Source organism: Neofelis nebulosa, chromosome X (genome assembly GCF_028018385.1).
Source record: "Neofelis nebulosa isolate mNeoNeb1 chromosome X, mNeoNeb1.pri, whole genome shotgun sequence".
Classification (NCBI taxonomy): domain Eukaryota; kingdom Metazoa; phylum Chordata; class Mammalia; order Carnivora; family Felidae; genus Neofelis; species Neofelis nebulosa.
Genome location: NC_080800.1, coordinates 113,817,244 through 113,889,332, shown reverse-complemented (window position 1 = coordinate 113,889,332; position 72,089 = coordinate 113,817,244).

The window sequence follows — 72,089 nt, the reverse complement described above, 5'->3', positions numbered from 1 at the left end:
AAGTCAGGAATACTATGAACTTGAAACTCAGAAGTCCATTTGATATAATGAAGTCGAGAGAGAGAGAGAGAGAGAGAGAGAGAGAGAGAGAGAATGCACTACTAAGGGCTAAAGACTGGGGCTATAAGACAGGATTGGATCTAGGTATCTCTGAAAAAGACTCTGACTGGGTCTGTACAAGTTTACCAAATTGACCATTTTGACTAAATTGACCCATCAATTTCACGAAACAGCCACTTAACTCCCGCCCACCTCAAATTGACCAAAACCACCTGTTAAAAAAACATGCAGACGGGCTCATTTTCCTCCTTTTCCAAACACCAATTCCTTCCATTGCTCTGCTCACCTGTCTCCTCCAAGCGGCCCTTTACTGATTCGATTGTTTTCTCAATTGTGATCGGAGTTAGGGAATAACTATTTGTTCCCCAGGACACACATTTTCCTGGGATTGAGCGAGTTACAGTAATCAACTGAGCTGACGGCTGCTTGAGCAGAGCCATTTGAGGGGCCCCCGAGGAGCAGGTTAAACTCCTGAATGCGCCGAGAACGCTGCTTTGGTGGAAAAAATACGTGAACCACCGGCTTGGCATTCAGCCCCCTGTTTCGTAGCCTGTACTCTGCCTCTGAGCTGGCCATCTGAAATGCCCATTCAGCTGCAATTTCTCCCGGGGCTAGCCCACAAACTGAGCGGGTCAGGCCAACTCACAGTGCTTCAGGAAGCCGCCACCCGATGGAAAGACACGGTCCCTTTACTGTTGGCGCTCGGTGCCTCAGTTTCGAAATAGGTGCCGAGACAGGAGATAACGATGGTGCGATTTTGCATTGGGAGGTCAATCTTTTCGATTTCAATTCTGGCCACACTTACCTACAGGAAACAGTGCGTCCGTGAAGACCCCCCAAGAGAGCTTGTGAGAAGCTAAGAGACTTGCCTGCTTTCCACCACCGCCCCCCCCCCAACCCCGCGCTGGGTGTGAGATACCCACTATCTTCCACAAGATGGCAGGCAGTTTTCATTTTACTGTTGGTGATCAACGGGAACTCGCTCCACTCTCACATGACAGCAACCCCAGGTAGCTAGGGTGACATTTGCTTTACATTATGATACACACTAATTAATCATTAGTGATCCCAGAAGTAAGTCTGCGAAAAATGCTTTGCTATGCCTTCTCGCAGCAGGGGCTTTCACTATTGACCCTATTACATGCACACATGTTCAGCCAGTATACGTTATACTCGTTTACATTCTGAGACTTTGAGGTTTGAGGGTATTTTAATTAATATTGCCTATATTCATATTCGCCTCCTGTCCGGAAGGGGAAATGGTGGAGCGAGCCGAACAAATACAGAAAGAAACAAAGCGGCAAACAAAGCTCCGAACGGCCAAACACACAACGCCGATGAGTTTTCGGCTTGGCGGCACCGTTGGCCGCTTTTGTGGACACCCTCAACCTTCTCCCAGGCCCCCCTCAAAAATCTCGGGGGGTGGGGGGAATCGCCATCAGGAACGCTGCCGGCACCGCCCACTTAACTACGGTTTCAGAACAGACCACCTCATGAACGATTTCATCCGTTCCGTCAACTAACGGGAAACGTTCACGTTGCCTTCAAACGTGGACTCTGTTCCACAGCCAGAGGCCTCGTCGTTATAAGCAATGCGACCAGGCCTCAGCCACAACCCAAGCTCCCGCCAATAAGCACCGATGGGCTTCCCTAAGAAGAACCTTCCAGGAGGGTTCACCAACTGCCTGAGCAGCCACACCCTCCAGGCCCCTTCATTTGTCCACACTCCATGTATCCTGAGGTAAAGAAAACTGGCGGGAGCTTCCAGCTTCCACACCGTACCTTCTAGATTCCTTCTCACCGATAACTCCTCTTTGGAAGCCCTCGGCATCTGGCAGATGAACATTCCTTCAGGGTCATCTCCAGATCTCCTTCACAGCCACTCCCTTGCATTCACCAAACATTCTGGAACACACATCATCACAGTCTTTCCATCATATCCCCTCCTCTTACCGTCTTGGAAAACTTCAATCTTCCTGTGGAGACTCACTCATGACCCTGGCCTTGACCTCAGTTTTAGAGTTGGTGTTCCCAGACCCAATTCCAATGGGGTGGGGACAGTTCTCCCTGCCACAACACTAAATAGCTCTTGGACACCAACAGTGTGTCTGAGAATTCAACTCAATCCTGACACTATCCACCCAGAGCTAGCATCCGATTCCATAGGTTAAGGGTTCAGTCCTACCAGAATTCCCCCCAACCCCCACTTCAGACATTAGTTGGGAGCCCCAGACTACTTATTACCTGTGCTTCTGACTGATTGGATACAGATTGGAAGTTTCAACGACCTCTTTAGGTTCGATTTATTTGCTAGAGCGGCTCACAGAATTCAGGGACACAGTTCTGTTTACCAGTAAAGGATATGAGAAACGATATGAATTAACAGACAGATGAAGAGATCTGGGGAAAGGACACGAAACTTTCATGCCCTCCCCAGGCCTCCACTCTTCCCGATCTCCATGTGTTCACCAATGTGGAAACTCTCTGAACCCAGTCCTTTGGGTTTTTATGCAGGCTTCATAACATAGGCATTATTGATTAAATCATTAGCCATTGGCCAACGATTCAACCACTAGCCCCTCTCCTCCCTCACATCGGGGGGTGGGACTGAAAGTTCCAACCCTCTATTCACAGTTGGTTCCCCTGGGAACCCACCCCCCATCCGAAGGTGCTTTTCTGAAAGTCACCTCATGAACATAAACCCAGTCATGGGGGAAAGGGACTTGTTACAAATGACAAGACACCCATCTCACTTTTATGGCTCTGAAGCAATTTCAGAAACTTCTCAGTTCCTGAAGCAAGAGACCAAATATTATAACAAAAGATGTTCTCATCACTCTCGTCGTTCAGGATATTCCAAGGGTTGAGGGGACCTATGAGCCAGGGACCGTGGACAAATACATATCAGAGATCTGAATGACCAAATACTTATTTCTTATAAATCACAATATTGCAACCTCCCTTATTCCAATGACCTTCATCATCATACTTGAGCTTTATACTTGAGCAAGCAACTTAGCAGCCACACCATGACTTTGCTATTACCTGAGATGGTCCTAACCTTGAAATCTGAAACCTTACAAATGCCCTCTCTTGGGGCACCTGGGTGGGTCAGTCGGTTAAGCGTCTGACTTGGGCTCAGGTCATCATCTCCTGGTTCGTGAGTTTGAGCCCCGCGTCGGGCTCTGTGCTGACAGCTCAGAGCCTGGAGCCTGCTTCGGATTCTGCGTCTCCTTCTTTCTCTGCCCCTCTCCTGTTCATGCCCTGTCTCTGTCTCTCAAAAATAAATAAATGTTAAAAAAAAATGAAAAACAAAAACAAATGCCCTCTCTTACCTCCATCTGCAATGGGAGTCTTCCAGTTCTGCTCTCCTTCACTCCCACCGAACACATCTTCTACCCCATTGGACTTTCCACTCGTATATGTATACCCCCTTATTGTAGTCTCCTAATACCACTTGCTTTCACCTCCATTTCCACCCATTCTGGAAACCAGAGGCAACCATTTTGACTCCAAATGCAACAATAATCTATTTTCCCTAATTTCATCCTCTTTCTGAGACTTCTGTGCTAAACTCAATCCTTGATGTACTCGTTGTTTTATTTTTTATTATTTTTTTAAGTTTATTTATTTATTTTGAGAGAGCACGCACACAGGCACACAGGGGAGGGGCAGAGAGGGAGAGAGAGAATCCCAAGTAAGCTCCACGCTGACTACGCAGGGCTTGATCTGTGTGATCACGTCCTGAGCCGCCGTCAGGAGTCGGACGCTTAACCAACTGAGCCACCCAGGCGACCCTATTTTAATCCTTCCCATCTATAAAAGAGCCTAATGAACACACATGCAACTCATCATGCTGGGTGATCACATCACACACTCGGAGATACAACCTCAGTCGGACCCAGAACAATGCTGCCCAATCCTCGTATTTGTCTCTTCGCAATTGTTTTCCTGACCCCTTTCATGCCTCTTGAACTGTGACGTTATAAAATGCAAACGTCTTCAGTTTCCTTCTACCACAATCTTCCCATATCGTCACTCAACTTCCGCTTGCCTTGTCTCCTGTTACAGTTGGTGTTTTCTTCCGACGTTAACCCCAACAATGTTTTTTAGCTTTAAAAGATAAATCCTTCTTAGACTCTTGGTTCTCTCATCACGTAGCGATTTCCATCCTCTTAAGTGATCACACTCTCCCTTCCCATTGGGTCCTTGCTCTCGGCCAGCAGATACGCCCGTATCTTCCTCACCCACCATCCCCCAACCAAAAATGCTCCCCATAACTTGGTTTCTTGCCAACCCGAGATACAATCCCAACTCTACCTTTTATTTTCTGAACTCCTACAACTGTGTATCATACTGTGAATGAATGTCACCCGAATGAGTCGGCTTCTGTTTCTGTCACTTCACCGATGGCCCCTTAGTTTCTGATCTCAATGGCCTCATCTCTGCCTTCCTCGTTTCTGACCCCCTGGTGTCATTTGACACTGATACCCTCTGATTGAAACATTTTCCTCCCTTCACCCTGTACTCCTCTCAGCCTTTCTACTTCACTTTTCATCTCCTCTGCGGATTAATCACTGTTATTTCGCCATCAGACGCTTAACGTCAATGTCCCAAAGGGTCTGCCCTCAGCCCTCTTTGCTTCTCCCTCCTCACTCTCCCTCTGAATCCCTCTCTTCTGCAGTCGTCATAGGCATTCCCTTGATCTCAATGAATTCTTCCATAGCACTTCTGTTATGATTTATAATTTACTTATTTTGTTTTTGTTTATCAATGCCCCCCACCTCACTCCTGTTAGGACGTCAGCCCCACAGAAGAAGGGGATTTTGTCTCCACGGACATATCTAGACCTCTAAACCTAACCCCTCTCTTTTAGGTGTTCATTCATTTTTGAGGGGCGGGGAGGGACAGAGAGAGGGGGACAGAAAATCCAAAGCAGGTTCTGCACTGACAGCAGAGAGACCGATATGGGGCTTGAACTCATGAAGCATGATATCATGACCGGAGCTGAAGTCGGATGCTCCACTGACTGAGTCGCCCCGGCGCCCCTACACCTAACCCATCTCTTAAATACACGCCCCCATTGCCTCCTGCTGCACCAGGTTTCCTCCTCCCATGGTGGTTCCTATCTCAGATCATGGTACTACCAGCCCAGAATGTTCGAAATCATTTGGACTCCCTTATCTTCTCTTCCCACACAGTGCCAATTGGCCACCAAATCGTGCGGATTCTAACCTCTCCGATAGCTTGCGTTGCCCATGCCCCGTCTTTCTGCACGTTCACGGCCACGGCCCATTTCTGCTCTTGCCTGCAACCTTAAAATTATTTAATAAAAACGTCTTACTGCCACCAGTCACTCACCACCTTCTATCCTACACAATCTTGCCTCACTTATTTCCCTGAGGAAATAAATCTGATAACATCACCTCTCTCTTGAGAAATCTAGAAAGGCTGCCCTTTCGACAGGGTTAAGTCTCAAGTCCTTGGCCTGACCTTAAAACCCCTCTATCACCTGCCTTCAAATGTCTCTTTTAGCTTCATATCCATTATATTCCCTCACGGTCTCTGTGTTCTGGATATTTCTCATCTGGGCGCATGTGCCCCGGGAACATAACAGAAGGCTCCAAGACCAGAATGGTGACCTGTTTCAATAAATTCATATGACAAGACTGGCTGGACAAATGGAGTGACTTCAAACTATCCTGTAGCAAGGAAGTGAGATCTGAAAATGACTCAAAACAAAACTCTGATAAAAAAAAAAAAAAGTCTACTACTCTGGGGCACCTGGGCGGCTCAGTCATTTGAGCCTTCGCCTCTTGGTTTCGGCTCAGGTCATGATCTCACGGTTTGTGGGATCGAGCCCCGCATGGGGCTTGGTGCTGACTGCATAAAGCCTGCTTGGGATCGCTCTCTCTCTTTCTCTCTCTCTCTCCGCCCCCTCCCCTGCTTGCAAGCACTCTCTCTCAAAATAAAGAAATAAACTTAAAAACAAATTAAGAGCAAGTCCCTGGCCCATGCTTGCTATTCTTCTTGCGTAGTTGAGTTTTTTTCATCGTACCTGACACTTACTATGTATTTCAGCGAGTCATCTTATTTATTTTTTACCTCCCCTCCCCCCCCCCCGAATGGTAAGCTCCATGAGAGCAAGGATTATGCGTGTTTTGTTTACTGCAACATCATCTGCACCTCTAACAACACCTGGCATATAACAAAATATCGCCTTACAGCTCTTCCCATTCCCTTGGTTCTGACTCTTTCTCGTCCCCTCCCTTAGCACATTCTCTCTCTGCCCTGCCCCCCACGCATTTGTCTGTCCTGGCTTTCTCTAGAGTTCTCTGTCTCCTTTTGCCTGTACCCTGATGTCTTTATATATTTAGAGCCGTGGCCAGCAAGGGGGGGCGGGGATAAGGTTGACACATGTGTAATGGAGGATCATTCACGCCCATTTTCAACTTCTCACTTTGCCCAGATGAATCTCAGAGGAAGGAAAACTCCCTCCCTAGAACTTTGGAAGATAAGTTCCTCCAGATCTGAGAAGATTTTTGGCAACGTTTTTTGTTTTGGTTTGTTTTGGTTTGGTTTTTTTTTTTTTTTTTTTTTTTATGGACAAGGCCACCTTGACCTCTGAACTTAAGTTTAGGTGATAATACTGATGATGTTTGTAAAGAGAGCACCATGAATGCACTTACATCATAGAACAAACAAAGAAAGTAGCACTCAATTCATACAGAAACAGTAGGCAACGGTCCCAAAGTACTGGTTTCAGTGAATTTGAACCTGAAGTTATTCAGACTACATTTTGCCTTCCTGCAAGAGAGGCTCACCCCCACAGAGTCATCTGGAAGCAAGATTATGAAGTAGATCACATTTGTCTCGGGCTCTGCCCTACAGGAATCTTTTCCATTCCTTCTTATCTCACGGTTGCTCCACGAGTATTCTATTCCCTAGCCCCCAACTCGGGTGGCATCAGCCATCTTGCCCCCACAGAGGCCAAGCTTCCACCCAGCTGAGTAGACCAAGGAACCTGGGCTACCATGTTAATAGGAAAGATAAAACATTTTTTGTCACCCACATCTTTCTACAAAAAAAGATAACGCTCCCTCCCTTGCTATTGACCTTCTTGGTAACACTAAGGGGAGAGGTTTTGAGCTTGCTAATGAAGAAAGGGATATTTCAGGGTAGACTTCTTTTCCATGTCCCTCCAGTAGAGCCATGGAGGCAGCTGCCTGCTCTCACAAGACGGAGGCATCTCTAAAAATCTTGCGGTCAAATTTAGGGCACAAAGATTGTCATGCCATTTAACCAGAGACTTTCCTGGGCTTCGGCAAACCCGCGTGAGCCACTAGAAAGAAGGGTCCCAGGAGCTGGCAGGGTGCTCAGCAAATATATGCTTAATGAAGACACAAACCTAAGTCTGATAGAAGGCTGAACCTTTACATAAATGCTGGTTGACTGGGTGAGCATAAAGCAACCGTTAAGGATTTGGTTTCAAACTGTAGAAGGGCAAAAGGAAACAAAATAGCAATTCCAAGGTAGAGATTTATATTTTCACCTAAAATGGGGCGCCTGGGTGGCTCGGTCGGTTGAGCGTCCAACTCCGGCTCAGGTCACGATCTTGCGGTTCGTGGGTTCGAGCCCCGCGTCAGGCTCTGTGCTGACATCTTGCTCAGAGCCTGGAGCCTGCTTCAGATTCTGTGTCTCCTTCTCTCTCTGTCCCTCCCCCGTTCACACTCTCTCTCTCTCAAAAATAAATAAATGTAAAACATTATATTTTCATCTAAAATGAATTAAACACTAGTCTCTCCTCTCTGTTGGATCTCAAGCAAGTTTCAAGCCTCTCAGGACCTGACCAAAGCTATATTTCAAGCTCACTGTAAGCACTGAGTATCTCGCCCTCTCAGTCTCCCATAAGATGCTCCTTTCAAGAGCTTAGCACTTGGGGTGCCTGGGTGGCTCAGTCGGTTACGCATCCAACTCTTTTTTTTTTTCTAATTTTTTAACGTTTATTTATTGAGAGACAGAGAGACATGAGCAGGGGAGGGGCCGAGAGATGGAGAGACACAGAATCCAAAGCAAGCTCCAGGCCCCGAGCTGTCAGCACAGAGCCCAACCCGGGGCTCGAACTCACAAATCGCGAGATCATGGCTTGAGCCGGAGTCGGACGCTCAACCAACCGGGCCGCCCAGGTGCCCCCCAACTCTTAATTTCAGCTCATGTCATGACCTCACGGTTCATGGGTTCAAGCCCCATGTTGGACTCTCTGCAATTGTGCAGAGCCTGCTTGGGATTCTCTGTCTCCCTCTCTCTCTCTCTCTGCCCCCTCCCCTGCTCTCTCTCTCACTCTCTCTCTCTCTCTCAAAAAAAAAAAAAAAAAAAAAAAGAGCTTAGCAGCAAGCAATTACCTTAAAAAGATAAACCTCTGTGGCTGGTCAGTTTTTACTCTGTCGGTTGAGGAGTTAGCATTTCACCCTTTTTGAAACTTCCGTCTTAGAGAGGTTGATGGACCAGGTCACCAAAAGGGAAGAAGGGAAACTTTTAACTCTCCATTCACAAAGATTAGTGAGGAAAGAAATGGCTGATATAAGTCTTAAGGATTCTTGAACTTCTGGTTTCCCTGTTTCCCTGTCCCTTACCCAATTGGTCTGGTTGCAAGTCAGTGTGACAAATAAATATTAAGAGTCAACTATATATGAGACACTTTGCTAGACGCTGTCCGTTTCATCCATCCATCCATCCATCCATCCAACCAACCAACGAGACAACCAACCAATATTTACTGAGCACCTACAACAGGAATGCGATGTATTAGGTGCTAGAGGAAGCAAGCATGGTCCCCACCCATCGTGTGGATTATAATCCAATAGGGGCAATTCTCATGGAAGCAGAAAAATGTAACTAATCAGTTTTATATATTGAGGGCTTACCGTTTATATGTGATCTGAGCCAATTACCATATATATGGTATCTGTTTTAACCCACACAATAGCCTAGCAGGGAAGCTCTTACTATCCTCATTTTACAGATGAAGGAAATGAGGCGTCAAGAGGCAAAACAACTTGTTCAAGACCACGCAGCTGCCAAGTTCCGCAGCTGAGGTCTCAAGCACACGTCCGTCTGACTCCAAAGCCTCTGCTTTTTCCAGGACACCCTCTAGCTTGGAGACGGGCAATTAGGAGAACAACCAGGATTGCCCATCCTAGAGAAGCCAGACCTTCCCCCCCCCCCCCCCCCCACGTACGGACTGTCTTAGTCAGTGTGTGGGGCGAGAACAGAATACCACTGATTGAGTGGTTTAAGTAACTAACATTTCTTAGTGCTGGACTTCAAGATTAAGGTGCTGGCAGATTCCGTGTCTGATGGAAGCCCACTTCCGTGTTCATGGATGGCTGTATTCTTGCTGTGTGCTCCCTCAGAGGAAGGGGGGGGAGACAGGTCTCTGGGGCCTCTTTTATAAAGGCACTCATCCCATTCATGAGGGCTCCACCCCCGTGACTTAATCACCCCCAACGGCCCCCACCTCCTAACACCATCACACTGCGGGGTTAGGATTTCACCTTGTGAAGTTTGGGGGGGGGGGCATACATATTCGGCCCACGCCACGCCACCCCTCTCCTCCCACGATGCATGTCCTTCTTACACGAAAAATACGTCCATGCCACCCGGACAGCCCTACCCATCTTAACTTGTTCCGGCATTAACTCTGAAGTGTTAAGCCCAACGTCTCATCTAAGTATCTAAATCAGCCATGGCCGAGACCTCAGCTAGGATTAATCCTGAGGCAATTCCTCTTGAGCTGTGAACCGTGAAGCCAAGAAGTTCTGTGCTTCCAAGAGGCCTAGGATCGACAAAGGACAGACGGGAAAGAAGAAAGGGATCACAGCTCTCAGGTGAAGTCCCCAGCCAAACAGGGCAAACAATATTAAATCTTAAGGCTCCAGAATGACCCGCTTTGGCTGGATGTTCTACCTTCCGGATCCACTGGGGTAGTAACACCACCCCAAGAAGGCAGGCTGGATATGTGGCGGTTCTCTGCACGGGCCCCACCCGCACGGCACTCGCCAAGAGCCCTGCAGCTCCCACAGGCTGGGGACTCACACCTGTGGCTCTCCCAGCTCGGAGTCCTGTGCCTGCGGCTCTCCTGGCCTGAGGCCTTGCCCTTGGCCTTTGAAACCTAAATAGAGGCAGCCGCGTCTCCTGGGCTGTGCACTCCCTGACCGTCTCTGCATCACCTGCAGGGTCATTCTTCCATTGTCCTGAAGAATAGTGCCTGGCATCTATTGGGAGGGCTGGTCCACACTAATCGCCTTATCAGATGGTGGCTGGACCACGCCATTAGTTTTCTCCATTTTGCAATATGGACTAAGCTTTGCTCAGAAATTTCCTCAGCTAAATAATTCACTTTCATAGCTCACCAGGACCACCTTCCACAAGACACTAGGACATGAGTACAATTCAGCCAAGTCCTTTGCCACTTTATAACAAGGACAGCCTTGTTTTCCTCATCTTCCAATAACTTGCTCCTCGTTTCCATCTTAGAGCTCATCAGAATATCTTTTACCATCCACATTTCTACCAACATTCTGGTCGGTATTACTCAGGTATTTTCTAAGTAGATTGACGCTGTCCTCTTTTCTTTCCGGACCTCTACCGGAATCACCCTCAATGGTCTGTTCCTGGCAACACAGGCTTTTTCTAGAATGTACCTCCGAACTCTTGCAGGCTCTGCCCAAGTAGCCACTTCCAAAGCCACTTCCATATTTTTAGGTATTTGTTATACCCCGCTTAGTACCGGGTTGCTGTCTTCGTTCAGGTTGCTGTAACAGCCTATCATTGACTGGGTGGGTGAAAGAGCAAACATGGATTTCTCACAGTTCAGGAGACCGAGAAGTCCAAGATCCTACACTAAGCCACCGAGTCCAAAGAGAAGTCCCTAGGCTACTGCAGGGGGCTCTGGGCCACTCGAGTTGAAGACTTCAGGTACTGTCATCACTGAGATCAAGAATCTTACTCACTTATTTGTAGACAGAGTATGGCCTAGGATTTTTTGACCACAACACTACTCAGCCAATGGTTCTGGGCTCTAGAACAAATACTTTCTCATACATACTTCTAGGACCCTCCCAACTTTAGTCTCTCTGCTCTCAATGTCCCCTAGTCTTGGGGGTTCTTTCTCTCTCTCTCTCTCTCTCTCCTTATAAAAATCTGACCCTTCCACGGAAACTCAACTAAAATTACGCCTTTTCCAAGATGACTTTCTCAACAATTTCAGTCAAAATTGATCCCTCTTTCATTTCCTCATAAACCTATAGCTCACTGTCAGAGCCAGGTGTTTGTTTTTTTGTTTTTTGTTTTTGTTTTGTATTGTTTTGTTTTGTTTTAGTTTATTTTGAGAGAGAGAGAGAGCATGAGTGGGGAAGGGGCAGAGAGAAAGGCAGAGAGAGAACCCCAAGCAGGCTCCGCCCTGACAGTGGGGCTCGATCTCACGAACCGCGAGATCATGACCTGAGCTGAAATCACGCGTCGGATGCTTCTCCAACTGAGTCACCCAGGCGCCCCTCAGAGCCTGCTTTTTCTCAGATTTTGGTGCAATAGGTATTTTCTGCTGTGTGAGAATGAGAGCTCCTAGAAGCCTCGTTCTTCTCCGTGTCCCTCCCAGTATCCAACACAGTATGGATCAAATGCTTTCGAACCTACCGAATGCTTATTGATTCACATGGGACTGCATAATAAAAACTTAACGTCTATTCTTTGGAAACTACGGTGCCCCACCTCCACTCCCAACCCCCACCGCCCACCGCCCACCTGGAGCCCGGTACTTCAGAGTCAGGAAGGCAGGATGATAGCACGAAAACGCTTTGGCTTTGGCATCAGACCACCCTGGAGTCAAATCCAACATGGCACCTTCCTAGCTGCGGACACCTAGGCAAGTTTCACTCTCTGCGCCTTGGTTTCCCTTGTCTATGCAATGGGAATAACGACCCTCACGAAATCACTGAAAGGAATAAATGAGGTAGATATGTATGTGTGTGAGCCACATACACACACAGCCTTTAGTTTCTCTTCCCCTTTCATGGTAAGCGAAGGCCCCGGACAGGGAAAAAACCAACATTCAGCCGGGCTCTCAGGGGCTGCTAACCGACAGGTGGTCAAATAGAATTGCTATTTACTGGGCCCCTACCAGCTTCTTAGTACCCCAGACGTTCTATAAGGGAGATCAGAAAAAGCTCGGCCCTCGGAGAGCTGGCCATCGGTTGGTAGAGGTGAGAGGATCGTGAGAGACGCACACGCAGCATTCCAGAAGACGTAGGCTAAGGGCCCCAAAGGCAGAGAGGCCACCAATGCCAGAGGTGTCCAGGGGAGGAACAGGTTCTGAATGGGCCCACGGGGTTAAGGAAGGCTTAGGTGGCCTTTGAAGGACAGACATAGTGAATGGGGCACCGGGGTCAGAAGAAATGACATGTGTCCAAATGTGGGGGCGGGGCTACGCTCGGCAGGGCTGGAGGACAGCCCCTGGCGCTACATCTGGGTCCCTTGGGGGCCAGGCAAGAGGTGGGGGTGGGGGGGGACAGCGAGCGTGGCGTGGCGAGGGTCTTGAGTGCCATATTAAGGGGAGCCTCTCCAGGCACGGGCCAAGAGCGGCCGGGTGGGGCCGGCCTCATTGGAAAGCTGGCTTCTGATCTGGGAAACACTTCTGCCGAGGCGATGTCCCCCCGCACATAGATGAAGTGGCCCTATCCAGAAGCAGGCAGGACCGCTGTGCTTCGGGAAGGAGGCTGGGAGGTTAGCCATCCAGAGTCAAGGAGTCTCCGGGGGGCCCTTTGTGTCTGAGAGCGGTGATGGGCGGCCCTTCCCCCACTGCAGCTGCCCCTGCAGCAAGCGGGGGACGGGCTCCCCCAGAAGTACAACAACGCCTCCCTGGAGGATCCATCCCCCCCCTTCCCCCCGGGCCCCAGCCCCGGGGGCCGCACATCTCACTGCACCCACAGAACTGAAGCCCCAGACCGGCTCGCTGGCCATCACTCTAGGACCAGGCCGCCCGCTCCCCTCATTTGCCCGGGGTGGGGGGGCGGGAGGGGGGGGGAGTCACGCTGATTGGCTTCCAGCTGGCTTTGCTGAGCTCTAACAATAATAAAGATGGGGCTCTTCACCAGTGAGGTCATGAATTGAAGAGGGGAAGGGGGGGACGCGCTTTACACAACACTCTGGGCCCCCCTCCCCACCCCCACCACCTGCTGGGCAGGAAAGTTTTCTCCGGCGGCGGGCAGGGGAGAGGAGTGGTGAATGGGGCAAGGCCAGGTGGTGGGGTGGGGTGCTCCGGGAGTCTGGCGGCAACAAAGTGGCGGGGACCCCTTATCAGGTGAACTCGAGTGCCCCTCCGCTCCCTCCCGCAACTGCTGCCCCTCCCCCGCCCAGGCGCCTCCAGGCTGTTTATTTTGTTAGCGGAGGGGAATCTGCATTTCAGCTCATTTGCATTCTTTGGTCCCAAACAAAACCATATTAAAGTGCCTTGGAAGAGCTGGCTAACCGGGGAGGCTGCTTGCCGTGGGGGAGGGAAAAAAAAAAGTCCTTACAATGAAAAGGAATCGGTATAGCGTTCTATTTTCAGGCTGAGTACAATGCTTGCATTAGGGGGCAAAAAAAAAAAACCAAAAAACAAAAAAAACCTCTCCCATTCCTTCTGATCCGCAAGCCTGAGTGCGATGGTTAGGAATTTAGCATCTCTTTCGACAGCCTTCAGATAGATTATTTTCTGTGTTCTTACTTCTCCCCAACTTGTTCTGAGGCCTGCCCTTAAAGGAGGGGACCGGAGCTCCAGCAGCCGCCGCCAGGCATCCCTCAAGGAGCGCGGAGCCGGTTCCTTTCCTCACTTGGGAAACAGATGATGTTTCATCAACGCCGCCTCCCTATCTGTGCCCCTAACCTTCCCCACCTGTGTGAAACCTAATCAGCCCCTAATGAACGCACTTGGAGCTGTCTGGATGGAATTAGTCCCAGTAGGAGCTGGCCTTCAGGTGCCAGGCCCTCTCTTACAGCCGCATAGCTGCGAAAGACAAGAAATCTTTACAGCCGGGCTAATCAAATAAAGGGCTGCCTCTGCTAAATACGCGCTGTTCTCCAACCCCCCCCCCCCCCCCCCCCCCCCCCCCCCCCCCCCCCCCCGGCAACAAGTAGACGAGCATCAGGGTATTACACCGTGAAGCTACCGCTGGCCCCTCCGGTCACTGCAACTGGGGGCGAAGGGTCGCATTGGGAAATTTCCTCTATACACAGGAGACGTCAGGTGCCTTTTCAGCCTATTCCTACTCTTGGGGGGGGCCGCTCTCCTTGGATCTCACTCTCCTTTGTGCAGAAATATGCACACCAGCGATGGCGACCTTCGGGCCAGACTTGCCCTCCTCCCCTTTGAGAAAGGCGTGATTTTGTCCCAAGGGAAATGAAGAGAGGCCTGAGCCAAAGCGCTTGCTTAAACACACCCGCGCCCCGACCTGTGTGTGTTACTAAATTGCCACTGATGCATTTGGAAGATTACAGAGAGTTCCGCCAAGTGAGAGGCTCCCGGGGAACGTGCGAATCACTAGGAAGAAATCCACCACGTTCTGGGCAAAAGCTGTTCCTTGTGATGACATAACAAGGCCGATAGGTCATGGTAGGTCCATTACCTCACCTTGAGTTGAACCCTTCTGATGACATACCCAAGTATAAATCACCATGGATTAGCTAGAATGCCCCTCCTCTCACCCTGCCCCCATCTCTTTAGAGTTAGTTTCTAAGGAATGGGGGACTCCCACACTCTGGCCTTACTTGAAGCAGTGGATAGTTCCCATCCTACATGAACCAGACCCACAAGAAACCGTGACTCCCTTCTAGAAGAAAGGACAGGCGGGGAAGACACTTCGAAGGACACCAAATGAATTACAAGGGTAGGAGCCCCCTGGGAGAACCAGACTCAAAACACTCCACTTTGTTATTGGCCCTGAAACAGCCCCCCAGAAACCTCAATATTCCTTGTTGGCCACAGCCTCAGCTCGCATGGCCTTCGAGAGCATTCCACGAAAACCGTCCCCCATTTCTGCTCGTGTCCGTTCCTCCACGGCGGAAAGAAAGTGACACAACCATATTGCCATTTCGGAACGTGATCAAGCTCTGAGAAAGAACCCGCAGTAACGGAACGTCCCTGGGAAATAGATCTAAATACATTTCGGCAACAGAGCACGCTGTGTTTCCGAGCCGAAGCGTTTGTACCCTGCACGGGAGGCTCTGGCTGCTTGGTAACCCTAAAACACTACCAGAAGCTTCTATCAGGGTGTTTGGGTGGCTCAGTCGGTTAAGTGTCTGACTTCGGCTCAGGCCACGATCTCCCGGTTGGTGAACTAGAGCCCTGCTTCGGGCTCTGCGCGGACAGCCTGCTTGGGATTCTGGGTCTCCCTCTCCCTCTCTGCCCCTCCTCCGCTCATGCTCTCTTTCCCCCTCTGTCTCTCTCTCTCTCTCTCTCAAAAATAAATAGGAGCATCTGGGTGGCTCAGTCGGTTCAGCGTCCGACTCTCGATTTTGTCTCAGGTCATGATCTCACAGGTCATGGGATCGAGCCCTGGGTGGGGCTCTGGACTGACAGCACGGAGCCTGCTTGGGACTCTCCCTCTCTCTCTGCCCCTTCTGCGCTCTCTCTCTCTCAAAAAATCAAACAGTTTTAGAAGCTTCTATCAATATGGAAATTATTGTGTTTTTTTTTAAATCAGAGAAATAATCATAACAAAGCTACTTGCTCTCCATAATATCAAAAACAATAAACGTAAAAACTCTCGTTACTATACAACAGTCACTATTCCGATTGCTTCCTGTGCATCACCTCACGTAATCCTCACAATTCTCTGAGGTTTTCATACAGTTCAGTTTTAATTTTTTTAAAAACTGAATTTAAGTTTTTATTAATTTATTTTTATTCCCATGCTAACGTTAAAAAATAAAAATGAAAAGAACCATAGTCAGATAGAGGTTAAGTATCTTGCCCAAGGTCCCAACTGCTAGCAAATGGTTGAGCTGGGATGACAATGTCACTGACCCTGACCCTCCCACCAATCAGGAGCCCGGGGACCTCCAGCTCTCCTTTTGATAATAGGAATGAAACATCCGTGCTCTCAGACCCACTTCTCTAGTGTCCACCGGCAAATGTGATGTCTCTCTGGGTCCTGAAAACAGAGAAAAGCTAAGCCGTTCCGTCTGGGTTCTGGCTCACGGGCTGGTTCGCGAACTGCCTCCAGCAGAGGCCCAGGAGAGGGCTGCCTACCGCGAAACAGGTCCCCACGTCCACGGCCACGGCCCTTTCCTTCACCTGAGTCCTCTGACAAGGGAGAGAGTGGCTCGAAGGCTGCCACCCTTGCCCGGGAGGGACGCAATAAGGACCTTAATGGTGGCAGAGGCGATGGAGAGCAGGGGCAGGACCAAGAGGCTACGGCAAGTGACGCGACGTCGTCACTTCACTGGGGAGAACAGAAACGTCCTTCGTGCTCACATAACGGGCCCGGGCACCTGAAGAAGTCAGCCCTCCTCGGCGCAGGGTACCAGACTGGCAGCAATTCTGCCACATACAGTATGGGGGTTCCCAGGGCACCCAGGGGGCCACCTCTATCCCAGCCAGTTGAACACCCACTTTCCCCAAAGCGAAACGCCTTTCTGCTAAGAAAAGTACTGGCTTTAACAAATGGCTCTTCATCAACCGTCTTCTCTTCAGGCACCGCTCTCTCGTCTGTTTTCTCATAATACTCTGAACGTCCCTCTCCCACGGCAGATACTTCACTACAACGAAATCGTACATTTACCTGTTGCCCCGCTGCACAGCGCGCTCTTTGAGGGTCGGCATCACATCTTACACGCGTCCCGATGCTGCTAGGGCCTTAGTACTGTGCCGAGGACACAGTCAACGCTCAGCGTCGGTTGAAAATGAGTGAGCGAGTGAACGAATACATGACGGCCTGTCTCCTCACCAGCCCTTAAAAGGACACAATACCCATGGCCCCATCATCTTCTCGCTATCAAACTATCAGCCTTTCCAGGATCTCCATTTATATTGCGTAAACTAGCCCGCGGTACAACAGGTACAAGTCAATTCATAATGAATTGAAAAGGGGAGTAGCTGTCTACCCGTGGCCTTTTCCAACGTCCTGACGACTCATATTCAAAAACTGAAAGGTTTTGACCAATAGAAATACTGACGCTGTCCAACAAGCAATCCTGTGGAGGGTGTCAAGTCAAACCTCCCCTGGATTTGGTGATCGTACTGGGAATAATTGAATAGTTTAAAACATGTCTGCCTTGTGACTTGGCCAGCCTTTATATTATAACAATGGAAACTCACAAATGCATCTAGGGAGTCATTTATGCACTGGAGTGCCATATAAGAAACCCAATTGCATATAATGAAGTGTATAATGCAAATAAACTTTTAATGAAGAGCAAAAGCATTGCCAGGCCTCTCCAGGAGCAGCCCTTGGCTCATGCCCTCCCTTGAGATCCCCAACAGAAGGAAAGGGTTAACCCAGCTGTTCTACTCCCGCAGAAACAGGAGGACCTAGGCCAGCTGCAGACGGGGATGGGGGACAGAGGTAGGAAATGAGAGTGCAAGGCAGGGGACTGAATTGCAGCGAATGGGGCGGGCTCATCCACTGGCGGCCAGCAATTAACAGCCTCAGGCATCCAGCCTGATTTCCCCCAGCAAGGAACCCAGGTGAGCAGTTGCAGGCTTCAAGGTGGCTGTGTAGGGACTGTGTTGGGAGTATTTGGGTTATCGAGCCAAGGAGACCAGGGTTTAAATCATGCGTTTACCTCTGGACTCTCGATTCTATCCCATTAATCTGTGAGTCTACCCTTCGGGTTGGCCCCTTAGGACTCCACCTCGCAGTCCTGGGATTCTGAGCTCCACGTTCTGCTGGGACACTTTGCCTCCCCCTCCAGACAGCCTCTTGGATGGAGTCCTTTTTTTAAGATGTCTCCAAGATGACTTTCCCCTACAGACCCACCTAGCCCAAAGCACAAAAGCAAATCATCCGTAACAGCAAAACGGTACACCTTCCTTTTCCCCTCAGTTGCTTTTACTCCTACCCTCGCTCTCTCTCCCTCTTCCCCTCCTCTTCTTCCTCAGGTCCACAGACACAGACTCTAGATTTCTCAGCCAAGAATCAGATTCCTGTGTTCTACGTCTCCTAAGCTTCAAGGGACACATATCGAGCCCTCAGGATGATCTCTTCTAATCCCTTTCATTTGACATAAGGTGTGAGGGAACCACCCTAATAGAAGCGAGGTGGAAAAGTGACAGAGCAGGCTATAACGACCCAGCAATTCTCTATTCCAGGAATGGTCTTTCTCCCTATGTCTTTATTTTCAACCCTCTTTATACCTTCAGGATTGCTGATGGGATATGGACTACAAAACCAGTCTCTACAAACCTCATTGCACATCCTCTATAAAAGGGTCCCACTTTAGAATTGGAGATGTTATTCTCAGGCTTTTGTAGCCTTAGCTAAAACTGAGATATAAAAAGTTCTATTTTTAACATCTCTTTATAAATGAAGGATGAATAAATAAATGGATGGATGGATGGATGCTAGCTTCCTTCCCCAACTCTCTGTCACCTTTTAATTTAATTCACTGGCCAGCTCTGTGCAGCCAAGGTTAATTAATGTTGAGTAACAACCTGCGGCAGCAGTCTGAAGAATCAAGTCTCAACAAGGATTAAAAAAAAATTTGTAAGTAGGGGTGCCTGGGTGGCTCAGTTGGTTGAGCGTCTGACTCTTGATTTCAGCTCAGGTCATGATCCCAGGGTCGTGGGACTAAGTCCCATGTTGGGCTTCACACTGAGCATGGAGCCTGCTTAAGATTCTCTCTCTCTCTCTCTCTCTCTCTCTCCCCCCCCCCTTTGCCCCTCTCCCCCCCAAATAAATAAAAAACCTCGTAAGTATAATCTCTTGATATCGAATAAGCAAATAATTTTAAGCAGTTGAATAGGTTTCTGATTTCAAGATGGTGAAACTATTTGTCCCCTTCTCCTCTTGGAAAATCACGCGCAACCGCTAAGAAGAACAACAAGCAGGATCACAAACTGTCTTTGAGGAAACTCGACTCGGGAGCTGATCTCCCAAGATGGCCGCTCACAAGCACCTCCTGCTTCAGCTGCTCGCCCTGTTCCTCACACCAACACCTGGCGCTTATTTTCCCACCCCTCGGGTGTAGGCTGGCCTTGCAACTGGTCTTGACCAATAGGATACAGTGAGAGGATGTACATTCTGAGCTGGCTGAATACAAGCTTTGAAAGGACCGGCAGCATTCATGTCCTTCCTTTTGGGAACTAGGTGCCATCCAGTCAGAGTCCAAGCCAATGGGGATGCCTCGTGGAAGAGAACCAAAGACGCTCTGGCCGAAAGCCCTGACTAAGCTCATAGCCAACAGCACCAGTTGCCAGCCATGTGAGTGCATCATCTCGGGCACTGTAGCTTAGTCAAGCACCCCTTAACTCAGGCCAGCACGCAGCTGAGCGCAGTCTCAAATGACATCTCGTGGAGTGGAGGCCAGCCAACGCACAGAACCTTGAGAAAAAAGAATGCGGTTATAGTTTAAAGCCACTGTATTCTGGGGTAGTTTGTCACACAGCAATAGATAATGAAACACTAGGTTAGATCTGCATCCCCGAAACACAGTATTTAGAGGTAGAAAGGGGGTGGAGGAATGATAAGTGGCTCATTAGAGAGGAGGAAATTCAAACACGAGTGCCTGCAAAGGGTGGGGAAATGATAATCAATACTGGAAGAACAATGCATTCAAACTTCTGAGTGAAGACAGTTCTCAAATTAGAATTTGATATGCAACCAAATTACAAAGCAAGTGCACGATAAAGACAGTCTCAGGTGTGCCAGTGCAGTATGTGTCTTCCCCCCCAAATTCTCAGACTCAAGACGCTTCTAGAGGATGCATTCTACAAAAGCGAGAGTACAAACCAAGAAACTAGATGACAGAGGATTGCAGGACGCAGAAAACCCAACAGAATAAGGAAGTGGAGGTCAATCCAAAGATATCAGCTGTGAAGCAAGCAGCCAGTCCAGGTGGGAATAGGGGAAAATGAGATATATTGGGAAGAGGTGGGGTAGGGGGAGAGGAGGGTATATATGTGAGCTAAAATCCAGGTTTGACATAAGAAAAAAAATCAGTAGGTAATGTCTAAACTCAAAAAAAAAAAAAAAAGCCAAAAATGTGTCTGGGGGCGCCTGGGTGGCTGAGTCGGTTGAGCGTCCGACTTTGGCCCAGGTCATGATCCCACGCTTCGTGGGTTCAAGCCCCGTGTCGGGCTCTGTGCTGACACCTCAGAGCCTGGAGCCTGCTTCGGATTCTGTGTCTCCCTCTCTCTTTGCCCCTCCCCTGCTTGCACTCTGTCTGTCTCCCCAGAATAAATGCACATTTAAAAAAATTTTTTTAAAGTGTCTGTCTGTGTGTGTAATTTGGAAGAATGGAGGTAAATATCAGAAGAAATAGCGACAGATTTGACAGAGGGTGCCTCTAGGGAATGGGATGAGGCAGGGTAGGGCAAGGGACTAACGTCGGCCATTAAAGCCCTTTTAGCACTCTCGGACTTCTTCTTTTCTTTTCACTTTTTTGCATGTAACAGTTTGATGTTAAATATGTTTCAAAAAAGGAGCTGGATTAAACACTTTATTGGAACTCCTTCCTAGAGCTATGCAGAGGATATGAGCGTTAACTTCGTCAAAGTTTCGAAATATAACCCAGTTGTGACAAAGATCATTAGATTTGTCCCCATGACACGTCTTCAGCTTCATCCTGACATGATACTGGGCTTAGATTGGCCAACAGCAGGTGCAAGCGTGAATTTAAAATCCAATTAAAAAAATACGTGGGAAATTCTAGCCACATGAGTCATTGAAGAGTGTCTAAAAGGCAAAGTGTAATGATCAAGTAAGTCGTATTTTAGCTTTCCGAGAACAAGATCATACTCACAGCATGTGAACCACTTGTTTGACTTTTGCACATTGGACCATCACCCGAATCTTCAGGAAGACATTAGATAAGAAAACTGGGAGCTGCAAACAGAGGCAATTAAGTGGTAGGTGGAGACTGAGAGTTAGGAGCAGGTCTCAAGCCAAGTCCTGTCTCAGGCCACTAAAAATCTAGGCATATTCTTGCTTTCCTCTTAATTACCATATTTCAAAATGAATAACTTAATGAAACAAGAAAGCTAAAGACTTTCCTGGCTAACTCTAACACGACCGCGGGTATGCTCTATCCCTCATGAACAAATCACCACATACGTAATACTGACAGATACAGGATTTTTCGAAAATCATGCACCGTAGGAATCTTACCACTGGACCGAGTCATTTATTTATTTACCTTCTTTCTTAGACCAGCTACCAAAGTTACCCAAAATAAGAGGATGGTGATGGTTTCAGTAAACGGTGATGAAGCTCTTCATATTGGCCATCTTCCATCAAATTTGGCACGTGCACATGTACACACACATGCGCGCGCACGCGCACACACACACTGTGGAAAAGCCCATCGTGAAAAATGTAACCATCAAGGGGATATTGTTCATTTTTATAAACTCAAGACTGCCCTCTCATAGTTTTTTAAAATTTTTTTAACGTTTATTTATTTTTGAGAGAGAGAGAGAGAGACAGAGCATGAGCGGGGGAGGGATAGAGAGAGAAGGAGACCCAGAATCCGAAGCAGGCTCCGGGCTCTGAGCTGTCAGCCCAGAGACCGATGCGGGCCTTGAACCCATGAACCGTGAGATCATGACCTGAGCCGAAGTCGGATGCTTTACCTACTGAGCCAGGCGCTGCTACCCTCTCATATTTTCTATGGCTTTCTGCCTGTAATTTACTTTGTAAAGAAAGCTTTTTGAGCAGAGGTCCTAATAGAATAGAAAGGGATCTAAGCTATCACCTCCTGTAGAGATTCTGAACCCAATGTGGTGTGGGGGCTTGGGTGGGGAGGGGTAACACACATGTATGCATTTCTCCACAGCAAGCCATGACATTCGTCAGGGTCTCAGAGGTGTCCGTGACTCAGAAAGGGTAACATTTGAGCTGAAGGAGGAAGAGTGCTTTGCCCAGACTCATAGCACCTGAAATGGAACTAAAACTCTTTTTCCCTAACTTCCGTCCACCGCACCACGGAGCCCAGTCCCAAACCCATAAGCTTCCATTATACCTAATGGCATGACACATACCCAAAGGGTGTTCAACTCTTAGTGATGGAAATGAGGGGCATAACATTTTAATATAACCCAAGAGTAGGAGTTCCCTGGCGCATGACTTCCTTCCACTAAGGCAATTTCTTTTCCCAAGACTGGCCGAGGTCTCCTGCATCCATTATTATAAACGGTTCCCTTTGTGAGCGACGTAAAACATTCCTGAATGCTGATGCTGAAATGTGCACTTGTGTATCAGATCTTTTCAACCAGGAAGAGAATCGTAGGTTCCCATCCTCTTTCCCATCGCTTCCTCCCCCAATTTAAATCCTAGCTACGTAATTACGTCTCAACTTGGCATGATCTCTGACCATTCAATATCGACTCCTTGGCAGGATCTCCCATCGAAGATTTTTATTTCTGAGCCTGCAGGTTGCTGGGAGTACAACCATGCTACTTGGGCTCAGAACATTAAATGTTTATAATCCAAACATTTCTCAAAAGGCCAACATGTACGGTGGAGGTCAACATGATTTTTGGTCGTTGCCAGTCAGCTGATTTAGGCCCTAGGGAGCTAAATACGATAGGTTACGTATCTATTCCAAAAGCCCTGCAATCTAATCTCCTTAACTGCTAACAATTACTTTAGAAGGTACAGTTTGGGGATATCCAAAAGCACAGCTCAATTTGATGACTTTGTACGAACAAGGCCGAATGAAAGTCTTCAAACAGAGGTCTTGCAAAATCTTGTGGATTTCCGTAAAGTAATGAGCGTCTTGTACAATATTTATTGCTGTGGGCTTAGCTTTGTATTTTTAACTCTCTTTGTTTCATGACATGCTATAATTATATGCTCAAACCATCGTCTAAATTTATCTTATTGTAGTTTTCCGGTAAAATACTATGTACTACATACAACATTTATATTTATAAAGTCTATGATAGAAGCAGAGAGCGGTTTGTTTAGACCTTTAAATTGGGGTGTGAGGAAGAAAAGGGAAAGAAGAAGGCGATTTCAGGAGGATTCTGCACCAAAGAATACGTGTTAAATGCTCTCATGGATGTCAGTGCACGAGATGATAGCATCATTATTCATTACGACCTCTTCTGTGCTGGCATCAAGGAGTCAGGAGCCCTCAGTTCTCTCCCTGGCTTTGCCACTAACGACCTGACCGCTGAAGTTCGAATGCCTCATTTGTCAAATAACGTGGCCGGACCAGATCATCTTGAAGGCACCTTCTAGCTTGTAAAAATTGTAAAATTCTGGGTGGCCTAGTCAGTCAAGCGTCTGACTCTTGGTTTCAGCTCAGGTCATGATTTCACGCTTTGTGAGATCGAGCTCCAGATTGGGCTCTGTGCTGACAGCGCGGAGCCTGCTTGGGATTCTCTCCCTCTCTCTCCGCCCCTCCCCTGCTCACACGCACTCTCTCCCTCTCTCTCTCAAAATAAACACACTTTAAAAAAATGGTAAGATTCTGCAATATGCTGTATAACAAGGGACTGGAAATGTTTTCACAGAGGGAAAAACATACGTGCTTTGGCTCTAGTGGCCCTCCGCCAGGACCACGACCTGTAAAAATACCTGCATGTTTTGAAGGGAGATAAAAAATATTTCGGAGAATTGTGAATCTCAGAATACCTGTGGACAGAACACAACTTTTATATTCACTGATGTACTTAATAACCAAGATAATTCTGAACAAAAAGCGGGAGTACTGAAGAAGAATTTGCCCCGGCAGGTACCTCACTGTGTGTTAAAGCAACAATAATTAAAATGGCATGACACCATCATAGGACTACAGAGGCACCAGGAAAGAAAGCACAGAGACAGTCCCGAAAGTACATAGCCATACGGCACATGATAAGGGTGTTACTTCAAATCGGTGGGGAAAGAAAAATGCTGGGACGGTTGTTAGCTGTTTGGGGATAAATCGAGCCAACATGAATTCCAGACGATATACAAAGTTAAAGGTAAACACTGAAACCGCAAGAACTAACGGAAAACACGCTCTTGGAGTAGAGCGGTCACTGCAGGTATAGCAGCAAGGAGAAAACTATAAAGATAAAGCAGGAAAGATTTGACAATCTAATATTAAAATATCCTGTATGTCAAGAAAAGGCCACGGGCAAAATTAAGAGGCAGACGACAAACTCAGAGAAAGAGATCAGATGTGAACAAAGATTAAGATCTCCAATGCATAGAAAATGCTTCAAATCTGTCGTAGAGGGACGGACACCACAGTGGAACGATAAACAAATGGTATGAACAGACGATTCACAAAAGAAGAAATACAAAGTGCCAATAAATACGAGGAAAATATCTTCTGCCTCACTGCTAATGAGAGCAATGCAAATTAAAATAACACCAGAGACAATATTAAAAGGCAAACGATAAACTCAGGAAAGTATTGGCTTAAAAAATAAGCCACACTTTTAAAACAAAAATATCCAGGGTTGACGTAGGTCATTCATTTCACAAATACGTATTAAGCAACTGTTACCTACCAGGCACCGGGATAAGGTAATAAGGGTACAATGGTGGATTAGACACGGTCCTTGTCCCGTGAAGCATTTGTATAGGGTTGCAGAAGGACACGTGACGAGCCTCAGATAAAAGGCACTGTCATGCACGACGGGGCAGAGAGCGATTCGGCGACATGCGTTACAAGTCTTACGAATAAATATACTCCTTAACCCCGCCATTGTCATTCCAAGACTTTATCGTCAGGAAGTGATCAGAAGTATACAAAATTGGTAATAGCAAACATTTTATGCACGCTTACCAGGTATTAGGCCCCATTCTAAGAACTTTACATGCATCAACTGTGATAATTAAATGAGTTGATGCATGTAAAGTTCTTAGCCCTGTTTATATTTGTGAAAAAGTATAAATAATCTAAACAAACACCAAGAGGGGCTCGGTTTAATAAACCCAATGGAATACTAGGCCAACGCCACCAATCATGATGGAAAGATGATTCAGTGACTTGAGAAAATGATCACAATATACCGTTATGTGGATGAAAGGTATTCGCAAGATGTTAATGGCGATGCTTTCTGACTGAAGGGATTCAAGGTGGTGTCTACTTTTTTCTTTGAGCTTCTGTAGAATTCACAAATTTTACACAAAGAATCTGTGTTATCTTTATAATCAGATCTATTATCTATCTATCTATCTATCTATCTATCTGTTTAAAACCCATTGAACCAAATGGAATCACTGAAGAATTTTCAGGATCCTATTACAGCTTTACCCACATACTTGCACAATTCCCTTTACCTAGAATGTCCTCTCCCACGCATCCTGCTGCGTCCTTTCTCCCTTGTCCTGGCTAACTCCTTACTCCTTAAAACTCCGCTCAGGCTCACGCTGCCAAAGAGCCTTTGGACACTAACAGCATTTAGCCCCCTGTCCCCACTGCAGATGAGGCGTCTCTCCTCTGTGCTCCTATAATGCCCTCTGCGGGTCTCGAGCACCTGCTTGCCGCGTGATTTATCCATCTGTTCCTTAGGTCCTACCCCTATCAGGGGTCACAGACACGTCTCTTCGTAGCCCTTGCACAGTGTCCGGCTTAGCGCGGATATCAAAGAAATATTTACGAGGGGAACGAAAACACATTCCTTTGTGAAGAAAAGAGAGAAGATACTAACTTTCCACGACACGGTTTTCATAGGTTTGTTTGAGAAGGGGTCGAGACGTTTAGGTTTGGGGCAGGGCTCTATAAAACTCACTACTATGGGTCACCCCGGTCATACCGTAGGCTGTCCCTTGGACAGCCTAGGTCTTCAGTGCATAAGGGCAACACCCTTGGCTGCTCCTGCGCCCCCCGCCCCACTTCCCCCATGCTAACCTTTGTCACACCCTGTTGTCCCAGGAGACTGTGAGATCCTTGGGGGCAGGAGCCATGCTGTTTGCCTGTGTCCGGCGCCTGCCTGAGGCCTTCTCGCTGACCCCCACCGACCAATCATCACAAACGTCTTCTTACTGACTGCTGGCAGCTGAACTCCTTTGGAAAGAAGCTGTGTGACCGGCACCAGAATTTGCCGTGCCCCCCCCCCCTCCTCTCCCTGGTGCAGACGGCCTCCTCTGCGGCCTGCGTTGAGGAACTACCACGCACATTGACGCTGGAAACTGCCGTCCCTGGTTTTAAACAGCAAACACAAAATCCCTACCTCTAGTTCTGGCGTCACAACTTATGAGGTAAGAAAGTGGCGGGGTGGGGGGGCGGGGTGGGCCATAGAGGACTATCTTCAATTTCACACTGTGGCCAAGTCACAAGAACTAAGTGAAAGAGTAGTTGTTTTCCTCAGACCTTAACGTCTGAGTGAGGGAAACTACGTAAGGAAAACAGGGTGTGTGTAGAAGATACTAGGACCGCAGGTTGAAAACCAAATGCTTCTGAGATTCCCAATCTTTAAGATACTATGTTTTTCTCCTAGCGTTGGCTAGCCTCGTAGCCGGCTTCTCAGCCTCCTCCGTCAGGTCACCAACTTCGGTCAATCGATTGGTATGAAATGCGGGTTCGCCACGGCCCTCCCCGCTCGCAGAATGGGGCCTCTGCCCTCGCCACGTCTCCCCTGCTCTGGGAACCGTGGATAAGAATCTGTTTGAAGCAGCAAATTTCATCTACGGGCACTTTTTGAAGGCTCGCCTGTGGAGAGCTGAAATATAACTGGAAGCTGGCCAGTTATAACATGACATAAACACCCAAAGAACTAAAGAAAGCTTTTTACTAAACGGTCTGTGCTTCCGTTAGGTTAGAACCCGGTAGAATATATTCTAACCTAGAATAATCGGATAGGACAGGTACAGAAGTATAGAGGTCAAGAGGTCCAGCTCTAGGGTCACATAGGCCCAGGTTCAAAGCATAGCTTTAGCACGCGCCTGTTGAATGATGTGAATCTCACTTTCTTCGTCCAAAAAAATGGGGCCCAAAATCGTGCCCGCCTCATTAGCGATGCCAGGCTTAAACGCTAGAAGGCATAGAAATACACATCGCACAGAACCTGACACGGGAGAAGTGCCCCAAGCTGCTAATTACAATTCTTATTATTTTTACTCGTGGCAAAGACTGCTTCATCAATATGCATGTTCCCCTCCTTTTCCTGGCACCCAGCTGGACGACATGTCCCAACCTCCCTTGCAGCTAATAGCGGTCATATGTAGCTCATGAAAAGTGGACAAAAGTTATGTGCAACATTTCCAGGCCTGGCACTCCTGTGCACAATCTTCTGTGCTCTTTCCCATCCCACCTGCTAGATGTTGACACCCAGGGCAACCTTGGATGCCCCAAGTTGAAGGTGTCGGAATCTCCACCAACCTGGATCCCTACGTGCATACACAGAGAAAGGCCCTGTCATTGCTACCATTGGCTACAAACGCCCACATTGGACCACCATGCAACCGGTAAATAAACTTCCACGGTGTTAAGGCGCTGAACTTTCAGGGGGTTCTCTGGTCACAGCAGCTAGTGTTATCCTAACCAATATGTTGTCTAAGTCACAGAAGAGCAGATCTGAAAAGATCCTTGAAGACCTCCTCGACCGTACAAGACAGATTGAGGCCCGGAATCATTGTCCAAGGTACTTCGACGGACCTTTTGCTTCAGATTCCTTCAAGAACACCCTGTCTTTTTACGTACGATGCTAATTAAAGTCTGTAGGATCAAAGTCTTCTCTGTTTGCCCAGTTAAAGCCAGATCTATTCCTAGGGGAATTTTAGCACAGGGAGTTGCAAATACAGACCCCTTCTACTAGACAGCAGAACAGGAATGGAAGGAAAACAAGAGAGGCCCTTTCTCATTGTTCTGTGTCTTCCTCACAGGGGGCCACGAGGTTATCGTATTATTACACTCGAGAGGGGTTTTGAAAAATAAAGAGTGACACCATATATGTCCTCAACGAGCTTACGATCTAGCTGTCTTAGTCTGAGCTTAGTTATAGTAGGTGCCATAAGACTGGGGGGCGGGGGGTGGGTGCTTACAAACAACAGATATTTACCTCTCACGGTTCCGGAGGCTGGACGTCCAAGAGCCAGGTACCAGCATGGTCAAGTTCTGGGGAGTGCTCTCTTCTTGGGCTGCAGATTGCAGATTTGGAGAGGAAGCTCTCTGGGACCTCTTTTAGAAGACAAGAATCCCATTCATGATGGCTCCCCCCATCATGATCTAGTCACCTCCCAAAGGCCCCCATCTCCAAACAGCATCACGTTGGGGATTACGTTCCAACATATGAACTTTAAGGGGACACAGGCACTCGGCCCACTGCACTATAGCTGGGAACGCACACAAGATTTCAGAAGCGTGTAGTGACGCGGTACAGACGATGCCAACTCTCATGCAGAGAACTTAGGCTAGAGTTCGTAAGGCTCTCAAGAATTGGCTAAGCAGAGAAACCACATAGATAGGCGCCTGAGGAGAATTCAAGCAAAAGGGAGAGATGTCTGGATCGCCAAAATAATGAAAAGTGGATACCTCGTGACACTACCCTTCTTTTCCTACATTCGTCCAGCAAGAATAATAATAGCTGAATAATCATTCCCTGTGTTCCAAGAACGATGCCAGGCACTTCCCAGCCATTACCCAATTTCACCTTTACTAGAAACCTATGGGTGAGGTATCAGTGTCTCCGTTCTACAGATGAGGAAACTAAGGCTGAAAGAGTTTTGATTGCCAAAGGTCTCACAGGCAAGAAGTAGGAGAGGCTGAATTCAGATTTGGTCCTGTACTCTTAATTGTTAACCTACACTATCAACGACTCATTTCGGAAGGTAGATGTAACATCTCCGAGGACAGAAAATCACGACAAGACACCAATGCGGATGGTGATTTCTCCTCCTCTCCTGAACGGACGCCTACGCAAAAGTCCTGGATGAGTCAGAAGGTCTGCATTCAAATCCTGGATCTACCACCAACTAGCTATGACCTTGGGTGATTTAAATGAATTCTCTGAGCCTCAGTTTCCTCATCTGGGACATAGGGGAAAATAAGTCCCACCTCATAAGGCCGTTGTGAAGTTTAATTGAGATGCTATCAAGTTAAACAAGTTAGAGCTATGTGAATATAAAATCATTCTTTGCTTTTATTTAAAAAAAATTTTTTTTAATGTTTATTTATTTTTGAGACAGAGGGAGACAGAACATGAGTTGAGGAGGGGCATAGAGAGAGGGAGACACAGAATCTGAAACAGGCTCCGGGCTCTGAACTGTCAGCACAGAGCCCGAAGCGGGGCTCGAACCCATGAACCGTGAGATCATGACCTGAGCCGAAGTCGGACGCTTAACCGACTGAGCCACCTAGGCGCCCCTGTTTGCTTTTATTTTTGAGAGGAAGAGGGAGAGGGAATACCACAAGGGGCAGAGAGAGAGGGAGTGAAAAAGAATACCATGCAGGCTCCGTGCTGTCGGCACAGAGCCCAATGCGGGGCTCTAGCTCACAAATCGCGAGATCATGACCTCAGCCGAAGTCGGACGCTCAACCGACTGAGCCCCCCAGGCACCCTGTAAAATCATTGTTTTTGTTATTACAGCTAGTTTTGTCCTGGTGGAAGCAGAGTCAAATGTAAAAAGGTTTTAAGGGCATTAGAAGTAATCACAGGAGGTCCCCCCCCTCCTCTCTCTCTGCCCCTCTCCCACTCTCGCACGCTCTCTCTTGCTCTCAAAACAAATACATAAATAAATAAAAAGAAGCAACCACTGGAAAACTTTAGGCAACAAGGCACAAATCAGAGTTGAAAAGACAGCCCTATGCCATATAGCCCACTACAAGAGAGCATATAAGTAATAATAACAGTAACACTTACAGGGTTCTTACAATGCGCTTTGCATTTTCGTCCTTACAACAAATCTATGAGGTGAACCATCGGCTTTTGCTCCTCTCGTTTGGTTTTGACTTGCTTTTTTGGCTGGCCAGTGCCTGAACGTTCTTCCTTCTGGGAAACCCCGCCATTGAGTGAATCTTGACGGAAGACAGATTCCCCCTCCCACAACCAACGCTAGCTCAGACACTACGTGCTCCCCGGGCTAGGCATGCGCAGGTGCTCTAAGTTTGGCTAAGTAGATAACCCCACCGAGGACTTGGCATGGGAAACGAGTGATGCCTTTTCAGCAGCGCAGACATCAAGTGATCAGTGGTGACGGTGAAAGTGGCTTCCAGAAAGCTGTAGGAGTAGGATTTAACCTGGTCGTGCAGTTTCCTTTGGTTTCTGCCATTCTCTGAACCTGATGTCCCAGCCACAAAATTTGTTTTGCTTATGTTTATTGGAGTTGGGTGCTGTTGTCGGCAACCAAGAATCCTGGCTCACGAAAGTGACCGCTGTTAACGTCCATGTGTTATAAGTAAGAAAAGTGAGGTGCGGCTAAGTAATGATGGAGCTGGGATTTGAACCCTGACGACAAGAAAGGAGAATGTAGACACCATTCACGCAGGATATTACTGCAACTAGACAGGCAGACAGACAGACAGATACACAGAGCATACACACACACACACTATGTATATATACACAGAGAGACTATATGTGTACACATTCTGATTGCAATGCAGCCTTCCTGGGTTCAAATCCTGCCTCCTGTTCTTACTAGCTATGTGGCCTTGGGCAAGTTACTTAACTTCTCTGTGCCTCAATGTCTTCATCTATGCAGCAAGAATGATAGTAAGACCGCCCTCCTCGAAGAGTTGCTGGTAGGATTAAACGAGTTAGGATTTGTAAGGCACTTAGAACAATGCCTGGGACAACGGCACTATTTATTATCATATGATTCGAGTCTTCGGACTGAGGGTCAACACTTGAAATCCCTATCCAAAACAAATAATCTTTAGTTTTGGAAGAAATTCTCAAAACTCACTGAAATCAGGGCCATTTAATATTTCAATACGCAAAACGTCGCCTCGTCTAATCCTCCAACCCTTGGAAGTGGATGTGGTTTTTCCCTGCTTTACAGATGAGAAAACGGAGTGTCAGAGAAGGTAAAGTGGCAAGTGACCGAGGTGTGATTTAAATCTAGCTCTGTCTCACCTCAAAGCACATTCTAAAACTCTAGTACGAAAACTTCACAGGAGCAAGTGAGGTAGTTGGAGAAGCTTGAAGGGACCTGTGTAGACAGGAAGGCGAAATGAGCAAATGCTAGAACCTAACACAAGTTTGGCACCACGGGCTATTTTGAGGCGTTTTTGTAAGCATTATCTCATATTAGTAATCCGGTGGACTGCATGTCAGTGGTAAAATGCTCCAGGTATTCAATGATCCCTGGCATCTAATTGATTCTAAAGCATCGTCTCATAGTTGAAAAAGAAACTCTCAAAACCAACATGCCATGCTCTTTCAACAGGCGCACGCAACCGGTGTAAGCCACAGACTAAACATGTCATCTTTCTGGAACATCTGTTTTCCCTAAAGAGCTAGAAGGGAAAGTTACATAATTTACCTGGCAACGTATTTCGAGAACTCAAAACAAACACGAACATATCATGAGTAGTATGCAAAAACCTATGATACTTTAAGATAAAAACCGGTATCTTCAAAGAAGTTTCAAGCTTGTGACAGACTGCTCCAGGGCCCCTGGCGAGTTCACACTCCTCTGTTGTTAAGGATACTTGGGGAGGGGGAGCTTCAGAACTCTGCAATATTACGTCCTAAATAGGGTTATTCCGTCTTGTCGGAAAGCGTCATCAATTCCTGTGCACGTTTCGGTCTGTCGCGATTTTAGCAAACATAACAGCTGCCATCCACATTCTGGCCAACATCATAGTTAGCTGAAGGGACTCAGCATTATCCAGAAGGGGTTGCTTGATGCTAAATCTCACCAAGGATCAACAGAGAAAACTAGCTCAAGGACAGGGGCTCAGAGAACCCACGAACTTGGATATTAACTATTTCTCTGACATTGCCAATTCTGTGAAAATAATACGAGACATTTCTTATTCTTCCTCCAGTGGACGACTGCTTGGATGAAATGTTAAGCAGAGCTTGGGATTTCGATCGAAACGCAGGACTGTTTTAAACTCACATATCTATGTACTTTGTATGACGTGTCATATCCGTTAACGTAGGTATAAACCCTTCCTTGGGAATTCTGTCACTCTCATACTCTCTGGTCGTAATTTCTACCTGCAGCGCTAATCGGTGAGTTCGCTGCTGTTCACCCTCCTTAAAATGAGCCTTAGTCTCACAGAGTTAGCCTCAAGTTGAACGTCTTCGGTCAACAGAAAAGAATAGCTTTCCAAGAAGTCACACATCTCAGAAATGCTCATTCTGCAGTCCGCCTACTGGTGGCTTGGCAGAAATCAGCCTTGTTTCCTTTTATTTGGATGATATTAAGTCCCAAGTGGAGTTGTTCACCGGCCCGCACTAGGCTCCTCTCTCTGGGCAGCCTGGCTCTCAGAATAATGGGACGCTCAAAAGCAGACCTCTCTGGGCTCCCCTGCTTACAGTGAGGATTCAGAAGCAACCGATGAGCCAACCTAGTCCAGTCAAGGACATTTCCATACTTTGAAATGCCGGGCACTGGCCGTCTGGCAACTCCTGGTCCATGAGTTTCAGTTTTTAACTCTGGGTTCTGCTCTATTTGTCCACAAGAATGTGCTATCTCGCTTTCCTTAGAATCCAATTGCAATAATTTTCAACAGAAAAAAAAAAAGCAGATTACAAAATTGCTTCTACGCTGGAAGTGTAATTATGTAAAAATTACGTACGCATATGGACAGGGACTGGAAGGGGATGAGGGAAGATGAAAACAATTTGATTTGCAGGGGGTGGCAGGACTGTGAATGAGGATTTTTTTAATCCTTTCCTATAGATTTTCATTAACATTCTCAGAGGCTGTGTGTGCAAAAACAAAACAAAACAAAACAAAACAAAACAAAAAAACCCAAAAAACAAAAAATAAAAGCCAAAAAAACTACAGAGAGTTAAATTTGTAAATTCTTGTAGATAAAATGTTGATCATCCTTCTTGTTCATTTAGTGTCTGCCCTACACGGACAATATTCCGTTTTCTACATCATCCAAAAGAACAGATTTTGCCATCATTTACAGAGTCTTTGCCAAGAAAATCAATAAAGACATATTTGTACAGAACCTAGAGCGGGCTGGTTTTCTCCAGGAATGTGTTGAGTTAATTGAAAAGGTTTTGGTTAAGGTTAGCCAGTCGGAGATCACGGCGTTGTAGACAACACATACTGTGAGAATGAACTTCGTACAACCTTTCAAATACCTTTGGGAAGGCAGGAAATTGAAATATTGTGCTATATTGGCAACTAAATGGTCATTCATCATCCATGCTAGGTTTGGAGCTGAGAAGAACGGTTTGGAAACTCTCGGAGGGCCTTTAGTAACAATTTCAAAGTTAGACTCGTGTATGTAGATTTTCACAGCATATCTGGGGAAGACGAAGAGATAACATCTGCGTATACTATTAACATGGCCTGTCTAATAACAACTTCGGACTGGATTCACACCCACAAAAGCTGCATTAAAATACATTAAGCTTGAGACACCAACTGACAAAAGCAAGGAAATTCACAGTTAAAGGGGAAACGTGCCATATGTTCTTCAATACCTACGAGCAACGGGGTGCATTTGGAAAGTCATTAAAGCGGCACCCAGTTGTGCCTAGGTATTGGAGAACATATGGAATCTTTTCCTCCGTGAGTATAATTTTCCCTGCTCTCACTGAGTGCATGTATCAATCTTCACTTTTTGGTCATATAGGTTTTTGTTTGTTTAATTGCCATAGCGTGTAAAATAAATACGTTCTCATTTTCAAACAACAGCACCATCGCACAATGCAAACTGGTTCTCAGCCTTTGCTGCCTGGTGGTTTCTCATGATTTGTCCTTTCCCAAGGTTTGTGCGCCATCCCAACACTTCCAGCTGCCACCTACTCCTTGAGGAGTACTGTTCCCTTTCCCCATCCTGGGGATGCCGTCCGCCATGGTGGTCAACGCTTGTGTCTTCCACCAGCACCTGGGTGGGTCAACTGGCTGAAGTCAGAGCCTGAGCAGCAGAAGAGCCCGTTCTTCGGGACATTTGTTATGAGGGTAAAGTTTCTTTCTTCTTTAAATACGGGCTTGAACCTTTTATTTTGGCAAAACTAGCAGCCAGTGTGATATAAAGAGGGGTTTATTCATATGACCGTGTCCTCTTTTTGTCTTCTGTCATTCATCCGTTTATTCTATCGTTTCATGGTTGCGTACCTGCCGTGTGCTGGGATTGGGAATAAAATGCTAACCAAGACCCGGGTCCTGCCCCCAAGTCATCCGGTGTCTGTACGAGTGGACAAAACAGTAAGCTGACAACGATCACCAAGTGTGATGAGTGCTGCTGTAGGAGCCGGCAGAGGGGGCTGAGGAAGCAGAGAGGATGGACAGCTAACCCGTACCGGGGGTTCCAGATGCAGGGCCTCAGAGTGCGTGATGGCCACGACAGACAGCCATTGTAGAGCCACGTTCACAATTGAATTCATTCAATACAGTCCACAGACTTTTACTGAGCACCTACTACATGCCAGGCCCTGAACTAGGCACTGGACAGAATAGTGACACAATGCCTGCAGGTTTTAAGCATGGGAGTGACAGGAACAGCTTGGTGTAATCATTGAAAATGAGGAGAGAAGAGGAGAGAGAAGAGAGGAGCCAGATGGTGCAAGCATGCTTTATGCCACGGCAAAGAAGCAACCACAGAAGGCTTATAACCAAGAGTGTGGAGTGATCAACTCAGTGTTTTAGAAAAATCACCCTGACACCATTAAAGATGACATACTGGAAGGAGTCAAGAGAGTCAAGGCAATCGGGGCTGACGAAGGATATTGAGGCTCTCAACAAGAGGAACAGCAGCTGGGATGAAAGGGCATAGATAGAGTCAACCAATATTCACGAAAGAGTCAGCAGGACGTGGGGACTGATCGAATCAGAGACTTGGAGAGACATGATAGACGTGTGGAATGTGGAGTCCACAAAGACTGGCTGAATGTTCGAGGGAAACGTAGAGATTATCCAGTTCAACGTTCTCATTGTCACCCGTAAGGAAACTGGAGGTCTAGAGTAGTTGGCTGATTTGTTCACGTCAACCAGTCTACTTTGTGGAGGTGCAGGGCCCAAGACCAAGATCTCCTAGCTCACAAGGAAGTGGTGTTTCAATAAATCTAATGTAACGTCTAGGTTGAGAAAAAAGTATTAATTACCTTTAGAATCCCCAAAGCTGAAAATGAATCTCAAAGTTGTTTGAATGTTCCCTTCTACCTTCCTTGCTTTTCTACTCCCACCACGTTTGATTTAAAATTTCTGCTCTCTCCAGCCTCTTGCAGGGTCTGAAAAGATACGAATTTCAAAGTGTGGCAGTATGATGACCTCATCATACTGTGCCTGTGAAACACAAATGTGGTCTCTTTGTGTGTTCATTGATTTTTGAGAGAGAGAGAGAGACAGAGCATGAGCGGGGGAAGGGTAGAGACAGAGGGAGAAACAGAATCCAAAGCAGGCTCCGGGTTCTGAGCTATTGGCACAGAGCCCGATACGGGGCTCGAACCCATGAACCACGAGGTCATGACCTGAGCTGAAGTCCAGCGTTTAACCGATTGGGTCACCCAGGCGCCCCCACACATGTTTTATGTAGATCCTCATTTTGTAATTAAAATGTAAGGATTAGAGCGCAGAAACACCACAAGGTACATAGTAATGAGTTGAGCTACATCCTTAGAAAATCATTTTTTTCCCCTCCCTGGGTCCCAATCTCTAACTATAAAATAAAGAAAATAAGATTTATACTAACCGTAGGGATAAATAACATTGGAAGGCCATGAACCCTGAGATGTAGCAAATTCAAAAATGTTTGTGGACCGACCATCTCGTCAATAAGTGTAAGATTGTTACATTACTTTCCTCTCAAACACTGCTAGTTTGGTTCTAGATTGTTGTTTTTTTTTTTTAATGATTATTTTAGAGAGCATGAGTGAGTGGGGGAGAGGGGCAGAGAGACTGAGAGAGAGAGAGAGAGAGAGAGAGAGAGAGAGTCTTAAGCATGCTCCATGCTCGCAGCCTGATGTGGGGCTCGATCCCACAACCCCGGGATCATGACTTGTGCTGAAGTCAAGAGTAGGATGGATGCTCAACCGACTGAGCCACCCAGGTTCCCCTGGTTCTAGATTTTTAATGACAGCACCAACTCAGGGGAAGCTTGAGCGTGAAATTAGCCACAGCTGTGAGTCCCCAGACCTCTGTCCAGTGATGGTGTCAACCTGCCTCCTCAGACAGACACTTTCAGGTGCTGTTTCGTGTACGCTTCCAGAGTCTTCTCAAACACAACCGTATCATCTACTGTGCCAGCACTCTGAGACGGCACATACTCTCGGCCACTTTCACAAGTGGCCCACGAGTTCCAAGAGACTCTGGATCTTTCTCTTCAGTTTGAAAAGCCTTGTTTGGCCCGTGAGACCTGTTTTCGCCCTAACTCCCCGTACTGGGTACCTGGTGCCTCGCACTGGGACCTACTGGCTCTCCAGCGGACAGTCTAGCGCGTCAAAATTTGGTCGATAGTTGAAAAGAACGATATATTTATATAACGGAGATAAATATTTATGAAACTATTGAAATAACGTATACTTTCTTCTTCATAAATGTTTCCCTTTGGCTCCTCTCCCACTGGATCAATGTGGTGGGATGAGGGGGAGGTGGGAGTGGGAGCTTCTAGTACAACCTAGAACAAAGAAGTCTTTGCTCAGCTTGGATTTTAAACCAAATTCTTCTAAGTCCCTAGCGAGACAGCGAACTTGGAAGCCGGGTTCATTGGAAGGCCTCTAAATCTCCTTTGAAATTCCATTACATAGCAAGACTTAGACTTGGGGCTCTGAGAATAGAGATTTATTATTAACCACGACGTAAAAGAACACGAAGGATATGCCACACCATGGATTTGCCACCCAGGGAAGGGGAAGAATCCTTCCTGTACTGAGAGGAAGAAGTTGGTGGTGAGGGGCACACATTTTGAATAGATGAAATGAGACAGAAGATGCCTCATCCCCGAGTAGGTCAAACAAAAGGAATCCTAAGTATTTTGAGAGAATCTTGTACTGGGTAGTGGTGCACTTTCATGGCCACGTGCTCCTACAGAAAGAATAATTACAATACACTAGAAACATTAAGCGTGGCAGCAGCAGGAGGGACATCTATGTAGATGGTTCTGAGATGCCACTTCCAACTGTCCATAGCCTGTGAGCGGCAGGGTCCGGGAGACACGGAGGGAGCCAATGAACTGGGGACAGGTCAGGTGCAGGACGAGGAGGTTCAGAGAACTCAAGACCCAAAGGGGCCCTGCATCGTCGCAGTGGATAGGACAGAGAGATCGCCCCGCTACAGCAGGCATTAGCACTGGATGCTCTGTAACTCGGAGGGACGCAGCATATCCCAGGAAAAACCGTAAGTTCCCTCTGTCCCACCGCTGCCGCCATCATACATAGGCCTTCGTCCACATGCAGACATCACTGGGCGGGTTGTGGGGGGCGGGGAGGGAAAGGGAAAACCCTTTGACACGATATATACACGATAGATGATATATATCTGTCCCGCCTGACAGAGGGAGTCTGAACACTGCCTGTAGCGACTACCCAAAAGAGAGCCTTAAATTAGAAGAAACTCAGTTGCCTTCGGTGGTAGGTTGAAGTTTCCCATCATCAACCAGACTGGCAACGCCAGAGCAAGTTGAGGTGAGTTTCAGGGAATACCAAGTGTTACACATGGAGCCCCATTTGTGTTTTCAGTTTCAGTCCCGCTCTATTAGTTTGTAGAAGAGATGATTAATCTTCCTTCCAAGACGAAACTACCGCCACGTTCCCAAGTGAAGCCAGGATCCTTAAGGTTCTTGCAAAGATCTTAAGAATGGAGCTGGACTAGGGGGGAGGGGAGGGGAGAACAGAACCTGAATTTCCTGATTTCCAGTTGCGTGAGCTGTCCTCCTCTCCCCACTAACATAATTATTCAGAACAGGTTGGAATACAGATAAGATAAGGCATGATTTGGCCGTCATTAAAACATCCAGGTTTAATTTCAGCCTTGACCAAATCCACTGATGCTCCTCTCCTCTCATAATAAAAATAGATTAGATAACCAGCTATGTTGAAAGGGCCAAACCAGTGTGCCTATTGGTTGGTGGTAGGAAGCCGTGGAGCCCCTCACTAACCGCTGTGCTGATTGACAGAAGCCTGTGAAACAATAGAAGGCTATGCCAAACAAGTCCCTTTTTGAATCGAACTCAAAACTCCAGAAAGGCTTTCATGCCGCCATGGCTGGCTGGTGTCTTCTTTGATGTGATAAAATTTCAGCCCTTTTCAGCGGCAGTTGTAATTGCTATGTATGGGGAGGGGCGAGGGGCTGACTATCCGGTATTATTTTATGATTCTTTCAATTCAGTAATAATATAATAACTTAGAGACTTAAGAGCTCAGATAAAGAACAGTGGCCTATTGAGAAACTTTAGTATTTTGCTTTTGACAGGATGTTCTTTCAGACATTTCTTCTGGGGGTTAAAAAAAAAAAAACAACCCTATTTGGACTATTTGCATAAGAATATATTTTATTGTAATGTGTCTAGCATTTCCATAGCGGGAAATCCAGGAAAATGAACGGCATATTATCATTACAAACAATGATATTTAGAATTAGAACAGAAAGTCCTTGGTCATTTTTCAAACCTGCCAACCAAATCAATGATGAGAGAAAACTGTGTGTGTGTGTGTGTGTGTGTGTGTGTGTACTTACACCCAAGCCTGTGGGCTGATGAGAGCTTCTTACAGAGATATGGATTTATAATTTGCTACCTGCAAGGGAAGCACTTTAACTGGCACTAAGTTAGCCAGGGAGCAGTGGTAGGAGGCAAGGGTCATAAACTCTAGTGCAAGTGCATGGAATGTTTCACTTTTGTGTACATTTTTCAATCTTAAACCAGATTTACTCGGGATTTAAGACTTTATTAAGGTCAAAAGGATTACATTAAGTTCATAGACACGTTTGTTTTATTAATTGAGTCATAAGTTCTGGCCGTCTGCAAACACGTTTGGAAACAGGCATCAGATGGTTTCCATTGCCGTAATAGATCAGAAAATCTGCCAGTAAGTCTGTTTGCAGCTCTTAAAAGCTGTTGAACAAAAATGTGTTTTGAACTATCGACAATTACCTGAGAAAACAACCGGATTCTGTAAGTCGATTTGTTTATATTCCCCATACATTCTCTCTCACCCTGCTTTCTACACGCCTGGCCCGAGCCGTCTACACGGGGGCATCGCAGGTGATCTTTCTTGAAAACGCTTCCCTCTTCACCCTCATTAAGACGGAACATCAGGAGGAGCGTTAACAAGTTTTTTTGATGACTGAATGTTGAGAGAGATGGAAAAATAGCGTGCCTTCAATAGGAAAGACAAATTGGGTTGCTGTTAAATTATATGCAAAAGAGTATGTATGAGATATAAAGCATCCTAGATTAAACACATATTATCGTTACATTGGAAGTCCCCCCGTTGGCACCCTGGCAGATCTATGCCCTTGTCTCTGCACCCAGCGGTAAAAAGACGGTCCTGAATCTTGTGTTTCTCTCCCACTTGCTTCTCGTTAGAGTATTTACTATATATGTTTGTATCCCATAACAATATGTTGTTGAGTCTTCTGTGGTTTGAAGTCTATAAAACGAAATGGTACTGAAGCTTTTGTCCCCCCCACAACCCCTTCTTAATATCACGTTCGCAACAGCTGTCCGTGTTGTGGCACGGACTTTGAGTCTCTTTCTCTGACTTATTTCACCGAGCAAAATGCCCACCAGGTCCATCCGTGTTGTCACAAAGGGCAGAGTTTCCTTCTTTTTTATGGCTGAACAGTATTCCATTCTACACACACACACACACACACACACACACAAACACACCATATTTTCTTTATCCAATCATCTATCTACGTACACTTAGGCTGTTTCTATATTTTGGCTCTTGTGAAACACGCTGCAATGAACATGGGAGCACAGGTATCTCTTCGAGATCCGGATTTCCTTTCCTTTGGATCTATACCTGGAAGTGGGATTGGGGGATCATGTGGTAGTTTAATTTTTTGAGAAACCTCCATACTGTTTTCCACAGCCGTTGCACCATTTTACAATATATAAAAGATTTGAAATGAGGGGAAAAAAATGCTTAGAAGTCCCAATGTGGGGTTTTAGTAAACTGGCTATTTGGGGATCTTAAAAGTACTCCATTAGAGATGAGGGAAGCTTACTTTTTTGCTGTCATTAAAACAACCACTTAGGGGCGCCTGGGTGGCTCTGTCGGTTGAGCGTCCGACTTCGGCTCAGGTCACGATCTCGTGGTCTGTGAGTTCGAGCCCCGTGTCGGGCTCTGTGCTGACAGCTCAGAGCCTGGAGCCTGTTTCAGATTCCGTGTCTCCCTCTCTGACCCTCCCTCGTTCATGCTCTCTCTCTGTCCCAAAAATAAATAAACGTTAAAAAAAATTAAAACAACAACAACAACAACAACCAGATAAACAGTTTACAAGAGGCCAACCAACCTTTACAATGGGCCACTGTGCCATTATGAAGTCATGGCCTCTGTCAGCAAATATGTTTTATGGTTTCATCTCCATAATGTCGTTAGAATTTGGCTAAAACATTCCTAGCTGTCCTTTAATATTCTGATCTGTGCTTGTTTTCCACAGTGATGTTCACCGTAGCAGGTTTTTATTTTCCTAATACCTCTGAGTACTTACCGTGTGCCCAACATCATGCTAAAGGATTCCACTGCATCCCCATGCTATGCCTTAAAGTAAATACTGTTACCAATCTCATTTCTTTCAAATCAGGAAACAGGCTGAGAATGCTTAGGGAGTCTCTTTCATTTACCTTTTTTTTTTCCGAATTTTTAAGTGTATTTATTTATTTTGAGTGGGAGAGGGGCAGAGAAAGGGAGAGAGAGAGAGAGAGAGAGAGAGACAACCCCAAGCAGGGTCCGCACTGTCAGCACAGAGCCTGACACGGGGCTCGAACTCATGAACCGTGAGATCGTGACCTGAGCCGCAATCAAGAGTCGGATGCTTAACCGACCGAGTCACCCAGGCGCCCCTTGCATTTATCTTAAGAACACACTTCACATTTCTGAAATCAGGAGGCATCTTGTAATCAATGGTGGCTTACAATCACTGTGGCCCAGACAATAGCCTGACATAGTAGCTATTACGCATGTCTACTTGGTCAGACTTGTTGATCCTCTTCTCAATTCACTTGCACTTATATATAATGTTAGTACTTAACGTGGCGAGTTTTATTGTCAGTTTAAACGCTTACAACACGGTTCGCTCTGAATTGCTGTTGAAAATAAGAGGTATTGTGCATGCTGAAAGGTACTGGAAACCGGATGGCACGATGGCAAGCACGTACTTAGTAAAACAAATATACGTATCGTCAGAGGGATGTATACCGTTCCTTCGTTTCTTGCAGAGTGACAATTATGTGATTTACAGGGCCCCGGGAAGAAAGATGCCGGCAAAAAGAAAACTCTGTTGTATTTTTGTCACCGGTATATCCAAAAGGATTGCCAAGCGAAGCAATCGAAGGCAAGAGCAATTGCCACATCCCTCCAGCCGAACGTGCAAGAAATTTCAAGGTATGCAACGAAAGCCGACTCATCCATCGCATAGCACTATTGCTACGGGATTATGTCACGGTTTAATTGGAAACTTCTTTTTTATTGGTATATAAAAGAATGATGTGTCATATAATTGATGGCATCTTAGATTTGATGGCATCGGGTACCTGGCCCAGGGTCACACAACTGGTAAGTATTAAGGGGAGAGACTTACAGGGCAGGCCTGTGCTCTTAACCAGGAGGCCTTAGTGGGCCTTGTTTCATTTTTTAACTTCTCTTCCACCTTTTAACAAGCCCACAGGCGTTTCTCTTAAACTAAATATTCCTTGCGTTCTCTATATTTTTTTTTGATAAGCTCATGACCATCTTGGAGATGTTTGTAGACTCCTTGGGAACAGTATCCAAAACAGAGTCAAGACTCACTCAAACTAAGGAAAACTTCAAATCGTCAGAACAGCTCACAGTGGTCCTCAAAGGAAGGGGAAAAACAGATCCCCTCTGCATCAGGTCCCCCGCAAAACAGCAGTCAATGGATGGCGTCTTCCATCATTTGAGAACATTAAATGGAGGCATCGGTCTTAGAGTCCGTGGGCTCAGGGCCTTGGCTCTGTCCAGCCATATTTCATAATCCTGCCATAACTCCTTCTATGCTTTCGGAATCTATAGCTTTAGGGAGCTTGAGAAAAACAAAACTAAAAACTAAACTAAAACCTGATCATGATTACCTCAGGGTGTTAAGTACAGCTCTCATAGTAATAAACAATTACATAGGGCGTTATGATTTTCTTTTTTTACTTATTTTTATTTTTTTTAACGTTTATTTAGTTTTGAGACAGAGAGAGGCAGAGCATGAATGGGGGAGGGACACAGAGAGAGGGAGACACAGAATCGGAAGCAGGCTCCAGGCTCCGAGCCATCAGCCCAGAGCCCGACGCGGGGCTCGAACTCACGGACCGCGAGATCGTGACCTGAGCCGAAGGTGGCCGCTTAACCGACTGAGCCACCCAGGCGCCCCGGGTGTTATGATTTTCTATACCCTGTCAATTTTATCCCATTCGGTCCTTACCGAAACATTTTATAGTGGTTGAGAACAAAATGCATTGGGAAGCTTCATGCCATCGTCTGGGTTCAAAGTCTCAGCTCCACTGCTTAGCAGCCGGTTGACTTTGAGCAAAGGATTCCATTTTCATGAGCCTCATTTTTCTCACTTGTAAAATCAGCGTCTGATAATAATAACACGCCTTGAGGGCTGTTGTAAGAATGAAATGAGATAATGCCTGGAGGGCAATTGAGCACAGCACCTGCTATTCCAAGGCTGAATACACGCAAGCTGCCACTACTGTTAGCAAAACGACCCTGTGTGGAAGTAAACAGTTGGACAAGCGAAGAAACTAAGGTTCAGAGAGGCCACGTCACTACCCGAGGTCACACAGCTAGTAAGCAGTGCTGGTGCCTAAACCCAGAACTGCACTTGCCTCGGGTACAGGCAAAGCTCGCAATGGAGAACCTCTCAAAGTCTGTGCCAACTCTGCCGCAACGACCGTTCTTTTATGATCTCCGTGTAACTTGACACATTGCTGCAAGAGCTATAGAAGCTTGAAAATTATTTTCCCTTCCTTCAGAAAGGTTACTGATGGATGGAGATGGAAATAAAAATGGAGTTGACTTCACAGACCAATCATAGTATGTGGCTGTCAAAATGCCACAGGCTAATTTTTGTCATAACCCCAAATCTCTTCGTTCCAGAAAAAAGGGCCAACTCCTAGCTACGTTACCACAAATTCAAGACATATTTGGTACGTTTTTTTTTTTTTTTTTTGAACAACAAAGAATATGGACAGGGTGTAGGGAGCTTAATGTAAAGGATCTGACCTGTGCAAAAACCCACTTGAATTTCCTATTACTCTCACCCATGGTGATTATTTGAATTTGCGTGCAAGCTCTTAATCTGCATAATTAGTTCCAGTACCTCACAGAAGCAGACTGAGACCTAATCAAGGAGGTCAAGAGTTGGACAAGAGGGAGCTCCAGAGGAGAGGATGCTGTATTAACCCCTGCTCTTAGGTGCATCTTTGTGTTCAGGAGCCACTGAGCTGGGAACAAAGAGATGGTCTGGGCATGCGGAGAGGAGACGGACAGAAAGAACCCTGGGCAGGCAGCCCTGTAAATTTCTGGAGCTGTGATCGCTGCAGCAGAGGCTGGGGAAGTTGAAAGTGACTGGAACCGCAGATCAGAGCTGAAGCTTGCTCAACGGGGTTGGGGTGCCTGCAAGAATCCAAAAGCTCACAGAAGATGCAAAGCCAGTTCCCTGGAAAGAGAAAGAGTGCCAGGGCACAGAGCTGATCACACCAGAGCGGAGAAGACGGTAGCAGAGCAAGGAGACCGCAGCAGTGGTGCCAAAACGTCCCAGCACATGCTCCTGAGCCAACCATCCCTGTGGAATGGACAGAACTCGCCAAGATGGGAGCACGGCCCACAAAGAAGAGTTAAGCAGTCCTTCCTCGCTGAGCAGCCGAGTCGAGGCAACGCAGTCAGCCGAAGGATTGGGACCACCTTTGAACCGTGTGCTTGATGTATAACCCTCACCAGTGGCGAGGCCCCTGTCCTGGAACAGCGGCCATGATCCTCTCCAGCAGAACTGGGTCCTGGGAGAGCTGGGAAGACTGACTACGTGCTCAGGAGAGCTGGGGCCATGGAACCAGCTCCCCAGCATGGCCAGAGAAGACCGGCAAGCAGTCGAGGAGTTGCCCGGGGCCTGTGACTTCTGGTCAAGGAAAAGTTCTTCCGAAGAGATCAGGGAGCATGGTCCCTGCTGGGCCATGCATAACTGAGGAGGTTTCGGGGTGCAGCCTTGGGCTAAGACGTATCAAAGGCTGGTAGCGACAACCACAGAAGACCGTCCCCGGCGCCCAGAGTTCTCACTGACAACTGGGTGTTGAATAAGCAATTCTAGTCTCATTCACACGCGTACACCCTGCTCTTTGTTGAACCACCTTCACCCTAAGTGAAAACCTGCAGAAACTTTTCGGCGTACGTCCACACGACACCGCGAGTGAAGCACTAAAGCTCATCTCCCGAGCAGATGAGCTCCTCGAAGTTCATGAGAGTGAAAAGAACCTGTCCAAGCTCAGGCAGACAGCAAGCGGAAGGGTCTCTCTGCTTCTGAAGGGTGTTCAGCTGGTTTGCGGCATTAGAAATAAGTCAACTCACTGTATCTGCGACCTCTTACGGATTTCACGAACGATATCATCATCATAGCTAGGAAAACCCAAAGCACGTTTCTTTGACACACTTTCTCACTTAAGTTGTGAACCGTGCATATTTTGTGGGGAACTTAATCCACCCGTTTGCTGTTTCTTAAGAGGCATTTGATGTCGAAAAGAAGGCTTTTGAATTTTTCAGGGAGGTAATTTTTCGTGCTCAGTTATTTGAATGAAGATCAATTTAGTTCTCGTAAATGCTTTCTGTTCTGGGTGCCGCTGCTTCAGGCGATGACACATCGAATCACCCTACCAGTAATACCATGATTTGTTTGTTTTCGGGTAAGCCAAGGATAGTGACAACATCAACGTAAACAATCGGCTTATTCCAAAGGAATTTTCACGAAGATTCAGCTCCGCTATTTTCGTGATAGCTTCTTAGAAACCATGGGATTCAGACGGAAGAGTAAAGAGATTTGGGGGTAGAGGGGAGGGAAGACGTGTGGATTCTAAGACGTGGGTATTTTGCTTCAAAACTAAAGCTTCCAAAAAAATCACGGATGAGCTCTAAGGAAATCGCTACTGACTTACTGAGGAGTAATGAATACTAATTAATCATCTGAAATCATGTCCAATAGCCTTATTCCTTCTATGCATCTCCCTTGATGAAAAACCTTAAGACACCAAATAAAAAAAGCCCCCCCCCCCCATCAGGAGCCTGTTTCACTCTTTGGGAAGCGACTGAGTCCGCTGATTTGTAACAGGAACAGAGCAAGTAGTAACTTCTCCTGAACTCTGAGACAAAGAATTTCTGGACAGTGAACTCTTTGATGGGTGCTGCTTGGAGGGGGGGAATACCTAATTTGACATTTAGACCGTGAAATTTCTCCAGGAAGGATGCCCTTACGTGGCGTGGAATGGAGAAGCTGCAACAAAATCCGATGTTTGCAAACTGTACAGTTGCCCCCTCACCCACGGGGGGGGGGGGGCGGGGATCTGTTCCAAGACCCCCGGTAGATGCCTGAAAACGCGGAGAGTGCCAAACTCTACACGGACTGCGTTTCTTCCTATACATACGCACCTTTGATCATGTTTAGTTTATAAATTAGGCACGGGAAGAAATGGACAAAAATAACTAAGAATAAAATGGCACCATCGCCACAACGCTGTAATAAAAGTTACAAAACCTCTCTCAAAATATCTCATTATCCTGTACTCCCCCTTCTTCTTGTGAGGATGTGACATGATGAAATGTCTACGTGATGACACACGGTGAGGTAAACAGCGCGGGCCTCGCGACGCCGTGTCAGGGTGCTTTTGACCTTCTGCGTCAGAAGGAGGAGCGTCTGCTTCGGGACCAAACCAGGCAAATTGCAGGAAGCCAAACGGAAACCTTGAATAAAGGGAAACTATCTCATTACAGTTCGCCCCCTTTGCCTAGTTCAGTCTCATCATTACAACCATAAGAAACATATTTATTCTTGTCGCTGTTGCTGTTGTTAGAATTAGTGTTAGTATCAATCCCCCACTCTAGAGATGAACCAAGATTGGGAGTTGCCCAAAGTTATTATCGCTAGGAGTGCCCAGAGTAAGATAAATCTCCAAGGACAGTCATCCCAACCCAGGCTGAATGGAGATTGGAGGCAAAAGCGGGATGTTTCTGACGTTGGTGAGAAACGAAAGGAGATGCATTAATGACAGCTCTTGGCCAACCAACGTGAATCGTCTTATCAAAGCCTTGACTGTGCCTCTTCAGCCCGCCGTCCAACTTCAGGCTGACCTATGGAGAGCCTTATGTGGGCATGGGCCCTCTCCCCCTCCCTCTCTCTCACTCCTTCCCCTCTACCCCCTTCTCCTCCCCACTCCTCTTTCTGGCACTCTCTTGCTCTCCCTCTCCTCCTTCTTTCTCTCAATCTCCCACCCTTCTCTCTCTTTGTCATTCTGTCTCTCAAGTTTCAGACGACCAGCTCTTAGGGGTAAATGGGTATTCTTTTCCTAGCTTACAGGTTAGGCTTCTGTGCCCAACCAGATGCCAAAATGTGAGATGTCCAAGCGTCCCTGTACCGGGACCAAACATGGCACCCTCATTCTTAGAGTCAGCATGAAATGAATATGGGCAAAATCTGGAATTACGGGCTCCAGTTCTGTTTTCTATTAACTGCATACTCTTAGGGAAGTGTCCCAACCTCTTTGTGATTCAGCTTTATCATCTGAAAAACGGTAACACGACCTCCCAAGACTCTTCTGAGGATTTACTGAATTCACGGACGCAAAAGTATCTGGTGTGGCCCGAGTAGAGTCGGGGCTTATGTAAGGGCGTTGGGTTGTGGGGTCGGCCTTTCATCGCTATCAAATCTGCCTCTTAGAGATTGGGTGTTCGAGACTTTTCTAAGGATTTGTTCATCCCAGGGTGGTCCTAAGTAGGCCTACTTCAGCAGACTAAGGGGCGCGCCTGACTTGTCGTGCTCTTGCTAAACAAGCTTCCTCTTGCCCCACTGCTCTCCGGCACCGGCCCCCAACACACACAGGCATCCCCACCCCCAGGTGCACACACACTCAGCAGCATGAGAATGCCCACCCTAACGTTAGAACAGCACGGTGAAATAGCACTTCTCACTTGGTAGCGTTCGTGCAAAATCCAAAGGTCACAGATACAAAATGCCTAGCCCGGCACTGGGCACAAAGCGGAGCTCAAAAGCGTTGGCTATTAGTATTGGTGTCTCTTGTTATCCAGGAAGACTGGGATGTCTAAACCAGCTTCTAAACGTGGCCAGGGCCTCAACGTGATCTAACGTTCTGAGGTTCTGGGCTATTCTGACTGCCCTTTAACTGTCTTCACCAACCAAGAAGAAGGAAATAAACATGGTCAAGTCCTAAGGGGCCACATCATACACTTCAGCATTGTGTGGCTTCTCCCCACCCACCACCCTCAGTACCTGACCCAGGGCATCGCACGGAGTAGGAACTCGGTACTGTTTCAAGCAAACAGAAATGAATGAAGGAATGCTACGTGTTCAGATGCCGCTGAAGAACTTCTCTGTTACAGCTTTCAGTCAACCATGATCAAGTTGTGCTCTGTGTTAGTGCTCCTGCAGCCCTGGGCGTTAGTGGGGCCAACTTAACAAACGTTAACAGGTTCTCTCGCAAAGTCCTCTTGTCCTTTCAAACGATAGATATCTTCCCAGCCCAGCTACTTTATCCACCCATGAGCTTCAACTCTCACTAGTCCTGAACCTACCATGCTTTCCTTTTCTTTCGCTCATATCCTCCAGGAGAAATCTTACCCTTGGAAGCGCAGCACAAATACCACTTCTTCCATGAAGCCTTCTTTGATCTCCCCATCTGGAAATGATCTCACTCTCCTTTGAACACCGTTGCCCTTTGTACTTCTCGGTTGGCGCGTCTCCCATTCCACCTTATATGAGACTTGTAATCCTGCCTCGGCTCCCCTGCTAGTCTGTGAACTCTCTGAGGGCACGAAATAGATTTTCTACGTGGGGTTGCCCCAACAAGAGGGCACAAAACAGATTTTCTGCGTCGGGTTGCCCCAACGAGAGGGCACAAAACAGATTTTATATATTGGGTTTCCCCAACGATAAGTAGCACTTCCTAGCTCACTGATGCTCAATGCACACTTGTGTGAATGAATGAATCCAAGGTGCTGTAGTACCTGACGTGACAAAACTTGGCAAACCAGTAGAAAGCTTGGCTTGACATGAAATACTTGGAAGGATAGATAAAGCTGTATAAGAAAAGGAGGCATAGTACACGGCCATATTTCCTGCCAGAAACGTCATTAGTAGCCTGACCGTTGCTGAGGCAGGATATCGGCTAAGGGGATGTGATAGGGGGAAAAAAAATTGTTTTATTAAACCTCCAACGTAAGAGCATACATTTATTAAAAAAGTAATAAACCCTGCTGACTTTTTAAATGGTTGTATCAGTGTTTCAGGGGATGGCATTTAAGAGATGCAGAATGCTCAGTTTCAGCCTTTGACAGAATTCATCCATCACCTCAACCCTGTTTGCCTCTAAAAACGTTCGGAGTCAGCTGGTTTGGCCATTTCCCCCCCACTTTGACTAAGTTCCCATGATTGCTACCTGGTGGGTTTGTAGTCAAAGCCGAGTGACAGTTGTGGCAGTAAAAATGCTCTTTATAAACAGAAAACAAGACCATGTAAATACAGTCCTGGCCTCAGGTTGTATACTTAAGTACTGAGCTTAAGTACCCCTGGGTTGCTAGACTGTTAGCATGTGAAGGGTCTGCCCATATTACTATGAAATCCCTCGTTTGTTCCCATTTTTTTTTCCTTCTGTGTCATGGGGTGCTTATTATTATTATTTTTTTTAATGAGGGAAATAGCCATCCGTATGCACTATATAATCTGTACCATCATTCTAGGATTGCTGTTCCTTATGCTTTTGTGGGCAATTTGTTTTCCTAGTAGCTTCTTTTTTTAAATTGAGATATAATTGATATATAACATTGTACGACTTTCGGGCATACAACAAAATGATTTGATACATGTCTATATCGTGAAATGACCATCAGAATAACACTCGTTCACATCCATCACCACCCATAGCTCCACATTGCTTCTTGTGATGAGAAGTTTTAAGATCTACTCATAGCAACTTTCAGACATACAATGCAGTCTTATTCACTTATTAATAGCTTTTCATTTGACCTCTGTGTGTCCCCATCAAATAGGTCACCATGGACAGAGTACATAGTAGGATCAGCGTAAGGTCTAGGCAAGACGGCAAAGTCAACAAAATTCGTGGATTTCCTGCTCCCTCTGATTCACATAATGACACTTTTTTTAAATGTTTATTTATTTATTTTGGGAGAGACACACACACACACACACACACACACCTATATACACACATGGGGCTCAAACTCATGAACTGTGAGATCACGACCTGAGCTGAAATCAAGAGTCAGATGCTTAACCGACTGAGCCACGCAGGTGCCCCATCGTGGCACTTTCATGAACATCTTGACGTCCCTCTTCCTTCTGCCCTCCCACATCCTATGCTGTCTCCTAGCTTTTCGGGTTGCACTGGTCCTATACACTGCCCATCAGCCTTCTCCCCCGACAGCCTCATTCAAAACCTTTTTCTTCAGTGTCTCTGTTTTTCAAGACTCTGCTCTTGGCTAGATTTTTAATGGGTGGTAACGGATGAATTCAGATTGACTTATGTGTCTTCAAGTAGATAACCCAGCGCTTTAACCAATAGAGTGCATATGATATCCAAGCACTGATGCATTCAGATGACCAATAATATGTTGGTTCCATGAGTGTACAATTCCCAGAAAACCCTTAGGGATGAATATTAATGGTGGAAATGCCAGCCATTTAGCAGGGGAATCTTTTCAGTCTCATCTAATTTTGGCATCTCCAACTCTTGCTGAAAAGGCTGTTTTTATGGTAACTGGCAAGGCTAATCTTCTCTGCCGTGGTGGGGAAATCTAGTTGAAATGAAATTCAGAAGAGGATCAGCTCAGATAAACACCATTAAAAAATGGTACAAACTCAGGCATGTGCCTGCTGTGGACTGGACATTTGTGCCCCCTCCCCTCATAATTCATATGTCGAAGCCCTAATCCCCCCAAAGCAACGGTATTTAGAGGCAGGGCCTGTGGGAAAGAATTAGGTCATGAGGGTCATGAGCTTTCATGAATGGTATTAGTGTCTCATCACACGCAGAGATGAGATGATCTCTCTCCCTCTCTTTCATTCTCTCTGTCATGTGAAAATACAGCAGGAAGGTAGCCGTCTGCAAACCCGAAAGAGGGTCCTCATCAGGGGACCTCATCAAATGGGCTGGCACTTTGATCTTGGATTTCTAGGCTTCCAGAACAATGAGAAACAGATATACGTGGTTTAAGCCACCCCAGTCTATGGCGTTTTCGTTATAGCTGCCCAAAATGACCAAGTCAATACCCCCAAAGAAACGCATACGTCAATGTACCAAAAGATAGGTACAGGCACGCTCAAAACCGTCTTGTTCGCGACTTCCTCAAATTGGAAACAACCCCAATGCCTATTGGTGATAAAATGGGTAAACAAGTTGCATCATATTCAAATATGATACAGCAAAGAGGCTGAATGAAGTACAAGCACACTTAGCAACACGCATAAACCACACAAATACAATGTTGAGCAAAAGAAGCCATAATCCCAGAGGACATGCTATGCTATTTCATTTTTATAAAGGATAGGCACAGGTTAAACTACTCTATGGTGTTCAAAGTCAGGAGTCTCCTAGGTGCTATACGAGTTCTGTTTTTTCTTGATTTGGGTGCTGGTCGTGTGTTCGGTTTTTGAAAATTCATTGGGCTGACACACTTTTGCACTTTTCTGTATGTGTGGTACGCTTCATTATTAACTTCCTTAAAGTACAATACTGATAAAACTACTGCATAAAGGGTCTAAAAAAAGATTTTTTTAGTGTTTATTTATCTTTAAGAGAGGGAGAGAGAGTGCGAGCAGGGGAGGGGTAGAGAGAGAGGGAGACACAGAATCCGAAGCAGGCTCCAGACTCCGAGCTGTCAGCGGGGCTTGAACCCATGAACCATGAGATCGTGACCCGAGCCAAAGTCGGACGCTCGACCGACTGAGCCACCCAGGCGCCCCTAAAGGGGGTTTTAATGGGGCAAATAGGAATAGAGCAAAACAAAGACAGTAATGAGATGGTTGAACTTCTTGGATGGAATATTTGGCATGAAAGAAAGATAGAAAAATGAGACTCCAGCAAAGAGTTACAATTTTAACATTCATTCATTCTCTTCCTGGAGCAACTGTTATGTTACGGGCACCATTCAATGCTTGGCCTACATCTCTGATGAAAGCACACCCCTCCCCCGCCGCCCTTGTGGCACTCACACATTCTAGTGGGAGCCATATCCTAGAAGCATTAAGTGTGGTAGCTTTTCAGAAGAAACTCAGGGGAGGAATCCCCAAACCTAAACCTTGAGCAATTAGATTATGCCGTGGTTTGCTCGATGTGACCAGCAGATATATCACGACACCAGAAGGAATGGTGAACTTGCGGTATCCCGTCCAGTGTTCCTGGAAGGTTTCAGGTGATTTGACTCTAAGCAGCGGTGTTGTGAATGAAATACAAGAAATTGTGAGTAGCACTAGATATGTGTTCTGAGTCCAACTTGAAGGGCACGTTGTGTTCTCTTAAGATGACTGAGAAGCAGGCTTTGCCCTCCTCCCACTGGACGCCTCTTACTCTGGCACCTGTCATCCATTAGGAGACCTCCTACTGGGATCTTTCATCATTGAAAATATATGATGATTTTCATTACCGCCTAGGCTAATTGGTAGTGAGTATTCCTTTAAAATATATTCCCCTAAATACTAGGCTTTGGATATGCTTTGAAGTTTCTAACACCAACACAGTTGGACTAAAATCATAGATACTAATCACAGAAACTGAAAAGTCTGGTGCTGGAAGAATCACCACTGAGGTCCTTTGCTTATTATAGCCAGTTGGGCAGTAAGTAGCCACACACGGGAAAGGAAATATTACGGCCATGAGTTGAACCATCCCACAGCTGTCTCTGGTAACAGACTTGCCAAGTTCACCGTATTCAAGGGCCCCCCTTGTGAAATTACCGCTTGAAAGGAAGTGTTTGAGGGGTGCCTGGCCGGCTGAGTCAGTGGAGCGTGCAACTCTGGATCTCGTGGTTGTGAGTTTGAGCCCCACATCGGCTGTAGAGATTACTTAAAAATAGAATCTTTAAAAAATAAAAAATAAAAGGAAGTGTTTGATGTGCCCAGTTTGTCTTCTAAACCAACGGAAGAGGGCAAGATTTAAAAATATTTTAAAAACACATAGTGTGAGATTTCAATGTGGAATTTAATACAATAGTTGCTTTCTACAAGGGAACTGGGAATACACGTTCCCCCCACGATCCAAAAGTAGAGCGTGCCTATGAAATCTCTTATAAGTGGGAACGACATACAGCAAAGAAGCAATCACCATTAATTTGCAAGGAAAAATTTCTTGACCATTCCCAGATCCAAATAACTTCTCGTAGGCCTTAGGACACACGTTGCTGAGGGATGCACAAAAGGAATCGGGATAAAGCACAGAGCTCACAAATACAAGTCAAATAAACCTCTTGGCACCTTGATGCTCAGCGCCTCTCCAAGGGCTCCCTGCAAAACCGATGCTGAATGCTCTTTTCCCTTTTCACCTTTTGTCTCAAAAGCAAAAACCCTCTTTGGATTTCTTTCAGTTAGCAAAAATTGGTACCAAAGTAGGTCTTGCATAAAAGCCAAATGGTGTTGTAGGGTGACCTTTCGAAAAGTGGGGAACACCCGTATAGTCCTTTATTTTAATTTGTTGCTAGCATCTGACTTAAAATGCTCAGGCTGGAAAGGAAGGATATCATAAAACACCTTCTGCAAAGTTTTCATTTTCAGATGGAGAAAGCAAGGTCCCAGAAGGATTAATGACTAGCCCAAGGTCACTCTTGGTGGCTGCAGCGTGGAACACAGGTTTCCTCTTCCGCTCCATTCATATGTATTAGTATTGTAAACAAAGTCATGCCTTCTACCCTTGCTGTGCACGTGTGTGTGTGTGTGTGTGTGTGTGTGTGTGAGGAAAACACACAGAAAGGAAAGCATTTTCGGAATGTACCGCTATACTTTTAAATATAAAGGTTTTAAGCTAGATTTTTCAACTGAGCTATTGTGTAAGATTTTACGACAAAATCTACAGCCATAAATTCCTTTCAGATGTAGGCTAATATGATCTCAAGTAGCTCTTTGCTTTATAATTCATTAAAAAATTTTGTTCATGTTTCTTTATTTATTCTGAGAGAGAGAGAGAGAGGGTGTGTGTGAGCAGGGAGGGGCAGAGAGAGAGCCCAAGTGGGCTCTACCCACTGTCAATACAGAGCTCAACGTGGGGCTCGATCTCATGACCATGAGATCATGACCCGGGCCAAAATCAAGAGTTGGACACTCAACCGACTGAGCCACCAGGCTTCCCTATAATTCATTTTTTAACATTAGTTTTTTCTAAGAAATATCTAACATTAATCGTATTCCCAGTTGTTTATAAAATCAGAAATATGCAACATGACCCATTGAGGTCGGAAAATAACAGACTACCACTTTTATGAATAGACTTTTTACTTTTATCTAAAATATGTGCAGTTTTCTAGTATGGCCTAGAATCTCTATGAGGGTAAATTGTCATTTTGTTCACCACGGGATCACCAGTACCTAGTTCAGCACCCAGCATATAACAGGCGCTCGATAAATACATTGAATGAATGAAAAAAAAAAAATAAATAAACTGTCGGGGCGCCTGGGTGGCGCAGTCGGTTAAGCGTCCGACTTCAGCCAGGTCACGATCTCGCGGTCCGTGAGTTCGAGCCCCGCATCAGGGTCTGGGCTGATGGCTCGGAGCCTGGAGCCTGTTTCCGATTCTGTGTCTCCCTCTCTCTCTGCCCCTCCCCCGTTCATGCTCTGTCTCTCTCTGTCCCAAAAATAAATAAAAAACATTGAAAAAAAAAATTAAAAAAAAAAAAAAATAAATAAACTGTCGACTCAAGGTAGCTATGTGAGGTGCACTGATATAGTTTCTACAATCACTGCAGAGTTAATTCTCCAGACCCAAAGATTCAAGTTTATTCTCAGCCGATCCGCAGTATCAGCAGTGCGACCTTGCTAGAAACATGAACTCTTGGGCCCATCGTGGACCTATTGAGGCAGAACCTCTGGGGGAGGGGCCTGGCACCAGATTTTCTCACTTGATCAGTGGCTCATTTGCATAGCAATAAATATATCTTGTGTATTTTTTAAAGTTTATTGAGAGAGAGAGAGTGAGAGAGAGAGGGAGGGAGGGAGGGAGCGGGGAGGGGCAGGGGCGGGGGCAGAGAGAGAAGGAGAGAATCCCAAGCAGGTTCTGCTATCAGCACAGAGCCAGATGCAGGGCTCGATCCGTGAACCCTGACACCCTGACCCGAGCCGAAATCAAGAGCCGGACAAACGCGCCACCGACTGAGCCACCCAGGCGCCTGCCTGTCTTGTGGATTTTTTTTTTTTCTTAAATCAATGCGATTGAGGAAAGAAGTCAGGAGTCATGCTATTTTCATATAACCCACTCAGGTTCCTGGCACAGCAATACCAATTACGTGGGTCTTGCAGTCAGACTGACCCGGTATTGAATCCCACCTCTACCACTAACTAGTTGAGCAGCCTCGGGTGCCTTACTTAAACCTTTCTGAGATTCACTTACTCATCTCTACAAAGAGGATAATTATATACCTATTCCTCAGTATTGTTATGAGGGATTAGATAAGAAAAATGCATGCGAGGAGCTTAATATAGTGCCTTGTACATAGTAATTGCTTAGTAATGGCAGCTATTATTATGATGATGATTATTAGCATAATCATTACCATCATCATCATCATTTGTTCTCAAGTAGGATGGATTATTCATTTGGACACAGATTTGGCATAAATTTAAAACTCGGAGGTAATTTTTTTTTAGTATTCCAGAGGTTGTGGTGTCCGTTAAAAGATGTCTGCTTTCTCCGAGTGATTGAATGTTCTCAGGCTTTTCGAAAGTGAGTTCGGGGCACAGCCTAGAGAAAGGTTACCTAGAGATCCCCAGATAATGACTCACAGTCTAAACCTTTGAGATGAATTTGCCTAGGCTAGGATGGGGTTTCCTTCCCATATGTAAAAACACATAAGGACACAAAATTATCTCTGAAATCTATTCTCACGCATAGACAGCTTTCGTAAGTTTGCTTCCTGCCTTCACCAGCCCCGGGGAAGGGGGGTACTGGGAGTTCGTGGTAATGAAAACTTGGCTGCCTTGCCCCACAGAGGCTGTATGTTTCACGAAGCCCCCAGAATCCGGTGGAGACGATATAAATCTTGCTTAATCTTCAAATTTAGAAATTGGGACAACATACAGTAATGAATAATCCTCCGCCGACCAAAAGATCTCCTCTGACAAGGTAGTAACGCCCCTTTTCCAGATGTCTCTTAAGAATCACAGCAAAGCCCTGGGCACCCTCCCTTTCCGGTCAGGGAGCCAGGGAAGTAGCCACACCTGGAGTGAGTTTGGGTGGCGCTGTCCCATGCAAATTCCCCTTTCAAGTCATCTTAAGAATTTCAACGCTGACAACTTGTATTAACAATTCTCCATGTTTCGGTCGTTGAAGGAGAAGGAGGAAACAGTCTCCCTGGTGAATTTCTCGTCAAAGAGTCGTGAGTATATTCCAGCCCCTCAATTTTTGAAGCTACATTTCAGGAGATGAAACAAAGGTAACTCTTAACATCTGCCAATATGTTTGCAGTTCTTATATCAAAGAAAGTGAAAGAGCCACAAATCCTAAGGAAAGAAATCAAGCTTTATAATTTATTCAATTAGAAGACGTGAAACGCGGAGCTAAGTCTAGTTTGGCAAGCGAAGTGTTGTCGACAGACACAAATGCTTTTAGGAAGAAGCGTCTTAACTGCAAGAGGCTTTTTGGTTGGGTCTCAAAAGCCTTGGGGCTTGGCTGAGCTCCCCAGATGCTCTAGCAAATGTTTGCGAATTGAAGAAAACTCTTTCAGCTTTAGGGAAAAGAGCCCGAGGAAGCATCTGCAAACCCATCCCGTGCACTGCTCAAAATAACCATTGGTCTGAAGTTCATTTTCGAGAAGAGCTACCAGAAAATATCTGTTTGTTTGTTGTTGTTGTTTTTGATTCTTGTCCTTTTGCAAGTCTCCAGAAATAAAGCCTATTTAAAATTCCGCACTCGTGTAGATGTGGCCTTAGGGAAGACCCATTAGACACAGAGATGATTAATGCTCCCCTTGGAATCCTATTTGCTTCTTCAACTGATTGCTCATATAGAATCTTACTTACCAAGTACTTAAGTATTTAAGTGCCTTATCATTCTTGGAAATCACTGCTCAGTAGCCTGCCCTGGAGAGTGCGGAGAGGTGCAGGCACTTGGGGAAAAGAAGCCCACCCTCTCCCACCCTGCCCCACAATGCTGTTTCCACATCTGCCCCCCACCAAAAAACAAAAAAAAAACAAAACAAAACAAAAAAAAAACCCAAAAAACCAAAACCGAAACAAAACAACAGCCCTGAAATGCCCATCCTAGAGCACCAGTCCTTGCAATACCGGTGCCCGTAGGGCATCTAAATATTGGGCGCTCTCTAATTTGTAGATTCTTTCAAATGGATATTAATCCTCGCAATCGTGGGGGAGGGGGAGGGGAAAGCATTGTTACTGGATTATCACGTCTAAATGTCTGCAAGACATCTCCCCCCTTGGATGCCCTCTGGCACAATGAATTTAAAGATGCTCCACACCCCAAATCCTTATCCCATACTCCCCCCACCTGCACAAAGGGCTCCGCTCCTGATGTGCTATTTCTATGCACGCCCCACTGAAAACCCGCAAGGCATCCCTGCCAGTTTTCGAACCCTCTTAAAATGCAGTCCACCATTTGCCAATATTTCTTGATAACGATGACTAAATTCAGCCTCTTCAGCCTTTCTCTAATTTTGTCCCTTTCCAGTCTCACGAACACCCCCCCCCCCTTTCAGGCCTTCAATGCCCCCTCCCCCCGCCGCCACCATTGATCAGATTCTCCACTGCTCTGACGTCCTCAAATTTCCTCCCCCTGTAATCAGCCCTCCACATCCACCATGAGAGAGAGAGCTTGCTAAAAACACCAGCTTGATCATGTCACTAAAACCCTTAAATAATAAGAGCAAAGAGGCAAAGAGGAAAAAAGCTGCGTGGGGTTATCAGAACTCACACTTTAGTGCTCAAAATGAACAATTATCCTGATTTTAAGTATACCCAAGCCATTTGCCTAAAAATTACAATTATTATAGTGAAACTCTTTTCTCCAGTGGTTGTAGGTGAGACCATTATACATTACATGATGGCCGTAACCACATTATGTCAAGAATTTATTGTGTGTATTCGTATTTCCAGAAATGTTGTTCGGTTTATCCAAACCTACACAGCGTTGAATTCTGTTATTTGTGCCACAAACATTTCTGAGCACTTACTATGCGCCAGATACTGTGCTGTGCCATAAATCTAACATGGTTCCTGCCTTCATGGAACGCTATCTGACTTTCTGAAAGAAATACAAAGCCTCGAATAACTCTCCGTCATCCACAAGGTAACGTTCAACCTCTTCATTATAAAACACAAGGAAACAAATATTTGTGGAATATTTCTCTGAGCCTGGGCATTTACGAGGCCTCTTCCAGGAAGCCTTCCTTCCCTGACACTTCTCTTCCGAAATGCAGCTGTGCTTCTGAGGAGGCATCTGTGAAATTCCATCTGGGCTGGGGAGTGTTACAGACTCTCCTACCGGCAGAAGTTTCCAGGGAGAGCACTGGGTACTGGAGCTGGGCAAAGACTCAGAACAGAAAGGTGGGTAGTTAGTGTCCAGCCCTGTCTGGCTCAGCTTCGCTGCCGGGAGTCCTCCCCTAGGGCTCCCTGGAGGTCACCGTAATGCCAGCTAAAGTCCAAGAGGAACCGTAGCCAGCGGCAACTTTCGCTTCAGCGAAGGTTCCCTGTAGCTTGCGGTGTGAACAAGAGGCTGGGCATTGACACTGTGGTCCGTAAAATCACTCTGAAATGCCATAATTGCTCTCCACCAGTGAGATCAAGAGTCACATTGGTATTTAAAAATCATCCAAACAGCCAAGTGCTGTGATTACACGAAATCAACTTAATTTCTAAACCGCTTGAGGAAACCCTTGTTAGACGTTACCATATAAACTTGAAAGTATGCGGCGAAAGAGAGCAAACAAGTTGGATGTCCTACCGGATGGCAGTGCCTAGCCCCACTGCCTTCGGCTGCCTCCTTCTGAGGTCCGGCGCACCTCATTCAGTGAGGCCGAGGACCTTATTCTGCGAGGTGACAGTTGTTACAGGGTCTCCTGGGCCATTCCTTCACCCGGCAAATATTTACTGAGCAGTTGCTCTGCACCTGCCGCGTCCCTTGGGGCTGGGTGTATGGTGCCGAGTGAGAAAGTTCTAGCTTTCGTAGGGCTTCCGTCGCAGGGGACGGAGACGGACAAATGACGCAGAGGTCAATACGCAGTCTAGAACGCGGCGGAGAGAAAGGAAGCAGTGAGTGAGCAGAATGGGCCTGGGGCAGGATTGCGACGGCAGGTACCTCAAGACGCCTCTAAGGAGCTGGCATCCCTATAGGGAGTTGAAGGAGGCGCTAGATCAAGCCACAGGGTTGTGCAGAGAAATAAGCATGCTAGGCAGAGGAGACAGCAGGGACGAAGGCTGCGGGGCAGAAGAAAGCTGGAGGGCGTTCGAAGACCAACCCCGGAGCGGGAAAAGTAGGGAAATGGGTGGCAAGAAATGAAGTAGGGAGGTAGCCAGAGGCCGGACAAGTCATGGCCCTCGACGTCAGGATAAGTACTCCAGCTTTTATTCGGAGGGTGATGGGGAGCTACGGGAGGCTTCTGAGCAGTGACGGCACCTCTCGGTGTTTTTACCGTAATAGAGTTCGTATTTTTTAATTATGTTTTCTCTTTTTCCCTTTTTTAAGGTTTATTTTGAGAGAGAGAGAGAGCATGAGCAAGAGAGGGGCAGAAGAGAGAGAGAGAGAGAGAGAGAGAGGATCCTAAGCAGGCTCCACACTGTCAGCACGGAGCCCGACGCCGGGTTCGATCCCACGCGCTGCGATCTCACGATCTGAGTGGACATCAAGAGTCGGACGCTTAACCACCCGAGCCACCCAGGCACCTTGGAATTTTTATTTTTAATTGTGGCAAAATGGATCCCATAAAATTGGCCATCTCAACCATTGTTAGGTGTGTAGTTCGGTGGCATTAATTATACGCATATTGTTGTGCAACCATAACTACCATCCGTCTCCAGAACTTTTCCGTCTCCCCAAACTGAAATTCTGTACCCATTAAACGACAACTCCCCATTCCCCTCTTCCTTCGGCCCCTGGCAACCACCATTCCACTTTCTGCCCCTACGAATTTTCTGCCCTAGGTACATCATATAAGTGGAATAATACTGGCTTATTATCACTGAGCATAACGTCCTCAAGGTCCATCCGTGGTGAAGCATGTACTAGAACTCCCTTTGCAAGGCTCAGTAATATTCTACTGTACGGATGTACCACATTTTGTTTATCATTCACCTATCAGTGGGCACTTGGGTCGTTCCTGCCCTTTGGCTCTCATGACGAATGGTGCTACGGACATGGGTTGCACAACAATTTTCATTTTTTTAATTTTCTTAACATTTATGTAGTTTTGAGAGACAGAGCACGAGCAGGGGAGGGGCAGACAGAGAGGGAGACACAGACTCTGAAGCGGCTCCAGGCTCCGAGCTGTCCGCACAGAGCCCGACGCGGGGCTCGAACCCATGAGCTGCGAGATCATGACCTGAGCTGTAGTCGGTTGCCCAACCGACCGAGCCACCCAGCCGCCCCTGATTTTCATTGCTTAAAGAGCCACCCTAGATACCGTGTTGAGATTAGACAGTAGATGTCCAGAGTGGAAGCTGGAGACAAATTAAGAGGCCAGATGACCAATGATGAAAGTGGGGGATTCACTCAGATGAGGACTTTAAGAGACAAAACAGACGAACAGAAGGGGAGGGAAACAAAAATAATATCAAAACAGGGAGGGGGACAAAACAGAAGAGCCTCACGAATATGGAGAACCAACTGAGGGTTACGGGAGGGGTGGTGGGAGGGGCTAAATGGGGAAGGGGCACTGAGGAATCTACTCCTGAAATCAGTGTTGCACTAGATGCGAACTAACTTGGATGTAAATTTAAAAAATACATTAAATAAAAATTAAAAAAAAAAAAAGAAGTGGTGGAGAAGGGGAGGGTCATCAAACTCCAATTAGATCTCAAACATCAATCAGGCAACGTGGGCTGGAGCGGCGGGCACTTTTCCGTGCATGATTTTTCCCAAGGCAAGTGTCTGGTATAGTGGGATTTCGCTACGGAAAATCAGCAAATGCTCCTTCTGGAGAAATCTGGTTATTCGCCTGCGGTGAGACTGATGAAAACCCTCAGCAATCTGGAAGCCTGGGGGATTTTTTCCAGAAGTCGGAAAACCTGAGCAAAACAATCTTTTATTTTACCCATCTGCGGGCAAAAGCCACGTAAGATATATGAGGCTTTTCTCTGCCTCCTTGACGAGAGGACGCCGAGACTATTTTCGCCTTTTCTCAATGACTTGGTGTCACAACGCCGAAGGAGCAACTTTAGGACCGACACAGGTGCATCATAAACTATGTGGTCAAGGCTACTGACGTGAGCGGGACCGGTTTCTCCCACAGCGAACGGTCTCGGGGTTCTGTACTTCGGACAGGTGTGGGCGTTCTTCTTGGGGGTTTCGTGTCCCCTTCCGTGTCAATGTACCTGCCCACCCTGCTGTCTGTCCTCTTCCCGATCCGCCAGCGTGGGGAGCCGTGTGGGCTCCGTACCCCTCGGGCTATAGGTACTTGATAAAGGCCTATAGGATCACCGTAGCCAAACAGGTTTACATCTGGGGTAAAAGGAAAGAAAACTGTTCCAGAATGAGGGACTCCTTTGGGTGCAGCTTCGTGGTGGTTGTTTTGGCCCCTGAGGGGCCTCTGGTCTTCTTCCTAGTTCCCACATGCGTTCAGAGCAGCCAAATTAGCCGTGTGACTGCAAGCCACGCAGTTGACATATTAGTCTGCTGGTAACTGCTAACAAAGACCTGATTGGGCCACGGATGTTGATCCCGGGACAGAGAAGCCACAAGATGAGAAATTTCTTCCTGTCTCATCTATTCTGGTCCTAGCCATACTGTAAAAAGATGTGCAATTTTTTTTTTTTTTGCAAAGCATCAACCGTTTGGCATCTGTTTTAGGGAAGTTCACAAGCACATTTTCGATGACAAAAGGAATGTGTTATTTTCTTTATTTTCTTGCCAAAGAAAAGCGCATTCCGAAACACAGGCTGTTGGGGTGGGATCACATTTCAACGAGAAGTACATGTGAAAATTACGGACTCTCAGAGCAAGAAGGAGCCCAGAGAGAGGAGAAAAACAGGGAGACAGAGACATATAGACGTGAGGCTAGATAACGCCCTGATTATCACACCTTACGCTGCACATTTCTTAGGGAAGAGTTTCTTCAGAGCTGTTCCTGCGATTCAGTTTGCGTGGGTAGCCCTGTCTCTGATGAGAAATGTATGCGGAGAACAAACTGAGGGTTGATGGGGGGTGGGAGGGAGGGCAGGGTGGGTGATGGGTATTGAGGAGGGCACCTTTTGGGATGAGCACTGGGTGTTGTATGGAAACCAATTTGACAGTAAATTTCATATATTAAAAAATAAATAAATAAAAAAAAAAAAAAAAGAAAAAGAAATGTATGCGGAGAGATTTGCAATTGGGAGCGACTGCTGATTATATCGACTGGGGGGGGGGCGTACTTGAAAAGCACGGGAGCTGGGCTCAAAGCAGTGAACAGTAACACTGGTTGATAGTTAATGCTTACCACGTGCCCTGCACTGTGCTAAGTATTTTAAGTATAACTAATTTAATTATGAATTAGCCCTGCGCAGTAGGCACTATTATTATACTGCTTTATGGAGGAGAAAAACCGAGGTCTGGGAAATGACAGAGCTGGTATTTAACCCCAGGTTTTCCTGGGGCCAAAGCTAGAGACCCTGACCACTCTACCGTACTGCATGTAAAAAGAGAGAGAGAGAGAGAGAGAGAGAGAGAAATCAGAGGCGTCTGGGTGGCTCAGTTGGTTAACTCTGGATTTCCGCTCAGGTCATGATCTCGAGTTGGGAGGTCTTTGCCCCCCCCCCCCCCCCCACGCCCGTGCCCACACTAAATAAATCAGTAAATAAATAAATAAATAAATAAAGAGAATCTGAACATCCGGGTCTCTGCCAAAAGCCCCGACGACTAGCGTTGAACGGAACCGATAGGGTGACACTAGGTTTACCCCAGAGGCTGCCGGGGGGGGGGGGGGGGGGGGGGGGCTCGTTCCCGCAAGAACGCGGAGCCTCATGGAAGCCAATCGAGGCCTCGGCACGGACCAGTGTGACTGTCTGAGCCCTAGAAGAGCTTAAGACAGAGTAAAGAACTGAAAGAACAAGAACGAGAAATCACGACGCTCAGGGAAACAGGGAATTGGCTCGGGCCACTGGCTGCCGCGCTGAGAAAGGAAGCCGTGGAGAGCTGGTCCGCGCTCTCGGGCACCAAGAGCACACATAGGGCATGTGACGACCCCGCAGATGGGGCATCAGTTCAAGAGTTGCTTTGCCCAGAGAAACGGGTTTACGGTCTCTCTTCTCCCTCCACCAGAGTGTGAGTTTCTTAACCCCCCAGTGACCACATCTTTTTTGTACAGGTGCTTAATAAGCTATGTACTTAATAATTAAGACAGTGCTTAATAGCTATGTACTAAATCCAGCCATGCAAGAATGAATGGCAGAGCCCAGTGGGCCAGCCCGAGGTGCTTACGACTCGGTGTCTCCAAGTTCTCCAGGCTTCAAACGCACGAGTAGGGCCACTCACCAAAGGTTCCCAACTCCCTGCCTTCCAGGCACATTGGCAGGATCGCACTTTCCCGCCCCCTTTGAAAGGCAGGCATGGCCCCGTGACTTGTTTTGGCCAAGGAAGGGTGGCAAGAAGCTTTGAGAACCTGGCCGCGGCTGTGCAAGTCATAGAACCATCAGGGTGGTGCCTCCTTCAGCCTGGGACCCCAAGTGAGGACTAGAAGGAGAAGAGGCAGCCAACCTACAATGGAAATGGGGCCTAAGGCATGGGCAAGAAATCAAACTACTGTTTTAAGCCACTGAAGTTTTTTTTTTTGAGGGGGGGGTTGTTACTTGAGCCCAACACAACCTTGCCTGACAGGTCTGCTATCCAGCTTGCAGAAAGGCTAATCTTTATAGGAGCTTCCCTTCGCCAAGAATTCCTGGCAGGTGTTTGAGAAATGCCCACAATTTATAAGTCCACTCCGGTTGTCATTTGTCACCTCTAGGTTGAGACTACTGTTCCAGCTTTCTCTGTTGGTCGCCTCTTGCCTCCCCGGAACAACGTCCCCCAGGCTGCCATTGTTTCGTCCCAACCCCGTCCCAGCAAATGACAAGAGAGTTGACAGCTGGCTGTGGAGCTTTCCCGAAGGCTTGGGGATAACAGAAGATGCTACTACGGTCTGAATGTCTGTGTGTCCCCAGAACTCACGTGTTGAAATCCCAACTGCCAGTGACGATGGCATTTGGAGGAAGCGGTGGGGGGCTTTCGAAGGTACTTGAGTCGTGAGGGTAGTACCCTTCTGAGTGGGATTGGTGCTCTCTAAAAGAGTCTCCAAAGAGATCCCTGGCCTCTTGCACCACGTGAGGACACAGTGAGAGGGCACTGGCCATGAACCAGGAAGAGTTCGTCACCAGAACTCCACCATAGTGGCATCTTGCTTCTGGACTTTCAGCCTCTAGAACTGTGAGAAATCAATCTGGGTTGTTTATAAGTCCCCCCACATCTGCGATATTTTGTTAGAGCACCCCGATATTTTGTTAGAGCACTAAGAGAGGAATTACAATGTAGGAAAAAGAATCTTCAAGTTGGTTATTCATTATTGTATGTCCTAGGTTCTATTGGCCCGGTCTGTCCCCGAGGGCCCCCCGCTGGCTGGCTCTTTCCTCAGTCCCGTCACTTAACTGCCATGCCAAAGAACCAGCTCTCCCAGCTCCCACGGAGGAAAGTACCTTTCACCTTGCCTACACGCTCCAGAGGCCACCCTTGACCTTCTGTTTCAAGACCCAAAGGGAGAAGGAAAGTCTCCGCGCCTCCAGGGGAAATCGTCATCATCTCCGCAGAACTTCCACTCTGCCCCCCGCCCCCGGCAGACCCACTGTGTACATCTTCCACGGGGCACTCTGGCTCTTCATTTTCCCAACCTCTTCATCCTAGAGCAGAATCCGAGCTAGAGCTTTGCAAATCAAAAGCCCACTGAAGTGATTTTCCCCAAAGAAGAGAGCAATATTTTCCCAGCATTGAATTCTCAAAGCAAAAGTAAGAAGCCGTTGGCAGCTTTAAATAGCAGCTGGTCCCTGTCCTGGTTAGTTTTGCTTTCTTTGTTTTCTTTCTTGATGGATCCGCTCCACCAATCTTGTCCCGTGGCCTCGGCTTGAACGTAGGACCCCTGGGAAGGTGAACTGTATCTGTTGCTACTTTGTAAAGAGAGGTAGATTCACACAGGGGTTAAAATCTGGACTCTGGAGCCAGACCTCCCTTCACAGAGTGAGCGCTAAGTGTTTCCTATTACAGTAATGCCGCTGGGGTGACGTGCTGACATGTCTGGTTCCCTTTCTAGAAGCTGAGGCTGGATGGATTGCAAGGGCTCATTATCTTTAATGACCAGAGGCAGAACTAGTCCAAGGGCTGGGTGCCAATCTAAATTGCGGAGGGGAGCTAAGACCGGTACGAAAGGTACGCATCTGAGACGTGAGGCCACGGGCAGGGAGCCGGGCAAGAGACCAAGAACTGCGGGGACCAAGAGCAGGAAAGTAGAACCCAAGACAAGTTGGGGACCGTTGACAAGACCAGGGGCCTGGTGCTTGTCATTAAGGTGTGGTGGGGGGAGGGCAGGGCCAGCCTGACCACCCTGCACTCTCCACGAGGCCTTGTAGGAGTTACTTTCCCTCTCGGCTTCCTGAAGCTCCGTCAACAAAGAGAAATGTTATTCCCATAAGCCACCACTTTCCAAAGCATGCTCTGGATAAAACATGAGTTCTTGAGGAAGTTCATAGGCACATGGCAAAGCCAGTTTGGGAATTGTAGCATCCAACAAAGTTTGAAACGTGCTTCCTCACTGTATGGCCTCTCAAAGGATGTTAATATGCACTGTGAATCTGCAGGAGGGAACTAGACAGCACAGAGGCCCCCGTACACACTCGAGGACGGAAACTTCTTTTAACGCATCATCTCTGCCTGCCATAGTTCATTATACCTATAAAGCACTCTGGGCTCATCATGATGAAAGGTGCCATGCAAGTGCAATGCAACTTGACGTTGTAGATGGAGGGATGTGATCACACTATTAGGCCGGGAACATCAAAACCGGGACAGAAGACGTTGCAAAGGACCCAACCAGGTGGTTGATAAGGTGGAAGGGTGGAAACCAACCATGTTATCTTGGGGTCTGTGAGAACCAAGGAAGAGGCGGGCCGGGCAGGTGTGAATCAGAGGAGACAGATTCCTTCTCGAGGAGGGGAGCAAGGAGGGTTTCCCGGAGAATGGGCCATTTCCAGAGCGTTTGTCCTGTGCCAAGCCCGGTGCTGTATGCTCGATATTCAATTTTTTCAGTGAACTCTCCCAAACAACCTCACAGACAGAAATTTGAAAAACAGAATCTCATGATTCTACTTTGCAGATTAAGAAACTGAGCTTCAGGGGTGCCCGGGGGGCTCCATCGGTGAGGGGTCCAGCTCTCGGTTTCGGCTCAGCTCATGATCTCGCGGTTCATGAGATCGAGCCCCGTGTCGTGCTCTGTGCTGACAGCACAGAGCCTGCTTGGGATTCTCTCTCTCTCTCCCTCTCTCTCTCTGACCCGCCCCTGCTTGTGCGCACTCTCTCTCTCTCTCTCTCTCTCTCTCTCTAAGATACATAAACTTAAAAAAAAAAAAAAAGAAAGTGCTGGGATTCAAGCTGAGGTCAGACGGACTCCAAAATCACTGGCCTTTGCTCTCCCCACTAGACTGCATGACTTCAACAGACCTGGGCTCAGAGCTTTCTAGCCCCTGCCTCGGTTGTACACAGTCAGGAAACTGACAACGCGTCAATGAAAGGAAGAAGGCGTTCTTGTCTGGCGAGCTTGGGGTGTGCCTCGTAGGGCTGGTGGGGGAGCGGGGGGGGGGGGGGGGTGGTGTTCTCAGAGCAGCAGCAGCCCCTTGAGCCCAGTCCCGACAAAAATCACCAAGGGGACAAGGAGTAGGTGGTAGGTGATGGGAGGGGGGCGTGGAGTACATTCCCAACACAGGAAACAGCGTCCATATGGGAACTGTCATAAACACTTTCCAAATGAAAAAACAAACTTCTCTTCCAGCAAAAAAACTATGTTACAGTTGCTGATCGTCCTGTTTCAGAAGGTTCAGAGACCCGACCACCAAAGGAAAATACAGCAGAACCAAAGGGGGAAAAAAAAAACAGAACAAAAAAAAAAAAAACAAAAAAAACACCAAAAACCAAAGGCATCACTAATCTGCCATCTGCACTGATGATGTAGGAAAATAAACGAGAGCTAAGCAAAACAAAACAAAACAAAAAGGCCTCAAACAAAAAAAGTCTTCCCCTGCAACAGGAGGAAAGCTCTGTCTCCCAAAGCCACGGTCGCATTTTCCGTGTTTATGCTGCGGTGTGACTGGGGGGGGGGGGGGGGGGCTCTTGAGTCCTGTTGGGGGCCTGCCCCTTTTTATGCCACGGGGCTCAGTCCGTCTAGAGCACTTCCCCGAGGCGGGCGGAACCGGCTCGATTTCAGCGGCGCGCGCCTTGCAAGCCACAACCTCTGAACGGCTGCCTCCTCCCGGGCCAGGAAACAGTCAATAAGGAAACACTGTCGTTCGGCCCTTTGCAACTTGCGCGGAGCGTGAGGCGGTGGCGCTTCATTTCCTGATCGCTCAGGTGGAAATTGGAGAAACAATTAAGAGCAATGACTAATCGCCGAAGCGAAGCAGGTTGCCCAGCTCATTTGCAACCGTGCGCTCAGTTCTGTGTGCCAACAAAACAAAGACTGGGGGGAGTTTAGTATTTAAACCAATTAAAAGCTAGGGGGTGGGGGGGCAGGCGAGGAGTCACTTTGGGGGCCACGTGGTGGGAAAACATCAGTTGGAAGAGCCTGAGGAATTCAGTGAGCAGAGCCATCTGGCCCGGATCGGGATGAAGCACCCAGGACCTCCGGGGGTGGGGGTGGGGGGTGGGTGGAGGGGAGAGTCTGCCCGGAAAGCCATTTCAGAAGGGAAGGCTTCGCCTAGCAGGCGCGGACTTGGGCTATGTGCTCGCCTCTCCCCCCCCCCCCCCCCCCCCCCCCGGCCCCGCCACCTGCCCCCCTTAGTCCCCCCTCCCCCCGCCCACCTCCCCCATGTTCTCCCCGGCCCGTGAGGCTGGTAGCTTGAACCAACGGTAAAAGAAAAACGGACGGCCTTAAAATCCAAGCTCTGAGTGTTCGGGGCGAGAGACCTTGCTAAATTTCCTGTCCACCATTTGCACTTTTATGTATTTTAGGGCTACCTAGAGAGTTCTTAAAGGCCCAGATGATGAAAATCGGCCGCCCTTCTTCCCAAATGAGGTGCACAGTCCATCTGGAGAGGGCACTCACACTTTTGTATGAAGCTGTGGGCCGTAAAACGGAAAGTAAAGAATTAAAAACTGAAGCCATTTGGTAGCAGTTATAAAAAAAAAAAAAAGGCGGAGGGAGGTAGAAGGTGGTGCAGTGGGGGCAGTTACTTGAGCAAATTCGATTTACAGAATGGATGTAATGGAGTAAACCTTTACCGAAAGTTCCTTTTCACATCCCCATGAGATATTTTCCACTAACAAATTTTTTTTTTCCTCCAGGTCCCTATGCGCCTAACTGCTTACCCCTCAGCTCCCTCCCCCTGCGTTTTCCTGGAAAATCTAATAATCCTGGTGTTCCTAATGGATCTCACTTCTTAAGGTCCTCGTCCCTTTCTCCTTCAAGTTCGCCCCAACACAAGCATTCTCAGACACTCGTGCTTACAGAAGGCCGAAGGACAATCGTACCGGAACCAACTGGAAGATTCTGACGGCTCAGTCTGCTAGCTGCAGCTGTCCCGTAGCATGTTGTATATTATAACTAAGGCGCTAAGATTAAATCATTTTTGTGCATCAGTAAACAGTGTGGTTCACGGTATGCAGACAGTTGAGGAAATTCAGCTGCGGTGTCATTCCCTCCAAAAAGTCGAGCCCTGTGGATACTTCCAGAATTAATAAGGCTCGCCGCCCCAGCTTACCCTAAAGGGTGACCGTGCCTCCGACGTCCCGTGCAATCTCCTGTATTCTAGCAAGTGGGCGGGGTTCTGTCTCCCTCTCTCTCTGCCCCTTCCCCTGCTCTCTCTCTCTCTCTCTCTCTCTCTCTCTCTCTCTTTCGAGAAGAAATGTGGCCCTGGCCGCAGACATCCCTGAGGTTCAATGCCGCGCAGATTTGGGGCGGCCCTCCATCTGTGTGAGCGTGCCAGGAAGCCTGCTTCATTTACGTTCATTTACGAAACAGAATGCCAACCAGCCGCCTGGCTGACCGACCGTCAAGTGTCACGGGCCTCACGACTGCTAAACAAGATGTAGTTCTCTGGGAGAAGACGATACGGGCACACCCGGCCATGGACACCCCCGGTCCCTTGGAAGTTAGGCACAGCCACGCGACTTGCGTTGGCCATGGCAACGTTTGGCATGAGCTCTCCTGGCCTGGCCTGGTCATCCCCAAAACATGGTGTTAGATGAGGTCGTCGGATGCCCCGGAGGGGGTACACCCACCAAACGTGACCCAGGTCGCACGGGGAGCGATGAGTGATCAAAATAGTTTTGTTGTGTCAAACTCCTCATGTTGGGACTGTGTCTCCTATCACAGGATAGTCTGACCTCTCCTGCCCAGCGGAGGTTAGAATCTGAGGCGAGAGTTCTTTTCATTCCCAGAGATGTACCTGAGTCACTCCCCGGAGAGCCTAATCTTGATTAAAAAGCTATTTTGCCAAGTGGAAAACATGATTTAGATAAGTAATATTAGAGGCACTCTAACAGACATGTTGACCACCCAGTCCTTCCGCCTCTCCAAGGCCTAATTTTATGCCAAATTAAATAACCAGAAAGTAATTTGCCTTAACTGACTTAGCTTAGGTCCGTGCAGAAATGCATTTGTTAAATTTTCAGTTATTATTCAAAATTGATTTTCAAAAAGGTCACTCCCTGCAGGAAGCGATGAAAAGCTGCACACAGTGTCCTTTAGATCACAGTACGTGTGATAACGTCTGCCTGGAATCTGGTTCCGGGGCAGGAAAAAAAATCTCTCCTTTGTGTATCCGGCTTTCTTTTCTTAGACGGCTGGACTCGTTCTCCCATTTTTGCTTTGGCTGCCAGTGAGCTCAGAGCTAAATTTATTGTTCCCATTTCAAGAGTTATCATATTGCTTCTGGTCTCACGTTTATCTTGTAAAAACTGCTCTCAAACCCCTTCAGAAGTGGTGATAGTGACGGAGGTCATGAGTGACTTTCTTTTCGCAACAGCCTCACTTGCAGAGCCAGCCACCTCCCCAGAGTGAATCCTGTCCAATTCCCACGAGGCCCAGTCCCGAGGGAGGGGCCACTGCCTCTTATAGGTCACTCTACCGTCTTCCAAGGGAGGAAGACAGTCTCAGAGGCTCCTGGATGGAGTTTGGCCTCGGGAGGTCTGGGGACTTGGTCTGTTTGATTCAGGGTAGAGTAATTAGGCCACACGTTCAGAAACCATCGAATTAGCTATATCGTGGGGACAGCGGAAGAGGACCACAAAAGGCCACGGGACATTGTATGCAATACTATTGCAAAGGAAACTCAGCCCTGGTGGAATCTGTGATTGTGGGTGAACTTGGTACCTACAGAATGCAAGGGAGAGGAAGAAGAAACAGACGAGTCTAAACCGCTACATCAAAGAACTTTCTCACAGTCCCGGGAAGCTCTGTCAGTTGTGCTTCTCAAAGGAGGACAGGGTTTCTCGACCTCAGCCCCGTAGACATTTCGGGTGGACAACTGTTGGGTCGTGGGGGCTGCCCTGTGAGCTGCGAGATATTTAGCGTCCCCCCCCCCCCCGGCCCCTGGTCTCCACTCTTTACCCATGGCACTTCCCCCGAGTCAATGTCTCTAGACATTGGCAAATGTCCCCCGGGTGGGGCGGAGTGGGCAGGATGGCCACTAGTGCAAGGCCACTGAATTGAGGCTAATCTTTCATGAGAAGCCTCTGCCAGAGTCAGCCACGGATACCCTGTCCTCTTGTCTTTCTTGTCTTTCTCATACAATGATGACAATCGTTGTTCTTGCAGACCTCCTACGCGGCACAGGCTCCGCATGCATTATCTCGATTCATCCTCCCCACCGCCCGACGAGGGCCTGTTTATCGCCAACTTACAAATGAAACATCCGAAGGTTAGAGAAGGTCACACAGGTAGTGGGAGAGTGAAGAGACAAAGCCACACCTGCTCGGCTCTAAACCTGTGCCATCACCCACCGGTCAACCCAGATCAACAATGGTCGAGGGTACTACTTACCCTATCTTACAAATGAATAAACGGAAGTTATTCCAACTTCAGGTGATTTACCAAGAGCATCGTTCTAATCTAGATTTCCATGACTCAAAAAGACACGCCTATTCCCCCCGCTCCCCCCCCCCATATGGATCTATTAAGTGGTTACCAGGCCATTTGTACCCTCTCCCACTTGGGTGCCAATACAGGCAAAAGGGTGAGACATCTGGAACCAATGAAGTTCAGAGATTGCACCGAAGGGAAATACCAAAGCAGTGGCAATCAGCGAAGGAAAAAAAAAAAAAACCCGTCAGTGCTGGGGAGGCCACACAACTACCAAAGTTTGCAATGAGAAGAAACAAGGCGACTACTGCAACCACTGAGGGAACTCTTTGAGCATTTCGCCGGTAATCCTTGACCCTCACCTGCTTCACTGCACTCCCCAAACGGGGGGAAAAACACCCCAAAAACCTTGCAGCCAAGTTCGAGTTTTCTTAAGGCACTTTGAGATGATCTTGCTTTACGTCTGCTACGACTGAGCCAGACCAAATCATAGTTCCTGTAATGATGATGATGAAAAGTCCATCTCGCGTGAACTCCCCACATGCCCGAGCTGGGATTTAACGTGGCAAAATTGATGTGTGAACCAGTGTTGCTATTTAATGTGGTTTCTATCAAAGTGTTCATAAAACCTGGGGCTGCAGCTGGCCTCCATTAGGTAGTTTCTTGGTGAAAGTTTTCCAAGGAAAACTTT